This window comes from Callospermophilus lateralis, unplaced genomic scaffold (assembly GCF_048772815.1).
Source record: "Callospermophilus lateralis isolate mCalLat2 unplaced genomic scaffold, mCalLat2.hap1 Scaffold_1397, whole genome shotgun sequence".
Lineage (NCBI taxonomy): Eukaryota > Metazoa > Chordata > Mammalia > Rodentia > Sciuridae > Callospermophilus > Callospermophilus lateralis.
In genome coordinates this window covers 12-72,100 of record NW_027512550.1, presented here as the reverse complement: position 1 = coordinate 72,100, position 72,089 = coordinate 12, and the positions used below count along the sequence as shown (strand labels likewise).

The following is a 72,089-nucleotide window of genomic DNA, read 5'->3' as shown; positions in this document are numbered from 1 at the left end:
TCAGAAATACAGACGATAATTAGAAATTATTTTGAAACCCTATACTCTAATAAAATAGAAGATAGTGAAGGCATAGATAAATTCCTTGAGACATATGAACTACCCAGATTGAATCAGGAAGATATAAACAACCTAAACAGATCAATATCAAGGGAGGAAATAGAAGAAGCCATCAAAAGACTACCAACCAAGAAAAGCCCAGGACCGGATGGATATACAGCAGAGTTTTACAAAACATTTAAAGAGGAACTAATACCAATACTCCATAATCTATTTCAGGAGATAGAAAAAGAGGGAGAACTCCCAAATTCATTCTATGAGGCCAATATCACCCTGATTCCCAAACCAGAGAAGGACACCTCAAAGAAAGAAAACTACAGACCAATATCCCTAATGAATTTAGATGCAAAAATCCTCAATAAAATTCTGGCAATTCGTATACAAAAACATATCAAAAAGATTGTGCACCATAATCAAGTAGGATTCATCCCTGGGATGCAAGGCTGGTTCAATATACGGAAATCAATAAACGTTATTCACCACATCAATAGACTTAAAGATAAGAACCATATGATCATCTCGGTGGATGCAGAAAAAGCATTTGACAAAGTACAGCATCCCTTTATGTTCAAAACATTAGAAAAACTAGAGATAACAGGAACTTACCTCAAAATTATAAAAGCTATATATGCTAAGCCTCAGGCTAGCATCATTCTAAATGGAAAAAAACTGAAGGCATTCCCTCTAAAATCTGGAACAAGACAGGGATGCCCTCTCTCACCACTTCTATTCAATATAGTTCTCGAAACACTGGCCAGAGCAATTAGACAGACGAAAGAAATTAAAGGCATAAAAATAGGAAAAGAGGAACTTAAATTATCACTATTTGCGGATGATATGATCCTATACCTAGAAGACACAAAAGGGTCTACAAAGAAACTACTAGAGCTAATAAATGAATTCAGCAAAGTGGCTGGATATAAAATCAACACGCATAAATCAAAGGCATTCCTGTATATCAGTGACAAATCTTCTGAACTGGAAATGAGGACATCTACCCCATTCACAATATCCTAAAAAAAAAAAATTAAATACTTGGGAATCAACCTAACAAAAGAGGTGAAAGATTTATACAATGAAAACTACAGAACCCTAAAGAGAGAAATAGAAGAAGATCTCAGAAGATGGAAAAATATACCCTGTTCATGGATAGGCAGAACTAACATCATCAAAATGGCAATATTACCAAAAGTTCTCTATAGGTTCAATGCAATGCCAATCAAAATCCCAACGGCATTTCTTGTAGAAATAGATAAAGCAATCATGAAATTCATATGGAAAAATAAAAGACCCATAATAGCAAAAGCAATTCTAAGCAGGAAGTGTGAATCAGGAGGTGTAGCAATACCAGATTTCAAACTGTACTACAAAGCAATAGTAACAAAAACAGCATGGTACTGGTACCAAAACAGGCGGGTGTACCAATGATATAGAATAGAGGACACAGAAACCAATCCACAAAATTACAACTATCTTATATTCGATAAAGGGGCTAAAAGCATGCAATGGAGGAAGGATAGCATCTTCAACAAATGGTGCTGGGAAAACTGGAAGTCCATATGCAATAAAATGAAACTGAATCCCCTCCTCTCGCCATGCACAAAAGTTAACTCAAAATGGATCAAGGACCTTGATATCAAATCAGAGACTATGCGTCTGATAGATGAAAAGGTTGGCTCCAATCTACATATTGTGAGGTCGGGCTCCAAATTTCTTAATAGGACACCCATAGCACAAGAGTTAAAAACAAGAATCAACAAATGGGACTTACTTAAACTAAAAAGTTTTTTCTCAGCAAGAGAAACAATAAGAGAGGTAAATAGGGAGCCTACATCATGGGAACAAATTTTTACTCCTCACACTTCAGATAGAGCCCTAATATCCAGAGTATAAAAAGAACTCAAAAAATTAAACAATAAGAAAACAATTAACCCAATCAACAAATGGGCCAAAGACCTGAACAGACACTTCTCAGAGGAGGACATACAATCAATCAACAAGTACATGAAAAAATGCTCACCATCTCTAGCAGTCAGAGAAATGCAAATCAAAACCACCCTAAGATACCATCTCACTCCAGTAAGATTTTCAGCCATTATGAAGTCGAACAATAACAAGTGCTGGCGAGGATGTGGGGAAAAGGGTACTCTTATACATTGCTGGTGGGACTGCAAAATGGTGAGGCCAATATGGAAAGCAGTATGGAGATTCCTGGGAAAGCTGGGAATGGAACCACCATTTGACCCAGCTATTGCCCTTCTCGGACTATTCCCTGAAGACCTCAAAAGAGCGTACTACAGGGATACTGCCACATAGATATTCATAGCAGCACAATTCACAATAGGTAGACTGTGGAACCAACCCCGATGCCCCTCAATAGATGAATGGATAAAAAAAAAATGTGGCATTTATACACAATGGAGTACTACGCAGCACTAAGAAATGACAAAATCATGGAATTTGCAGGGAAATGGATGGCACTAGAGCAGATTATGCTAAGTGAAGCTAGCCAATCCCTAAAAAACAAATGCCAAATGTCTTCTTTGATATAATGAGAGCAACCAAGAACAGAGCAGGGAGGAAGAGCAGGAGGAAAAGATTAACATTAAGCAGAGTCATGAAGTGGGAGGGAAAGGGAGAGAAAAGGGAAATTGCTTGGAAATGGAAGGAGACCCTCATTGTTATACAAAATTACATATAAGAGTTTGTGAGGGAAATGGGAAAAAATAAGGAGAGAAATGAATTACAGTAGATGGGGTAGAGAGAGAAGATGGGAGGGGAGGGGAGGGGGGATAGTAGAGGATAGGAAAGGTAGCAGAATACAACAGTTACTATTATGGTATTATGTAAAAATGTGGATGTGTAACCGATGTGATTCTGCAATCTTTGTAATGTTTTGAATAACCAATAAAAAATAATATTAAATAAAAAAAAAGACAGATGCAAAAAAAAATAAATAAAAATAAATATGTGCTACGAAAAATCAACTCACTCTCATCCAGAACAATGCCTTGACATTACCTTCGCCCCAAGTAAGACACAATTAGAGGAGAAGAGTTCGAAAATCTGTGAATACATATATGGAATGGAATATGCTCAGTTGTTCACAAATTTGGAGGTGGAGTTTACAAAAGTAAGGGACAGGGTAAACCCTACACAAAAAATGGAGCTTTGCTGGCCTAAAAACTTCTTGAGAAACTCCCTCTGAGGTTGGGGACTTGAAATATATGTTGTTTTCAGGAGCTTTATCGTCCTTTGTAGTGAGACCATTGAAGCTGGTTCTGCATCTATGTGACCTGAAGGACATTGTTTCTTATTTTCCAATGAACATGAGGCAGCAGTGCTGAATTCTCTCTTTGTAGGTAAACTGTGGCCACTGGGGGCTTAGTGTCTCTCTGTGGGGACTGTGAAACCATTTGGTCATCCTCCACTTTTTGTGGTGTTTCTTGCGGCTGCACTGGTAGTTTGGTATTTGCTTCACGAAATACAAGGAGTTCAACTCGAACACAGTGTTAGAGGGAGTTCTGTCAGGAGTGGTGGGTCAGGGTCTGCAGGAGAATGAACTAACCAGGCCTCTATCCCACGTAGCTTGCCCCCTTGACCTTAGTAACATGATTCTGAACATTGCCTTGAAAACCCTCCATATAACAAGATGCATTTACATATAAGGGTATGCTGGCTACACTATGTCAGTCACAAGCCATTTGGAAGCCAATGGCAGATCCACATGACCCCACCACAGATGTTTTATCACACACCTGCACACCACTGATCTAGGCCAACTACTCAGCAGGCTCCAACTTACTGGCATCACTGTTCTACACCATTTTCATGAAACCCAGTCAATGTAGTCACTGTATGATATACTCATGATCAGCAACAGGACATCCAAAGTTTCTCCAGTGCCAACTGGTCATGGGAATTTCAAACATTTCAGGGTATTTATCTAGCCATTTTTCAAGGATGAATTTGGAGGCACTGTGGGTTTCAACTCATTCAGGAACCATTAAATGGTGAGGAAGCTCATTTCAATGAAATCTCTGGGGAACTCTCACAGTCAAGGCTCCCCAAAGTGTGGCCAAAACGTCACATGAAGCCAGGCTTATTGAGGTCTACAATGTGAGGTTCATGTGTGTTTTGACTCTCAACTATGGCTGCCAAGTTTTTCAGAATAAAATCATATGATATCCTGGCTGAGATTCCCAGTGCTCTGTGGAAAACCAACCTGGGCCTAGATTTCAGATTTCAAGGGTGACTCTCATGTGTGGCCTCCTAAAATCCCAACACAATTCATAGCAGTACTTCTCTGAATTCAGTTACAGAACTCAGTCCATAAGGGGAATCACACAAGAGTTCAAGCCCTGGTGTACCCAGTCATCTCTTCCAAGTGCCACACAAATGACCACAATTATAACAAAAACACTCCCACATGGCCCTCATTTTCTTCCATATAGACACTCATCATAACCTCTGGCTGGAGGTTTCCATGAGTGGCGCAGCTCAAGACAGTCTCAAAAATAGTCTCCCTTGCCCCTCATTTGCCTAAAGTTAGGGTGGCCTGGACACCCTTCCTGTGAAAGAGAAGTGATCAAACAGGCCTGGCATTAATACTGCTCTGTTTCTACTATTTGAGACTTACGGACTGTTAGGTATAGATTCTTTATGTGATTTGTAGTCATGAGAAATCACTAGCAAATCTGAAGGGCTCTGAAGAATTCATTTGACCCAAGGGTCCCTATTCACACATGATGGAGTTTAGGAACCTAACAGAGGAAGGTGAGAAACTTCATCCACAATGACTGATCTTTTTGAATTTTGGTTATGGTTGCACACATGGGATCTTTCTTTACATCCATCAGGTGCTGACAATCTAAGAAACAGTCTCACACAGGGCCAAGAGCTTTATTCAGACACATCCCTCTCCAAAGCAATTAAGCAAAGAGCCACAGGTGATGCACATTCATTTCCATTTGAATACTGTTTTCTTCAGGCTTCTCAAAGGGGTGGCCTGAGCCAAAGACCTTCCTGACTTCAGGGCAACAGAACAATAGGTAAGCAAATGGCCCAAAGCAGGGTATCTCCACTGAGACTTTACTGGTCACACTGATATCTGAGTTTTCTGAGATGCTCCCATTCCCTTCAGATATCAAGTGCATGGCAATATGACAGAGCTTGGAGGTGGTACATATCTTGGACACAAAACCTTGAGCCTATTCTGGAGAGTGTCCAGAATTCAGGAAGAAATCAGGAACTTAAGAAGGTAGTAGGTTTTGCCCATTGGTAAGGCTAGCCGCAGTCCATTCATAAATTGGCAGGATGAATGGTGGGAAGCGTTCTACTAGACAGGACACACCCTTTGATGCATTCTCTTTTCTAATACTACAACCACGGACAGAGTGGAATACACAGAAATAGAAACACTCACCTTGTCAAAGGACATACTAGAAACAGTCCACTACAAACCAAACAAAGCGCCTTTCCTACCTATTCTCAGAACACGAGAAAAAAACAGAAATTCATATCCACACCCACAAAGGCACCTCTTTCCCCCAAGTAGGTCTGTGACTATCTGGAGTGTCCTCTGACTGGTGGGCCATACTATGTTTCCCCGAAATGGATTGTGCTGTCTCAGTTCTGGTCTCCTTGGCCAACTCTGTGAAGTTGTCAGAAGCCAGTGGTGAGCCACTACCTGCTTTCTCAGGAAAGGCCCATCTTCTTAGCTTTCCTGGCTTTTGGCCATCCTCACATCAGTAGGTACCAAGAAAGACTGACTCTGTCCTTGGTAAATCCAAACAAGTGAGCCCACTGGGACTGGGACTGGGACTGGCTGTGGTTGCCTGGCTTTCTGAATCCCACGTTTAGAGAGTTCCATCACCAAGAATGTTATGTGAGGTAACTTCCTTCAGGAATTGAATGAAGTCACTGCCTTGGAAACCACTTTGTCCTAAGAGTTGCTTCCATGGGTCATGAGATGGAAGGTGCCCCTACTTCCTGTGACATTTTCAAAAGTTAGAATGGCATATCAACCATAGGCACCCAAGAACAGCTCTCCACACAGGCCTGGTTTGGTCAATCTTCTCTACATTAAGATGAAAGAGGCTGATTCAGACACATCCCTTCATCCTGACCAGGTTGTTTACCATGGAAGTTGACTTTTCCTCCCTCAGGTTCTTCATAGCTGCCTACAACTTCTCCAGGAATCATTTCTGCATGGACCTTTGAGGATCTCAGCAGGTGGAAGATCCCCTACACTCCTGTATTGTAAGACCAACTTTGTCCCTGCTTTTCTGTAAAGTTAGCTTGAGGGAATATTGTATGGTTAGGGTAATAACAGGTTTGATTTGGGTTAGGAATCATTCTGCGGGATGAATAATGGTATTGGGAACCTGTGATATTTACAAGAATATATAGGTGAAATATATGTATGAAAACAGATATTTAGGTAAGATTTGAAGCCCAGAAAAGCATTGGGCCCTTGAATGGGATACTTAGCTTTGAAATACCTTCTGCACAGATGTCTCAGATAAATCAATATACAATGGCATAGGACCTTGTAAATTGGATGATTGAATGTAGAAGGAAACACCCACTCAAAAAGGGTAGTCGGTAGGATTACGAAGATAGTCAGTAGGTTTAGGAAGAAGAGTGAGTATAGGATTTGGACCAAAAGTTCTTTAGCAATAGGGTTTTCAGTTGAGAATGAATGTAAATGTCAGCACATGTGAAGAGTCAGTCACAATGATGAACTGGGGAAAATATATAGGGAAGCAGATATCAAGAGAGACATTAAGAAATTAGGAAAGTATAAATTGAGTGATAGAATTAGACATTTTCAATAAGGTAGAGGTAGAATATACAATCTTAGGAAGAAACAAATATTTAGCATCAATAGGATTGACATTTGAAAGCATTTGGTAATCAGGACTTGGATGATTTTAGTAATCCATGCTCACTTTCCATTAGGGATATGGTACAAACATAAGTGTGAACTTTGCCTTTTGTGTCCAGAATATTTCTGTGATAAAGTGTATATGTAGATCAGGTGACATGAGTATTTCTTTTGTAAGCAATGAGATATAACATCTTTAGTTTTTTTCTCTAGCATGAAGGGAGCCCATTAAAAATCCAGAAGAAGTATCAACTGTAACATGCAAATATTTTAATTTTCCAGATTCTGTCATGTTTTTTGACGTCCATCTGCCAAATATTGTTAGGTATCAATCCTCTAGGATTGACTCCAAGATTAACTTATGGTAAAAAGGTCACACAATTTTGTCATTGTTTTATTATTTGTCTAGCTTGTTCCTTAGTTAGTTTAAAGTGCTTTTGTAAAGTATTAGCATTGACATGGAACTTTTTATGAAAATTTGTAGCTTCTTCTACTGTAGAGGAAATATGTATGTCATGTGTAGTTTTATCTGCTAAATCATTCCCCAAACTAAGGGCTCCAGGCAATCCTGTATGTGTCCTGATATGTCCTATTAAAATACGGATCTTTTCTGTCGCAGATTAGACTTCGTATAGTGGAAAGCAAAGAGAAAACAGTAGAGGAAGGGGAAGTCCTACCAGCATCTTCAAGTGATACTATAGCACTAAATATATACTGATTATCAGAAAATAAATCAAATACAGATACTTTAAGCATCACAAAAGCTTGTAATACTGCATTAAGCTCTAACTTTTGAGCTAATTGTTTGGGTACAAAAAATATAAAAGTTTGATCAGGTGTAACTATTGCTGCTCTACCATTATTTGACCCATCAGTGAATATATTTGGAGCATTCATGATAGGTGTTTTTCTTGTCATTTTTGGAAAAATTACAGGATGTGATCACCAAAAATACAATAAAGGATAAGATGGTAAGCGGTTATAAAATGACACATTAGATTTGCACATGATTATTGCCAAAGAATTTAATTCATTAGCTAACTCATCAATTTGATTCAGAGTATATGGAGTAATAATGTTAGTGGGAGAAATTCCAAACACTCCCTCTGCTGCTTTTATTCCTTTGAGTATTAATTGTCCTGCAGCCTCAGCATACCGAGTAAGAATAGTGTTAGGAGAATAAGATAAATGTATCTATAATAATGGACCAACTTGCCAAAACACTCCTGTAGGATTATTTTTGTTGGTAGTACAATACATAACAAAGGCAAACTTATATCAATTCTATCCAAATGCATATTTTCCATATATGTTTCAATGATTTTTAATGCCTTTCTTGCTTCAGGCGTTAACATTCTGGGTGAATTTGGATCTGATGGACCTTTTAGGATATCAAATAAAAGTCCCAACTCTCCTGTTGGTATACCTAGATAAGGCCTTATCCAATTTATGTCTCCTAATAACTTTTGAAAGTCATTAATTGATTGGAATTGATCTACTCGTATTTGAATTTTAGGTGGACTGACCATGGTTGAAGATAATAGAACTCCTAAATAATTAATTGGAAAATTTAATTGTACTTTATCTATTGCTATCACTAGTTTATAATTTTTAATATGTTTTTAAGTGTGGCATAACATTCTAGCAATGTATTTTTAGCTTTTTGAGCTAATAATACATCATCCATATAGTGAAATATTTGTAGTTCAGGATTTTGATTTCTAAGTGGCTGGATTACTTTGTTAACATAAATTTGACACATAGTTGGGCTGTTAGCCATCCCTTGAGGGAGTCCTTTCCATTCGTATCTCTGATCAGGACCTTCATGATTCAGTGCAGGGATAGTAAATACAAAACGTGGACTACCCTCAGGATGAATTGGAAATGAAAAAAGAAAACAATCTTTAATATCTATAACTAAAACATACCAGGTTTTTGGCAAAGCAGAACATTGAGGAATCCCCAATTGAGCAGGTCCCATAGTAACCATCCAATTATTAATGGCTCTTAAATCTTGCAATAATCTTCATTTACCAGATTTCTTTTTGATGAAAAAAACGGGAGTATTATGGGGAGATACAGAAGGTTGTATATGTTCTTCCACTAATTGTTGTTTGACCAGGTCATGGACTGCTTGAATCTTTTCCTTAGTCAGGGTCCACTGAGGAACCCATACTGGTCTTTCTGATTTCCAAGTAATTTTTACTGTCTCAGTGGCCCTTTCTGAAAATCCAACCCATGTCTGTCTGTTCCTTGATCAATTTGTATTGGTGCTGCTATACATTGTTCTTGTTTTTCTAATATTTTTCATTTCCTAAAACTTTGTCTAGCCATAATAGTTTGTGCATTTTGATTGATGCTATTTGTTAATGTCAAACCTAATTGATCTAGGACATCTCATCCCCATAAATTTATGGGAAGATGATCCAATACATATGGCTGTATAGTTCCTTCACATCCTTCAGGATCCTTCCAATCTAATACCATTGCTCTTCAATGGGGATTAGTCGCCACTCCTAGGCCCCAAAGTGTTTGAGTGGCTTGTTGTAATGGCCAATGTTTTGGCCATTCTTGATGAGAGATGATGCTAAGTTCTTCACCTGTATCCAGTAGCCCATTAAATTCATGTTTAGTTTTAGCATGGGGCGAGAATCTAAATCTAAAGAAAGCATAACCCAATCTATACCTGTGGAGCCTAATCCCTTGGAACGTCTTTCTACAGCATGACTGGAAAATTTGGAAAATTTATCATGTTGGCTTGGTATTATTAGTAACTCTGCTATTCTGTCCCCTGGAGAAATTACTGATATAACCTTTGGAGAACTGGCTATAATTTTGATTTCACCTTCATAATCGGGGTCAATTACCCCAGGACTTATCATAAGTCCTTTTAGATTAGAAGAGCTGCGTCCCAGTAATAAGCCTACTGTTCCTTGGTGAAGAGGTCCTTTTACCCCTGAGGGAATGATTTGAACTCCCAATTCTGGAGTTAGTACTGCTCTGGCAGAGGTGCAGATGTCCAACCCTGCACTCTATCTGTTTTGTCTGATGAGGTATCTGATGGATAATGTGTCCTGGGCACTACCCTGATGGGGTTGCTTGGTTCCTCCAGTGCTCCGTATATTTGTGGTTTTGGGCCCCGGAGCATTGGGCACCCCTGTCCATTTTGTGGCAACGTACCCTGCTGCCTTTCTCCACAATATCATGGAAAAACACCTTGTCCTTGTTCGTTTTTTGATAACGAAGTACCCTCTATGGTGGTTTGAGAACGACATTCGTTAGCCCAATGTCTCCCTCTACGGCATCGTGGCCAAATAACTGGTATTCTACTCCTTTGATACCTAGTTTTTTTAAACCCTCCCCCATTGGGGCAATTCCTTTTAAAATGTACTGTTTGTTCACAATTGTAGCATGTTCGTGGCCTGGCATCTAAAGCCTGTTTTACTGCAGCTGCCACGACTTGCCCTTGTTCTAAAGCCTGTTTTACAACAGCTGCCATGACTTGCTCTTCTTCATTATTGTCTCTACATAATTTAATATATGTGTTTAAATCTTCATGTTTCCACGGTCTAATGACTTCTCTACACCATCGATTCGCTTGCTCATAAGCCAGTTGTTTTAGTAATGGCATTGCTTGTTCTGTATTCCCCAAAAATCTGGTAGCTGTTTGAATAAGACTATCTACAAATTCAACATGAGTTCATTAGCTCCTTATATTACCTTAGATAATTGACCTTGTAAACCTCCATGTCCTTGTAAAGTCTTCCATGCCTTAACTGCAACTACAGCAATTTGTGCATATACTCCAGGATCATATGCAGTTTGTTGCTGCTGATCCTCATAAGGTCCCTTTCCTAACAACATAACTAGATTTCTCTGAGGATAACCAGCTGCTGCATTTCACCTAGCCGTCTCCTTGCAAAATTCCTCATTGGCAACCTTCCATAACAGGTATTGTCCTCCATTTAGCACAGCTTTACACATATTAGCCCAATCTGCTGGCGTCATGTTCAAGTTGTTAATGTATTCGACCATGCTTACAGTGAAGGGTTCTCGAGGACCATAGTTTGTTACAGCCTCTTTTAGCTGCTTCACTGTTTTGAAATTTAACGCATGGTGAATTCGCTGCCCTCCTGCATCAAATACAGGGCATGTTAATATTTGAGATCTTGTCTCAGGATCGCAACTATCAACTGCCGGGTTTGGGGGCCTTCCAGCATATGGAGGTTGCCTTGTTAGTTGGACACATACGTCCTTTGGAAATAGAAAGGTGTTAGCAGCAGTCTCATTAGTGGTGGTGCTGTTGCCTGGACACTTACACCCTCTGGTGATAGAAAGGTGTTAGTAGCAGTCTCCTGTTCTAACTTTCCCCCTGATGGCTTTTTCTGCTTTACACTTTCTTTCTCTGACTAACTAGCTTGAGAGACCTTCTCTTTTACTTGAATTTTTTCCTCTGTCTGACTAGTACCAGAGACTTCTCTTTAAATTTAAATTTATCCTCTGTCTGACTAGTTTGAGAGACCATCTCTTTTAATTGAATTTTTTCTTCTGTCTGACTAGTTCAAGAGACTTTCTCTTTTACTTGATTTTTTCCTCTCTCTGACTAGCTCGATAGACTTTCTTTTTTACTTCAATTTTTATCTCTGTCTGACTAGCTCGAGAGATCTTCTCTTTAACTTGAATATTTCTACTATAAATATAATACAACCCAAGAAGGTAACACCAAACAAAACTGAACCAGAATAAAAAAAAGTGGAACAACAGAAAATCATTATAATACCTTTTCTATCCTCCTGAAATGTCCATCCGTCCTTTCTCCCTATCTGTTCCTCAGATGTGAGCAGTTTTTCTTTCATTTTACCCCTCTTCAGGGACTGGCAACTTAAAACAGAAGTGAAGCCAAAAAAAGAGGAATCTTAAGATGGCTTCCCATCCCCTCGCCCTGCCTTCAGGGGTAAGCAGTTTACCTTATCACTTACCCTCTCTCATTCCCCTTGCGGCCCATCAAATGCCACAGTCTGGCTGGGCACAATTCAGGAGCCACTTAACAAAAGAAACGAACTTTATTTTAAGAACAACACACGCCAAACACAAAAGCTCCTCAGGAAAACCTTCAGAACCCAACGGCCACCACCGGCTTCCCACAGGCCAGCAGTGACCTACCTCACTTACTTGGTGATGGTACTCCCTGAACTGGCAGGCACACAAAGCCAGTCCCAGTCCCAGTCCTAGTGGGTTCATTGTTTGGATTTACTAAGGACAGTTTCAGTCTTTCTTGGTACATACTGATGTGAAGATGGCCAAATGACAGGAGAGCTATGAAGTGGAGCCTTTCCTGAGAAAGCATGTAATGGCTCACCGCTGGAAACTGACAACTTCACAGAGTTGGTTAAGGAGACCAGATCTGAGACAGGACAGGCCATTTTGCGGGAACATAGTATGGACAACCAGTCAGAGGACACTCCGGATAGTCACAGACCTACGTGGGGGAAGGAGGTGACTTGTGGGTGTGGGTGTGAGTTTGTGGTTTGGTCTTATATTCTGACAATAGGTAGGAAAGGCAGAATGTTTTGTTTGGAGTGGACTGTGTCTAGTAAGTCCTTTGACAAGGCGAGTGTTTCTATGTCTGTGTATCTCTGTGTCCGTGGTTGTAGACCATAGAAAAGAGAATGCATCAATGGATGTGTCCTGTCTACTACAAAGCTTCCCAGCATTCATCCTGCCCAATTTATGAATGGACTGTGCCTTGCCTTATGGATGGGCAACACCTACTATCTTCCTAAGTTTCAGTTTTCTTCCTGAATTCTGGCCACTCTCTAGGATAGGCTCATCATTTTGTGTCCAAGATATGCACCACCTCCAAGCTCTGTGACATGGCCATGTCCTGGATAGCTGAATGGAATTGGAGCATCTCAAAAAACTCAGACATGAGTGTGACTTGTAAAGTCTCAGTGGAGAAGCCCTACTTTGGCCCATTTGCTTACCTATTGTTCATTTTCCCTGAATGTCAGGAAGGTCTTGGATTCAGGCCACCCCTTTGTGAAGTCTGAAGAAAACAGTTTTCAAATAGAAATGAATGGGCATCACCAGTGGCTCTTGCTTAAATGCTTTGGAAAGGGATATGTCTGAATCAGCCTCTTGGCCCTGTGTGGGGCTGTGGCTTAGATGCTCATCACCTGATGAATCTTTTCATGTGTGAATCCATAACCAAAATGGCCAAAAGAGCAGTCCCTGTGGATGAAGTCTCTTGCCTTCCTCTGTAAGGCTTCTGACTTCTCTCAAGTGAGAATCGGGATCCTTTGGGTCAAATGAGTTCTTCAAAGCCCTGGACAGTCTAGCACATAGGTTCTTGGGTTTTCTCATGACTCGAATTCACATAAAAAAATCTATACCCGACAGTCAGTAGACATAAAATTGGAGAAGCAGAGCCGTATTAGGGGCAGGTCTATTTGATCACACCTGGTTCAAAAGAAGGGTGTCCAGGCCACCCTGACTTTAGGCAAATGAGGGGCAAGGGAGCTTATTTTGGACACTGTCTTGGGCTTCGCTGCTCATGGAAACCTCCAGACAGTGCTTAGAATGAGTGTGTATATATGGAAGAAGATGAGTGCCATGTGGGAGTGTTTCGGTTTTAATTGTGGTCATTTGTGTGGTAGTTAGAAAATATGACTGGGTCCACATGGGATGAACTCTGGTGTGATTCCCCTTAGAGAATGAGTTCTGAAACTGACCTCAGAGAAGTATTACCATGAAATGTGTTGGGATTTTAGTTGGCCACGCATGAGAGTCGCCCTTGGAAACTGAGATCTAGGCACAGGCTTGCTTTCCACAGATCACTGGGAATCTCAGCCAGGATATCCATGATTTTATTCTGAAAGACATGGCAGCCATAGTTGAAAGTCAAAACACACATGGACCTCACGTTGTAGACCACAAAAGGCGTGGCTTCATGTGACCTTTTGACCACTCTTTGGGAAGACTTGCCTGTGAGATTTCTCCAGATCTTTCTTTGAAAGGAGCTTCATCACCATTTAATGGTTACTGAATAAATTGAAACCCATAGTGCCTCCAACTACATCCTTGAAAAATGGCTAGATAAATACCATGACATTTTTTTAATTTCCCATGACCAGTTGGCACTAGAGAACATTTGGATGTCTTGTTGCTGATCATGAGTATACCAGACAGTGCCTTGATTGACTGGGTTTAATGAAAATGGTGTAGAATCAAGATGCCAGTAAGTTGGAGACTGGTGAGTAGTGGGCCTAGAGCAGTGGTGTGCAGGTGTGTGATAAAATATCTGTGGTGGGGCCATGTGGATCTGCCATTGGTTTCCAAATGGATTGTGACTGACAAGGTGCAGCCAGAAGACCCTTATATGTAAAGGCATCTTTTTATATGGAGAGGTTTAAGGGCACTGTTCAGATTTAGGATACTATGGGAAAGGTGGCAAGCTATGTGGGATAGAACCTTGGTTGGTGCATTCTCCTGCAGACACTAACACATAAGATGTGACAGAACTCTCTCCAGCACTGTGTCCCATTTGAACTCTTTGTATTTCATGAAGCAAATACCAAACTCCCAGTGCAGCAGCAAGAAACACCACGAAAGTTGGAGGATGACCAAATGTCTTCACAGTTCACACGGGGAAACACTTAGCCCCATGTGGCCACAGTTTACCTATAAAGGGAGAATGTAGCACTGTTGCCTCATGTTCACTGGAAAATCAGAAACCATATCCTCCAGGTCACATAGATTCAGACCCAGCATTGATGGACTAACTACAAAGAAAGCTAAAGCTCCTGACAACATCATATATTTCAAGTGCCCAACCTCAGAGGCAGTTTCCCAAGAAGTCTTTAGGCCCACAGAGCTGCATGTTTGTGGAGTGTTTACCCTGTCCCTTACTTTTGGAAACTCCTCTACAACCTCCAAGTTTGTGAACTCGTGAGCATATTCCATTCCAGATATGTATTCACAGATTTTCTAACTCATCTCCTCTAATTGTGCCTTACTTGGGGCGAAGGTATTGTCAAGGCATTGTTCTGGATGAGAGTGGAAAGATTTTTGTGTAGCACATATTTGCATACACATTGGATTCATTTTTCTATTTTCCATTCAAAATACTGAATCCCTAACACTGACCCATATTTACTAGACTCTGACTACTAATCCTAGTATGATGAAGAAAAATAACCCAAACAGAACAGAAATACAAGGAGTTCAGAGGAGGCATGGTGTATAGTTGGATTGCCTTCTGCATGATAAAGTGTAGGTGTTATAAATCTATTAAATTTTTAATTGAAATAGTTATCCATGTGTTTTTAAAGGTAAAAAATATGTGAATTCCTGTCTCACTTTCTCTGTAACCTATTCAGCACATGTATTTTAATATGCACATATAGAATCCTACCTGGTATCACAAGTAAATTTTTGTGAGGTGGCTGACTTGGAAGATACAAATTGTGAGAAGAGATCACTCCTCCTAAACGCTATTGCAATTGAAAATTCAACTTATGTGTGAGCTTCCTATTTGAACAACATTATACATAAACAACTGATGGATATAAAGAAAGATCCCATGTGTGTATCAAAAACCAAATGGCAAAATACAGTTAATGTGAATAAAGTCTCTTGACTTTCTCAGTACAATTTACCTCCATAAAGTGAAAATAGAGATCATTTGGGTCAAATGTGTTCTGCAATGCCCTGCAGATGCTAGCCCACAGGTGCTTGGGTTTTCTCATGACTCCAATTCACATAAAGAATCTAAACCCCACAGTCAGCAGGCCTCAAATTGGAGAAGGAGAGCAGTACTAATGGCAGGCCTATTTGATCACTCCTGGTTCACAGGAAGGGTGTCCAGGCCACCCGGATTTTAGGCAAATGAGGCGCAATGGAGCTTATTTTGTACACTGTCTTCAGCTTCGTGCCTCATGATAACCTCCAGCCAGAGGTTATGATGAGTGCCTATATGGAAGAAGATGAGGGTCATGTGGGAGTGTTTTAGTTTTAATTGTGGTCATTTATATGGCGGTTGGAAGAGATGACTGGATCCACCTGGGCTTGAACTCTCATGTGATTCCCCTTAGAGACTGAGTTCTGGAACTGCACTCAGAGAAGTATTGCCATGAATTGTATTCAGATTTTAAGAGGCCATTCATGAGAGTCGCCTTGGAAATTGAGGTCTAGGCCCAGGGTGGCTTTCCACATAGCACTGGGAGTCTCTGCAAGAAAATCTCATGATTTTATTCTGAAAAACTTGGCAGCCATAGTTGAGAGTCAAAACACACATGGACCACACATTGTAGACCTCAATGGGCCTGGCTTCATGTGACTTTGTGGCCACACTTTGGGAAGCCTTGCCTGTGAGAGTTCTCCAGAGCATTCATTGAAATGAGCTTCCTCACCATGTAATTGTTCCTGAATGAATTTAAACCCACAGTGCCTCCAACTTCATTCTTGAAAAATGGCTAGATAAATACCATGAAATTTTTGAAATTCCCATGACCAGGTGGCAATGGACAATCTTTGAATGTCCTGTTGCTGATCATGAGTATACCAGACAGTGCTTTGCTTGACTTGGTTTAATGAAAATGGTGTAGAACAGAGATGCCAGTAATTTGGCCTGATGAGTAGTGGGCCTAGAGAAGTGGTGTGCAGGTGTGTAATAAAATATCTGTGGTGGGGCCATGTGGATCTGCCATTGGCTTCCAAATGGCTTGTGATTGACATGGTGCAGCCAGCAGACCCTTATATGTAAAGGCATCGTGTTATATGGAGAGGTTTCAGGGCAATGTTCAGAATCAGTTTGCTATGGTCAAGGGTGCAAGCTATGTGGGATTGAAGCCTGGTTGGTGCATTATCCTGCAGACCCTGACACACCACACGTGACCGAACTCCCTCCAGCACTAGGTGAACTCCTTGTATTTTGTGAAGCAAATACCAAACTCACATTGCAGCAGCAAGAAACACCACACAAGTGGAGGTTGAATGAATGGCTTCCCAGTCCACATGGAGAGAGACTTAGGCCCCAGTGGCCACAGTTTACCTACAAAGAGAGAATTCAGCACTGCTGCCTCATGTTTGTTAGAAAATAAGAAACCATGTGCTCCAGGTCACATAGATACATACCCAGCTTTGGTGATGTCTCTACAAAGGAAGTTAAAGCTCCTGACAACAACAAATATTTCAACAGCCCAAACTCAGAGGTAGTTTCTCAAGAATTCTTTAGTCCAGAAGAGCTCCATGTTTGTGGAGTATTTACCCTGTCCCTTTCTTTTGGAAACTCCTCTACCACCTTCAAGGTTGTGAACTCTTGAGCATATTCCATTCCAGATATGTATTCACAGATTTTCTAACTCTTCCACTGTAATTGTATTTTAACTTGGGGAGAAGGTAAAGTCAAGGCATTAGATTTTTGTGTAGCACATATTTACATACACATTGGATTCATTTTCCTTTTTTCTATTCCAAATACTGAATCCCTGACAGTAACCTATACCTTACTAGACTCTTACTACTTATTCTAATAGGATGGAGAAAAATAAGGCAAACATATTAGAAATACAAGCAGTTCAGAAGAGGCATATTGTAAAGTTGGATTGCCTTTTGCATTATATAGTGTAGGAGGTATAAATCTAGTCAATTTTTTGTTGAAATAGTTCTCCATGTGTTTTTAAATTTAACAAATACATGAATTCCTCTCTCCCTTTCTCTGTAGCCAATTCAGCACATGTATTTTCATATGCACATATAGAATGGTACCTGTTATCACATATATATTCTTGTGAGATGGCTGACTTTGCAGATACAAATTGGGAGAAGAGATCACTCCTCCTAAACATTGTTGGAACTAAAAATTCATCTTTGGGTGAGCTTCGTAGATGAACAACATGATAAATAAATCCATGTTCAGTAAAATGAATATTTTTGGATCAGTAGATGATATGCATTTCATGATGAATTTTGATTTGCATATATGTCGCTACTTTTTAATGTCTGTGTGTGTGTATATATATTTATATAAACACTCTCCAGATTTTTTCAATATATAAAATATATGTGTCTTATTGTACATTCCCTAAATTCATTCATGTTCATGTATGTGGATTTATAATCAAATTTTCAAAAGATTATTCTCAGAAATATTCATCCATCTGAAATACATATTTGTTACCTAGAACTGAAGACTAACTTCAGTGAATGGTGCTTACGAATCCTAGTATTTCTACTAGTATTTCAGTAACTGTCCCAATTTAACATCAATGCAAGTAGATACCTATGGAACATAATGTGTATTTTTATGTTCATTTCTAGTCAACACTGGTACATTAATATTTCTTCAGTTTATGCCCATCATAAGATATATATTTCATCCACAAGTTAACAAATTTAAAGGCATTTGTTTCACTTTCTATAACTTCCGGCTTCAGAATACATGTATTCTTATATGTTTCTTGACTGTTCTTTCATTAGACTTCTTTATAAACACATTATTTTCATTTTCATAATTACTTTTGAAGCAAAACTCACACACTCTTCATGATGAAATATAACCCTAATATTACCATTAGAAATATAACAGGTTGAATGAATGATTGTAAAGCAATATAATATTTCCTGTATATTTTCAGATATCAATTGAATCCGTTATTTAAAGCAGAACCAGTTATATTATTTATTCACAGTATGTTCTATTCTTGAATTATCTCTATATTCATTGACAGATGGTACACCTCCTTGTACCCCCAATACTCATTTATACGTCTTTAAAATATTGCTCAAGAAATGGTGGAAGAAATACTCATGTCACATGATCTACATATACATTTATGAAAGTAATATTCTGGAAAATAAAGCAAAGGTCACACTTATGATTGTACTGAAGCCTAAATTTAAAGTGAGCATGGATTTTTAAAAATATCCATGTCCAGGTTGCCTAGTTCTCTCAAATGTCAATCCAAATGGTGACTACATATTTGTTTCTTTCTAAGATTATATATTCACACTCAACCCTGTTGAAAATGTCTAATCCTATCACTCACTTTATACTTTGCCTGATATCCTAATGTCTCTATTGATATCTGCTTTCCTACATAATTTCCCCAGTTCATAATTTTGACTGACTGTTCATTTGTGCTGACACTTACATTCACTCTCTATCTGAAACCCAATTGTTAAATAACTTTTGGTCCAAATCCTACACTCACTTATTGTTCTGAATCTATTGACTATCTCCCAAATCCTACTGCCTATCCTTTTTTGAATGGATGTTCTCTTCGACATTCAATCATTCAAGGTACAAGGTCCGATGCCATTGTATATTAATTTTTCTGAGACATCTGCGCAGGACATAATTCAAAGTTAAGTCTCCCAATCAAGGGCAAAATCACTTTCTGGGCTTCAAATCTTACTTAGATTTCTGTTTTCATACATATATTTCACCTCTATATTCTTATAAATATCGCAGGTTCCCAATACCATTATTCATCCAGGAAAATAATTCCTAACTCAAAGCGAACATGTTATTAACTCAAACAATATACTGTTCCATCATTCTAACTTTATAGAAGAGCAAGGACAGTGTTCGCCTTACAATACAGGAATGTAGGGGAGCAGAAATTATCCCTGGAGAAGATGTAGGCAGCTATGAAGGACCTGAGAGAGCAAAAGTCATCTTCCATGGCAAACAACCTGGTCTGGATGAGGAGTTGTGTCTGAATCAGCCTCTCTGTTCCTAATGTAGAGAAGATGGACGAAACCAGGCCTGTGTGGAGAACTGTTCCTGGGTGCCTATGGGTGATATACCATTCTAACTTGGGAAAGTGTCATGGGAAATAGGGGCAGCATCCATCTCATGGGAACCTTAGAAGCAACTGTTAGGACAAAGTGGTTGCAAAGGCAGTGACCTCATTCAGTTCCTGAATGTAGTGACCTCATCTCAATTCGTTGGTGATGGAACTCTCTGAACTTGCAATCCAGGTAGCCAGACACCCAGAGCCAGTCCCAGTCCCAGTCCCAGTGGGCTCACTTGTTTGGATATTCCAATTACAGAGTCAGTCTCTCTTGGAATATACTGATTTGAGGATGGCCAAATGCCAGGAAAGCTTTGAAGACTGGCCTTTCCAGAGAAAGCAATTAGTGGCTCTCCACGTGCTCCAGACAACTTCACAGAGTTGGCCAAGGAGACCAGATCTGAGATAGGACAGGACATTTCGGAGGAACATAGTAAGGCTCACCAGTGAGAGTACACTCCGGATAGTCACAGACCTACTTGGGAGAAGGAGATGCCTTTGTGGGTGTAGTTTTGTGTTTGTGGTTTTGTCTCATATTCTGAGAAAAGGTAGGAAAAGCGTTTTGTTTGGTTTGAAGTGAACTGTTTCTAGTAAGTCGTTTGACAAGGCAAGTGTTTCTATGTCTGTGTATCCCAGTGTGTGTGTGGTTGTAGACATTAGAAAAGAGAAAGCATCAATGGATGTGTCCTGTCTAGTAGAAAGCTTCCCAGCATCCATCCTGCCCAATTTATTAATGGACTGTGGCTTGCCTTATCGAAGGGCAACACCTACAACCTTCCTAAGTTCCTGTTTTCTTCCTGAAATGTGGCCAATCTCCAGAATAGGCTCATGGTATTGTGTCCATGATATGTACCACCTCCAAGCTCTGTGACATGGCCATGTACTGGATAGCTGAAATGAATGGCGAGCATCACAGAAAACTCAGGTATCAGTGTGAGCAGTAAACTCTCAGTAGAGAAACCCTGATTTGGGCCTTTTGCTTACCTGTTGTTCTGTTTCCCTGAATTTCAAGAAGGTCTCTGCCTCAGGCCAAACCTTTGTGAAGCCTGAAGAAAACGGTTTTCAAATGGAAATGAATTGGTACCACCTGTGGCTTTTTGCTTACTTGCTTTGGAAAGGGATGTCTCTGAATCAGCCTCTTGGCCCTGTGTGAGGCTGTGGCTTAGATCTCAGCACCTGATGGATCTAAAGAAAGATCCCATGTGTGCACCCAAAAGCTAATTGCCAAAAGAGCAGTCATTGTGGATGAAGTCTGTCGCCTTCCTCTGTAAGGTTCCTGACCTCCATCAAGTGAGAATAGGGATCCTTTGGATAAAATGATTTCTTCAAAGCCCTACAGAGTCTAACCCATAGGTGCTTGGGTTTTCGCGTGACTCCAATTCACATAAAGAATCTAAACCCCACCGTCAGTAGGCCTAAAATTGGAGAAGCAGAGCAGAGCAGTATTAACGGCAGGCCTCTTTGATCACTCCTGCTTCACAGGAAGGGTTTTCAGGCCACCCTGACTTTATGCAAATGAGGGGCAAGGGAGCTTATTTTGGACACTCTCTTTGGCTGCAACCCTCATGGACACCTCCAGCCAGAGGTTATGATGAGTGTTTATATGGAAGAAGATGAGGGCCATGTGGGAGTGATTTGGTTTTAATTGTGGTCATTTGTGTGGCGGTTTGAAGAGATGACTGGGTCCAACTGGGCTTAAATACTAGTGTGAATCCTTTAGAGTCTGAGTTCTGGAACTGACCTCAGAGAAGTATTGCCATGAATTGTGTTGGTATTTTAAAATTCCATGCATGAGAGTCACCCTTGGAAACTGAGATCTACTCCCAGGGTTGCTTTCCACAGTGCACTGGAAATCTCAGCTAGGATATCACATGATTGTATTCTGAAAGACTTGGCAGCCATAGTTGAGAGTCAAAACACACATGGACCTCACATTGTAGACCTCAATTGGCCTGGCTTTATGTGTCCTTTTGGCCACACTTTGGAAAGGCTTGCCTGTGAGAGTTCTCCAGATGTTTCATTGAAATGAGCTTCCTCACTACTTAATTGGTACTGAATGAATTGAAACCCCCAGTGCCTCCAACTTCATCCTTCAGAAGTGGCGAGATAAATACCATGAAATTTCTGAAATTCCCATGACCAGGTGGCACTGGAGAACCTTAGGATGTCCTGTTTCTTATCATGAGTATTCTAGACACTGCCTTGATTTACTGGGTTTCATGAAAATGGTGGAAAACAGAGATGACAGTAATTTGGAGCCTGCAGTGTTGGGCCTAGAGCAGTGGTGTGCAGGTGTGTTATAAAACATCTGTGTTGGGGCCATGTGGATCTTCCATTGGCTTCCAAATGGCTTGTGACTGACATGGTGCAGCCAGCAGACCCTTCAGTGTAAAGGCATCTTGTTATATGGAGAGGTTTCCGGGAAATGTTCAGAATCAGGTTGATATGGACAAGGGGGCAAGCTATGTGGGTTAGAAGCCAGGTTGGTGCATTCTCCTGTGGATCCTGACCCACCACACGTGACAGAACTCTTTCCAGGTCTGTGTTCCAGTTAAACTCCTTTTATTTCGTGAAGCATATACCAAATTTCCAGTGCACTAGCAAGAAACACCATGGAAATTGGAGGATGACCAAATAGCTTCACAGTCCACACGGGGAGACACTTAGCCCCCAGTGGCCACAGTTTAAATACAATGAGATAATTCATCACTGCTGCCTCATGTTCATTGGAAAATAAGAAACCATGTCCTCCAGGTCACATAGATGCAGACCCAGCTTTGATGGTCTCACTACAAAGAAAGGTAAATCTCCTGACAAAAACATATGATTCAAGTGCCCAACCCCAGAGGCAGTTTCTCAAGAAGTCTTTCGTCCAGCAGAGCTCCATGTTTGTGAAGTGTTTACCCTGTCCCTTACTATTGGAAACTCCTCTACCACTTCCAAAGTTGTGAACTAATGAGCATATTCCATTCCAGATATGTATTTACAGATTTTTTAACTCTTCTCGTATAATTGTGTATTACTTAAGGTGAGGGTAATGTCAAGGCATTATTCAGGACGAGACTGGGAAGATTTTTGTGTATCACAATTTTGCATACACATTGGATTAATTTTCCTAGTTGAACAACATTATACATAAATCCATGTTCAGTAAAATAAATATTTTTTTATCTGTGGATGATGTATATTTCACTATGGCATATGTATTGCTACATTTTAATGTCTTTGTGTGTTTTGTGTGTGTGTGTGTATATATATATATATATATATATATATATATATATATATATATATATATATATATATAAATATATATACTATCCAGATTTTTCAAAATATGAAATATATGTGTTTTATTATACACTCTCTAAATTCTATAATGTTCATATATGTGGGTTTATAATCAACTTTTCACAAGATTATAGTCAGCAATGTTCATCCACTTGAAATACATATTTGATTCCTAATACAGAAAACTAACTTCAGTGAAAGGTATATACAAATCGTAATATTTCTACAGTAACTTACTCAGTTTTACATCAATGCAAATTGATTCCTATGGGACATGATGTGTATTTTGACGTTCATTTTTATTCAACACTGGTACATTGCTATTTCTTCAGTTTATGCACATCATTCGATATATATTTTATCCACAAGTTAGCATATTTATAGGCATTTGTTTCACTTTCAATTACTTTCTGCTTCAAAACACATGTATTCCTCCATGTTTCTTGACTGGTCTTTTCATGAGACTTCTTTCCAAACACATGATTTTCGGTTTACATAATCACTTTTGAAACAAAACTCACACACTTCATGATAAACCATAATCCTAATATTACCATTAGAAGTATAACTTGTTGGAATGAATGATAGTATATCAAAATAAGATTTCTTATATATTTTCAGATATCAATTTCATTCATTATTTAAAGTGGAACTAGTTATATTATTTTATCACAGTGTGGTCTACTCATGCATTATCTCTTTATTCATACACACAGGGTACGTCTCTTTGTACCCCCAATAATAATTTATAGGTCTTCAAAATATTGCTCCCAGAAATGGTGGAAGAATTACTCATGTAACCTGATCTACATATACATTTTATCACAGAAATATTCTGGACACAAAACGCAAGGGTCACACTAAATGGAAAGTGAACATTGATTACTAAAAACATCCATGTCCAGGTTGCCTAATGCTCACAAATATCAATCTTATTGGTGACTACATATTTGTTTCTTCCTAAGATTATGTATTCAAACTCAAATCTATTGAAAATATCTAATCCTATCCCTCACTTTATACATTGCCTGATTTTATAATGTCTCTATTGCTATCTGCTTTCTTACATATTTTCCACAGTTCATCATTTTGACTGACACTTCACATTTGCTGACATTTACATTCACACTCTAATCAATAACCTATTGCTGAAGAACTTTTGTTCCAAATCCTATACTCACTCTTCTTCCTAAAACTACCAACTATCCCAGTTTGAGTGGATGTTCTCTTCTACATTCAATCATCCAAGGTCCAAGGTCCTATGCCATTCTATATCGAATTATCTGAGAAAACTGTGCAGAATGTAATTCAAAGCTAAGTATTTCAATCAATGGCAAAATGCCCTTCTGGGCTTTAAATCTTACCTAGATTTCTGTTTTTATACTTATATTTCACCAATATATTCTAATAAATATTGCATGTTCCAAGACCATTATTGATGCCACAGAATGATTACTAACTCAAATGGAACATGTTACTAATTCTAACCATGCAATGTTCCCTCAATGTAATTTTACAGAAGAGCAGGGACAGAGTTTGTCTTACAATACAGGAATGTAGGGGATCTTCCAACTGCTGAGAACATCAAAGGTCCATGCAGAAATGATCCCTGGAGAAGATGTAGGCAGCTATTAAAGACCTGAGAAAGCAAAAGTCATCTTCCATGGCAAACATTCTGGTCAGGATGAAGGGATGTGTCTGAATCAGCCTCTCTCTTCTTAATGTAGAGAAGACGGACCAAACCAGGCCTGTGTGGAGAGCTGTTCCCAGGTGCCTATGGTTGATATACCATTCTAACTTGTGAAAATTTCAAAGGAAGTAGGGGCAGCGTCCATCTCATGGGACAATTGAAAGCAAGTGTTAGGACAATGTGGTTGCTAAGGCAGTGACCTCATTCCATTCCTGAAGGAAATTACCTCACCTCACATTTTTGGTGATGGAACACTCTGAACTTGGGATCCAGGAAGCCAGGAACCCAGAGTCAGTTCCAGTCCCAGTCACAGTATGCTCACTTGTTTTGTTTCAACAAGGACAGAGTCATTATTTTTTTGGTCCTACTTATGTGAGGATGACCAAATGCCAAAAAAGCTCTGAAAACTGGCCTTTCCAGAGAAAGCAGGTAGGGGCTCACCATGAACTCCTGAAAACTTCACAGAGTTCACCAAGGAGACCAGATCTGAGACAGGACAGGCCATTTGGGGAAATACATTATGGTCCACCAGTCAGACCATCCTCTGGATAGTCACAGACATACTTGGGGGAAGGAAGTGCCTTTGTGGTTGTGGGTGTGAGTTTGTGGTTTTGTCTCATGTTCTGAGAATAGGTAGGAAAGGTGGTTTGTTTGGTTTGGTATGCACTGTTTCTAGTAAGTCATGTGACAAGGTGAGTGTTTCTATGTCTGTGTATACCACTGAGTCCGTGGTTGTAGACATTAGAAAAGAGAATGCATCAAAGGATGTGTCCTGTCTAGTACAAAGCTTCCCAGTATTCATCCTGTCCAATTTATGAATGGAATTCGGCTTGCCTTATGGATTGGCAACACCTGCTATCTTCCTAAGTTCCTGTTTTCTTCCTGAATTCCGGCAACACTCCAGAATAGGTTCATGGTTTTGTGTCCAAGATATGTATCACCTCCAAGATCTGTGATAAGGCCATGAACTGGATAGCTGAAGGGAATGGCAAGCATCTCAGAAAACTCAGATATCAGTGTGACTACTAAAGTCTCAGTGTAGAAACCCTGCTTTGGGTCTTTTGCTTATCTATTATTCTTTTGCCCTGAATGTCAGGAAGGTCTTTGCCTCAGGTCACCCCTTTGAGAAGCCTGAAGAAAACAGTTTTCAAATGGAAATGAATAGGCATCAGCTGTGCCTCTTTGCTTAATTGCTTTGAAAAGGGATGTGTCTGAATCAACCTCTTGGCCCTGTGTGAGGCAGTGGCTTAGATTCCCAACACGTGATGGATGTAAAGAAAGATCCCATGTGTGCATCTAAAATCAAAATGGCAAAAATTGCAGTCACTGTGGATGAAGCCTCTTGCCTTCCTCTTTAAGGTTCCCGACCTCCATCAAGTGATAATAGGGATCCTTTGGGTAAAATAAATTCTTCAAAGCACTGCAGAGGCTAGCCCATAGGTTCTTGGGTTTTCTCATGACTCCAGTTCACACAAAGAATCTAAACCCCACAGTCAGAAGGCCTCAAATTGGAGAAGTGGAAAAGTATTAATGGCAGGCCTATTTGATCACTCCTGGTTTACAGGAAAGGTGTCCAGGCCACCCTGACTTTAGGCAAATGAGGGACAAAGGAGCTTATTTTGGACAGTGTCTTGGTCTGCGTTCCTGATGGAAAACTCCAGCCAAAGGTTATGATGGGTGTCTATATGGAAGAAGATGAGGGCAGTGTGAAAGTGTTTTGGTTTCAATTGTGGTCATTTATGTGGCGGTTGGAAGAAATAAATGGTTCCACCTGGGCTTGAACTCTGGTGTGATTATTCATAGAGACTGAGTTCTAAAACTGACCTCAGAGAAGTATTGCCATGAATTGTGTTGGGATTTTAGAAGGCCATGCATGAGAGTCGCCCTTGGAAACTGAGATCTAGGCCCATGTTGGCTTTCCACAGATCACTGGGAATCTCAGCCAAAATATCTCATGATTTCATTCTGAAAGACTTGGCAGCCATAGTTGAGAGTCAAAAAACACATGAACCTCACATTGTAGACCTCAATAGGACTGGCTTCATGTGACCTTTTGGCCACTTTTTGGAAAGGCTTGCCTGTGAGAGTTCTCCAGATGTTTCATTGAAATGAGCTTCCTCACTACTTAATTGGTCCTGAATGAATTGAAACCCCCAGTGCCTCCAACTTCATCCTTCAGAAGTGGCGAGATAAATACCATGAAATTTCTGAAATTCCCATGACCAGGTGGCACTGGAGAACCTTAGGATGTCCTGTTTCTTATCATGAGTATTCTAGACACTGCCTTGATTTACTGGGTTTCATGAAAATGGTGGAAAACAGAGATGCCAGTAATTTGGAGCCTGCAGTGTTGGGCCTAGAGCAGTGGTGTGCAGGTGTGTTATAAAACATCTGTGTTGGGGCCATGTGGATCTTCCATTGGCTTCCAAATGGCTTGTGACTGACATGGTGCAACCAGCAGACCATTCAATGTAAAGGCATCTTGTTATATGAAGAGGTTTCCGGGCAATGTTCAGAATCAGGTTGATATGGACAAGGGGGCAAGCTATGTGGGTTAGAAGCCAGGTTGGTGCATTCTCCTGTGCATCCTGACCCACCACACGTGACAGAACTCTTTCCAGGTCTGTGTTCCAGTTAAACTCTTTTTACATACACATTTAATTCATTTTCCAATTTTCCATTCGAAATACTGAATCCCTGACTCTAACCCATTTACAATTTACACACTGACTACTAATACTAATAAAATGGAGAAAATTAACCCAAACAGAATAAAAATACAAGCATTTCAGAGGATGCATGGTGTATAGTTGTACTTGCCTTTTGCATTATATAGGGAAAGAGTTATAAATCTAGTCAATTTTTTGTTGAAATAGTTCTCCATGTTTTTTTAAAGTAAACCAATATTTGAATTCCTGACTCCCTTTCTCTGTAGCCTATTCACCACGTTTATTTTTATATGCACACATAGAATCCTACCTGGGACCACACGTACATTCTTGAGTGGTGGCTGACTTGGCAGATACAAATTGTAAGGGATCACTCCTCCTCAACGATATTGGAACTGAAATTTCAAATTATGGCTGAGCTTCCTACTTGAACAATATTATTCATAAATTCATGTTCAGTAAAATAAATATTTTTGCATCTGTCGATGATACATATTTCATTATGAATTTCGATTGGCATATAGCTATTTTTAATGTCTCTCTGTGTGTGTGTGTGTGTGTGTGTGTGTGTGTGTATGTGTGTATATATATATATATATATATATATATATATATATATATATATATTCTCCAGATTTTTCAAAATATGAAATATGTGTCTTATTTTACAATCACCAAATTCATTCATATTCATGTATGTGAATTTACAATCAACATTTCACAAGATTATTCTTAGAAATATTCATTCACCTGAAATACATATTTGTTTCCTAGTACTGAAAAGTAAATTCAGTGAATGGTGCACACAAATTCTAATATTTCTAGAGTAACTGACCCAGTTTAACATCAATGTGAGTAGATTCCAATCGGACATGATGTGTATTTTGACGTTTATTTTTATTCAACACTGGTAGATTACTATTTCTTCAATTTATGCACATTATAGGATATATATTTCATACACAAGTTAGGCATTACATGTAATTTAATTACATGAAATATATGATATATATTTCATACACAAGTTAGGCATACACAAGTTAATTTACAGGCATTTGCTTCACTATCAATCACTTCCTGCTTAAGAACACATGTATTCCTCCATGTTTCTTGACTGGTCTTTTCATGAGAAAAGAGACGGACAAGGCAAGGCAAGGCACCTAAGATAGCACCGAATAGAGGGAAACAGTCCTATTTGGTTGCGACCAGATTTAGAGGGCATTGCTTCTGTTGTAATCAATTAATTCCCTGAAACCCAAGTTTAGGTTGTTTCAGAATTTTGTACCAACATGTAAGGGAGGGGCTCATAAGTTCACAGTCTCCAGAGGTTCACAAAAAGCAGTTTTTGTTTCTGTTTTTTTCTCTGTTCTGAGCAATTAACATTTTAAGGAGACGTGGGAGAGGCAGAGCTTTTTTCATCTCTTTTTTTTTCTCCCTGCCAGCTGTTACCATGGAGCCCAGTTGGTTACTTTTTTATCTTAGATATGTAGCCATCTCTGTGAAGCCCCAGCTCAAGGCCAGAGGCCTTGTTCACATATTGTCAGCATTGTTACTGACTGTTTCTAAACACATTATTTTCGATTTCCATAATCACTTTTGTAGCAAAACTAACATATCTTCATGATAAACCATAACCCTAATATTACCAATAGATATATAACTGGTTGGAATGAATGACTGTATATCAATATAAGATTTCTTATATATTTTCAGATATCAATTCAATCCATTATTTAATGTGGAAACAATTACATTATTTATTCACTGTATGGTCTATTTATGCATTATCTCTATATTCATAGACACAGTGTACACCTCTTTGTACCCCCAATACCCATTCATATGTCTTAAAAATATTGCTCCCCGAAATGGTGGAAGAAATACTCATGTCACCAGATCTACATATACATTTTATCACAGTAATATTCTGGACACAAATGCAAAGGTCACACTTATGATCGTACCAAAGCCTAAATGGAAAGTGAGCATGGATTACAATAAACATCCATGTCAAGGTTGCCTAATGCTCTCAAATGTCAATCCTATTTTGGCTACATATTTGTTTCTTCCTAAGATTATATATTCTAACTCAACCCTGGTGAAAATGTCTAATCGTATCACTCACTTTATACTTTGCCTGATTTTGTGATGTCTTTATTGATATCTGCTTTCCTACATATTTTCCCCAGTTCATTATTGTGATTGTTCACATGTGCTGACATTTACATTCATTCTCTAACCGAACCCCTATTGCTAAAGAACTTTTGTTCTAATTCCTATACTCACTCTTCTTTCTAAACCTACCGACTATCTTCTTAATCCTACCGACTATCCCTATTTTACTGGATTTTATTTTCTACATTCAATCTTCCAAGTAATGTTCGTGCGAGCGTTGGAAGAAGAGACCACCAAGAGACTGTCTCATGCAACAGCAAAGGGTTTATGAGGCATCCAGCATGCTGGGGCTCAGAGCTCACATGAATAGAGCAGACAGCCCTGAGAACAGCTTAAGCAGAGCTTATATACTTTCCTTGGAGAGGGCAGGGACGGAAGTTTATTGAGGGGTCAGAGCAACTGGGCTGTTTGCGTGTAACCAGGTGAGGGAATACATTCTGCAATTTGGCAGTTGGGGAAAGCACATTCTGTGAACAAGATTAGCAAACAGTTCTCAATATTTCAACAGTGTTTTGTTAAGCATACAGAAAATCAAGAAGTTACAAGTACCTATTTTATTAACCTTTTATTCCCCACTTCTTTTTCTGGCTGCTTTTAATTATAAAAGTGATCATTGGGGGGTGTCACATTCTATGTCTGCAAGTGGGAAATTACCATAAGTTTAACTTGTCCAATTTGAGCTTGGAGAAGAAAAAATTACACGTTTGAGCACACAGGGTTTTATAGTTAGCAATAATATGAGCATAATTATTGGACCGGCCAGGGTTGATAAAAGCGTAGTTATCCAGAAGGACTCTATGAACCAGACTCAAATCACCCTTTTTGGGTGTCTCTCTCTTATTGACTCTCTTCAATGTGTCTTTTTAAATTACTCATAGATTTTGTTACAACTCCAGTATGGTCATCATAAAAACAACATTCCTCACTCAATGCAGCACAAAGGCCCCCTTCTCTCATGAAGTGGAGGTCCAACCCTCGACTTTTCTGTAAAACAACTTCAGACAGAGAGGATAAAGATTCCAGAAAAGCTGTGATGGAGGTTTCTAATATCTTTAAGTTTTGGTCTATTTCTGCTTCTAATTGGGTTATTGTTGTGTCCCATGGACCATGACAGTGGTTCCTCTGCCCACCCCTGCAGCAACTCCTATTCCTAATAGGATGGCTAAAGTGAGGGATATATTATCCCAGTGGAACCGGGTTGTATGCCCCCCTGTTTGAACTTCAAATGAACCTGGGTCATTATAGAGCACTCTGGGAAACATCTGCACCATTACACAATTAATCACATCTGTTGACCATTTTATGAAAACATAAACAATGTTTAAGGATATAGAATTATACTGTTGTAAGGACAGACAAGGCAAGGCACATAAGACAGCAACGAACACAGCTAAACAGTCCTATTTGGTTGCAACCGGATTTAGAGGGCATTGCTTCTGTTGTAATGAATTAACTCCCTGAACCCCAAGTTTAGGTAGTTTCAGAATTTTGTACCCAACATGAAAGGGAAGGGGCTCAGAAGTTCTCAGTCTGCAGAAGTTCAGAAAAAGAATTTTTCTGTTATTTCCTCTTCTCTGGGCAAGTTAACTATTCAAGGACACCTGGGAGGGGGAGAGCTTTTTCTTCCCTTTCTTTTATCCCCCTGCAGCTATTACCATGGAGCCCAGTTGGTAATTTTTTATTTTAGAAATGTAGCCATCTCTGTGACGCCCCAGCTCAAGGCCAGAGGCCTTGTTCACATATTCTGTGAAAAACTATTAAGGGGGTGTCTAGCTTAGGAGTGCTGATTTTTCCAGCCAGTGGCCAAGTAGAACAGGGCAACAGAAAAAGAGGAAGTTTATCTACAGTGAACTCTTTTCTCGGGACTCTCTTGCTGAAAGTCCTAAAGTCAGCAATGGTGAAGACTTCTGGAGAAGTTCAGTTAAGATTTTTCTGTGGGTCTGGTACAGAGGGGGAAGACAGGGAAGGCATGTCTGAGAGCAGCACCTTGGGTCTGAGCATGAGGAAGGAGAGATGTAAAAGAATTATGGGAAATGGGTTTGGGATTTTCCAGGAAACAAAATGTTGAGCATTAGAACAGGTAGAGCAGAGGGGAAGACGGGAGCGAGTATCCCAAAAAGCCTGTGAGGGACTTTAAATTGTTAGTAACCTGTTTTCAGTGATGACAAAGAAACTTTAAAGGCCATTTTCATTACATCTTTGATAGGGGTCTGAGGGCTCTCCTAAGCTGGTTTGGGCTTTGGGTTAGCTGGTAAGAGGACCTGGTGGGACCCAGTGCAGGCACTGACAGGAGAAGAGAGGAGTGAGTGGGTGGAGGGGTACCTCAGTACCTGCTACCTCAGAAAGGGGGCAATGGTCTGAGAACCTGCGGAGGTTTGGGTTTTTGATCTAGTAATGGGAGGAGAGAAATCAGGTTGCTGAGGTGGGACTGACACAGAGAGTCTGGAGCAGAAGGCTGAGGATGAGGATATACTGGAGTAGCATAGCTCAGGATGTGAGTGAAAGAGGGAAAAGGCCTCCACATAGGGGAATTTTCTTTCACCCTTTTGAGAAGTTGCAGAAGTTAAAAAGGTCACACAGAATTTGAAAATCTAGAGACTACTCTGGGGGCCATCGGTTTTGGTTGTCTAATTGAATATATGGCCAATCCTGTGTACTAAATTGATGAGCAGTTTGGGTTCCACCAGGCAGCCCCTGTATCCTCAAATCCCCATGACTTACAGAAGTAGTCAGCTTTTCCCCCACACAGCCGTGGCGGTTTGTCGCTTTGATAGTCTCCTGGGCAAGCATACTAATATAGGTTAGCCAACCTGCATCTGCCTCGCATGTACCTACAACCATAAATTTTGTTTCCATTGTCTATATTACAGAAAGGATTTAATGGAATTTTAGTGGGATCCTCTTCATCAGGGATATTCTAATAGGAAAGACCTATAGCCAGCTGACAAATGTCTGGGTGGAGAGAATGCCACCAGGTCGATAAGGGGGCTGTATGCGAGAGAGTCCATACTTCTTGTCTAGTATGATTTGTGATCAGCCATCGTTGCTTAATTGGCTGATGAGCGTTAGGTCTACTGGCGGCCAAGGGGAGAGTCCATTGCCTTATCCACATGGCGAATACAAAATTTGAAAGGGTTACCAGTCTTTTCCAGTTTCCAGGGAGAGTCTGGACAGGGCGCAGGCTTGAGATGAGAGGCATGGATCCAGGAAGTGATTCCGTCTACCTTTACCGCTGTAGGTGTTATATAAGGCACTTGGTATGGTCCTTTCCATCGTGGTTCCAGGGATGACACCTGATGTCGTCTTATGTAGATGAAGTCTCTTACTTGATATCGACGTGGAGTCCCCTCGTCCCCAGGTTGGTAGGCCGTGGCCAGCTGTTTTAGCAGGTATCTCTGAGTTCTTTCAAGAGCTTTAAGTCTGTCAAGCAAGGGAGTTTGGAAGGGATCGTTAGGTCTTAGAGTTATGTAAACTTTGTAAAATGATATTTAAAAAACAAAGATTAGCTTTAGAACTAAAACACTTCAGATTTATAAAGAGCCCTGCCTTACCTGAGATAAGGCTCTGTGTCCCACCTTACTACATGTGAGAATGACTATGAAAGCAGTAGGTCAGATGCTATTTCATTTAAAGTTATGTTCAAAAGTTTTTTGTTTTTTTTTTTCTGTCAAGATTACTAGGATCTCAAACAGGGGATATAATGTATAACTCAGCCAAAAAATTCAGGGTAGCTATTACACGAACGAAGTATATTGACTCTTGTTAATTTTATTTTGTAATTTCCTTATAAGTGATCTAAAGATTCCCTGTTAGTGTTTTACAGAAGTGTTGCTTTAAGAACACAACATAGGTTAATTTAAGATAATAAGTCATCACCTACAAGACAGACAGAATGATACAGATCCCAATTAATTAAAATTTAAATAATTTTAAATTATAGACATTAAAGCCCAGTACTCTTAATTTAAGGCTGTTAAAATTTATTTGCTGGATGTTTAAGATTAGGATTTAAAATTAAAGTTAAATGAAAAGGGACAAGAAAACCAATTTTTGGCTGTTGCCCTCTGAGTCAGTCTGTATCCAGGAAACACGGGACTTCTCCAAAGAGCTTTGCAACTCTGAGCCACATAACCTCCTGATCAGGGAGATTAATGAGACCACTGGAGAACAGAAAGCCAATCAGTGCATTTGCTAAGAAGAGGAGAGTCATCAGAGAAGGGAGACATCCCTGATGCTTCTGAGGGAAGCCAAATGGTCAAGCAAGACCTGGACCCACATAGCGCAAATGGCACTAGCAGAACTGAGAAGCTGCTCTCAAGTTTCCCCAGGAATGACTCCCATAAAAGCTCTGCTGACTGTTAACAATAGATAGAAACAAAAGTCAGTTTGACTGCTTCATCTTAAACACTTAGCAAAGACAGTGAAAACCAAAATACAGCCATTACTGGGCATTTTAAATAATAATAATAATAATAATAATAATAATAATAATAATAATATTTTAAGGTATACATTTTATTTTAGCCTCCCAAAATAAGTAAGACTGGAGGCTACAAAGAAGGATTCTCAGACAGGAATGCCTCATAACTATAAAAAGAGACTATCAAGAGGAGCTGCCAGAGGCAGAAGTTTTTAGTTTAAGGCCTACAGATATTCCTAAACTACACAGGTAGGCTTGGTGTTTGTTAGTACGATTATCCAGCCCTGAATAACAGAATTAAAGGTTTCTCTATTAGACACAGTGGTCATACTAGTAAAAGGATTTTGCAAGATCAGATGACATTAAATTATTAAACTGTATCTTATGGGGATGGACAACAGTAACACTAAAACTTAAATATTAGGTTGACACTCCTGATAACTGGGGATATTAAAGACTGGTGAGGGAACTTGTATACAGTGACATGTTCCAGCTGCTGCAACATTTATTCAGTACTCATGTTTTTTTGTTTCTCTCATAGAAGAACCCATCCCCAGATGACTTTAAAACCTGTTCTTCCCCAACCAGACTTCAATCCAAACTGACTTCTAAAAGGCAACTCATGTCCCTCAGGCCGTGCCCACTCACGTAACCGTCTCTCAGCTCAGAAGAAGCCAAAATGAGTGACGCCTCTCTTCTTACAACAATGGAGCCAAAAATAAATAGACTATCAATATAAGTAATTAATTAAGTCAGGTAAAATCAGGGAGACCTGTATTTGGGTAAGTTCAAAAAATAGGGAGACTGTTACCTGAGGGATTAAAATTCCCTCAGTGCTCTTCCCCTACCCTATCAAATATTTGAAAGGGTCACATTAGAAAAGAGGGTAATGATAGACACAACCTGATCTTTTATTAAAATTGGGAGCCATCTTGCCACAAAGCCATGAAAAGATAATTTTGTCTTAACTATAAATTACAGCAAATTCTGAACCTGCTTGGAATGCCTGCCCATGCCTTGAACTCACATATGCCTGGCTCTCTGACCAGATAACAACCCTTTCTGAAACTTTATTGACACCTCATAAATACTGGCCTTTCCTGGCCAGATGACACTCTCTGAGGCTCTAATGATCCTCATAAATTTTGATCTTGGGGGCAGCAAAAAAAAAAATGTAAACTACCATTAGTGTGATGCTTGTCAGAGTTCTGTAACCCCCCTTTTGTATAACTTTCTGGGCTATAAAGCTGGGTTGTAGGAAAGGTGGGGTTGCTGTCTTGTTTCCGCCGTTTTGGGAGGGAGAGGCAGCCGGGGTGGTGGAAATAATAAGCTTGCTTTAATTTTATTTTAATTGGAGTCAGTGGTCTTTTCTTGCATCCAGGTCTAAAAGGTAAACACTCCACAAACATGGAGCTCTGCCGGCCTGAAGACTTCTTGAGAAACTGCCTCTGAGTATGGGCACTTGACATATATGTTGTTGTCTGGAGCTTTAGCTTCCTTTCTAATGAGACCATCAAAGCTGGGTCTGCATCTGTGTGACCTGGAGGACATTGTTTCTATTTTTCCAAAGAACATGAGGCAGCAGTGCTGACTTCTCTCTTTGTAGGTAAACTGTGGCTGCTGAAAGCTAAGTGTCTTCGCATGTGGACTGTGAAGCCATTTGGAAATCCTCCACTTTTCAGGGTGTTTCTTGCTGCTGCACTGGGAGTTTGGTATTTGCTTCATGAAATACAAGGAGTTCAACTGGGACACGGTGCTGGAGGGAATCCTGTTACGGGTGGTGGGTCAGGGTCTGCAGGAGAATGCACCAACCTGGCCTCTAACCCACATAGCTTGCCCCCTTGACCATAGCAACCTGATTCTGAATATTGCCCTGGAACATCTCCATATAACAAGATGCCTTTTATGGAGAGGTTCCAGACATATAAGTGATTCCTGTCTGCACCATGTCAGCCACCAGCCATTTGGAAGTCAATGCAGATCCACATGGCCTGACCACAGATGTTTTATCACACACCTGCACACCACGGCTCTGGGCCAACTACTCAGCAAGCTCCAACATACTGGCATCTCTGTTCTACACCAAGTCTCCTGATTGTTGTTTCCCCTGGTGTGGAAAAAGTTAACACAGTCACTCCGTTTATGACTGCCAATTAAGCTTCCTCATCTGCCCTTCTGTTTCCAACCGCCACGGGGTCGTTTCCTGGGGAGGAGGCTCGGAGAAGCGAGTCACGCGCGTGGCGGCCCCAGGCAAGTGGGGGGTGATGGGAGAGGGGCGCGGGGCGGGGGAGCAGCAGGCCGTTGGTGGGCGGGAGCCCGAGGGGGCGAGCGAGCGAGCGAGCTTGAGACGCCGTGTGCGCAGAGCCAGACAGATACTGCGGACGACCCCCTTCTCAGATGGGTAAACTGAGGGCCAGGGAGCGCCACGGATTCTCTTTGCCAAGTTCCCTCCAAGATCTCATGGCCAAGTGGGTTCCCCAGCGGGCTCTCAGAGGCTCAGAGGCCCTCCGCTGGAGGGTCTCCAGGGTGTGGGGACAGCCGGAGTCTCGGTAGGAGCCGAGGGAGAGCGGGCAGGGCATGGCAGTGCAGGGTGGGGACGCAAGGTGAGGCGCCGCTGGGAGGGCTGGCCATGGTAGGTGGGTGGAGCCAAAGGCTGGCGCTCGGGGTCTCCTAGCGGTGGCTCCGGGGCGGGGCTAGGGGAGGCCCCTGGGCCAACCTTGACTTCCTACCTCCTTCGGAAGCCCTCTGCCCCAGCCCTCGACCAGTAGGAAGGGCACTCAGTTTTAAATGCCCATTTTACAACCCTGGTGTCCCCTGCTGGGATCACAACCTCATACAGGTGCCGGGTTTTGGACGCGGAACTGAGTATTAGCGCTCTCCCTGGGGAGCAGCCGAGACAGGTGAAGGCTTGCATTGCAAACGGCGCTTGTTCTAGGGAGGTGTCCCCCAAATAGGACTCATGGGGTCTTAACCCGGTCACCTCCAAAGTCCCCAGCTCTGCTTAAATCCCTCCTTCTGCCCTAGCTCCTTAGGATCCAAACGGGAGTCACGAGGTTGGGTGCCTTCTGGGATTGACACTGGGACTCGGGATCTGATGGTGTCATATCCGAGTTACAAAATGCCCCCAGGCTTCCCTGGGCCTCATTTGATTCTCCTATGCAAGGGGAAAGTTGGACGGGTGGTCCCTCAGGTCATGTTTTGAAGAGAGGAGGTAGACATGTAGGGTGGGGGTGTTCAGGAAGAGGTGGGGATGGGCTCGCATTCTACAGGAGGACTGGCCCTGCCCCATTACCCAGTGTGAGAGGAGCTGGGGGAGGAGAGGAGAGAGTTGCCCAGGCCCAGCTCTCATCCTCTCTAGCGGGCCTCCCTATAGAGCCTGGGAGTCTGAGACTAGACCCAGACTTGTTTTGAGTACAACAAAGCTACTCAGAGATGGAAAAAAAAAACAAAAACAAGCTACACTCTTTGAGGCAGCCCAGTCCCCTGCCCTCACATTCCCCTAGAGCCTTCTAGGCCTTGGGGCCTACAAACATTTAAAGCAAGTCCTCCAGCATGTATGGCAGGCCAGCTACTCACACTGAGGCCCTAGTGCCCTTATCCACATGGGCCAGCAGCCATCTATCCCCAGCCTGAGCCCAATCCTGGGTTTCTGTCACCAGAGGCCCTACAGTGGCCCCAGCCATAGCTCTAGAGGCAGGGCCAGGGTCCTCCACAAACCTGTGTGTGAGCCGCTGCTTACAGGAAGTTTCACTTCTCAGAACTGGGCCCTGCTCATGGTCCTGACCTGACTAAAAGAATGTGTCTTCTTATTTAGGTCTTTAACTCTTCTGGGCTCTGCCACTATAGAAATGAGGGGCTGTATGGGAGGATGCTTTTGGTAGGCATATATAACTACCATTTATAGAATCTGATGCTAACTTGATGTGTGGCCTTGGACAAGTCACTTAACCTCTCTGACCTCCATTTTCTTATCTGTAAAAAAGGATAATTATCCCAGCGTGGTACCTAGTAGATGCTTTCATACTGATGAGAACTGCCAGGAAGGACCTTCAGCCCAGCATGGCCTCTCCATAGCTTCTGTACTCCCCCCACCCCACAAGTACCCCTCTGTTCCCTCCCTCCCAAGTGCCTTGCATTGGGCTACAGGGGCTCCATGGAGCCTGATGGGGTTCTCACAGGATGGACAATGTCTAAGGCTCCCAGAGGAAGCACCCTGGGGTCTGGCCCAGGCCCAGCCAAGGCAGCTGTGGTAGAGGCTGGAGCAGGGCAGGAGAAGCCACGGTCAGAGTGTACCCTGATGGGGCCCAGCCTTGTGCTTGCCCCCATGACTACTCCTTTAGGACTTCAGGTTGTCCTCTCACTCCCAGCCTGCCCAGCCCCATATTCCACAGTGGAGGCACTCAGGAAGAGTGGCCAGGGGCCTATCCAAGGAGACAGTGGTCTAGGATGCAGCCTGGGTCACCCAGCGGTTTCCTTGACTACCCATCCACTTTCAGGCCACAGCCCTTCCCAGCTCCTGGGTCTTTGTGCAACTTTACCCTCTGATCTGAGACAAGGCAGCTTCTTCCTTTCAGATGACATCTTCTGCACATGTGACCATGCCTACATCTTCTGTGGCACAACTGTTGGCAGTATGAGTGTTTTGTTTTGTTAGTTTTTTGTCTTCTGATCTCAAATATCAGCAAGCTGGAAATGTAAGCCTATAGAGAAGTGGTCTTGGTTGAGATGGGCTGGGGGTCTTGGCTTCAACTCCAGCAAGAAATGAACAGTTTGGAAAAGAAGGCATACATTTTACTCACCTGCAGAAAGATGCCATGCCAAAGACAGCCCTTAGGTGACAGCACCCCCAAATCATAAAGGGCACAGCAGTGGTTCCCAAGTGGGTGTAGAGGTAGAAGATGACTTTAAGTGAACAGGTTTGTTCTGGTGGTTGTTTTGCGATACTAGGGATTGAACCCAGGGGTGTTCTTCCACTGAGCTACACCCGCAGCTCTTTTTAAATTTTTTTGCTTTGAGACAGGGTCTCTCTAAGTTTCCCAGGCTGCCCTGGAACTTGCGATCCTCTGCCTCCCAAGTCACTGGGATGACAGGCACATGCCACCATACCTCACTAAGATGAACATTTTTAAAGTTAATAGTCATGAGTTGATGTTTATCAGAAAAGAAATATAATTTAACACATCCAACCATGGTTTCATTGTCATTGTTACTCAAAAGGAAGCTAAGAAAGAAAAAATGAATTGATTTAAAGAAAATATTAAGTAAACAATGTGCAGACAGATCACAAAAAGTGGTTCACATGCACCATCTAGGAGTTTGGGAAGGAGTGTGGCGACAGGACCTGCCCTAGCCTGGAGCTCCACCTTTAACTGCTGTCTCTTATTTTCCTATTGGTGCCTCCATTTTACAAGCCTGTCTGCTGTTGCTAGGTGCTGTGCCCAGGTGGGGCTTGGATGTACACCGTGCTACCCCTGTGGGGTCATGGGGAGGGCTGTGTTGGGCAGCACCACTGAAGGGAGACTCTAGGACCTGTAGGCAGGTGATGTGGGAAAGGCTGGCAGCTTTCAGGCCCTGAGGGCCCAGCTTGTGTGCACATTGGTTCAAGAAGGAAAGAACTTAGTAGGCTTGAGGAACCCAAAGAGGCCAGTGGGGTGGAGATGGGGGTGAGGGCTCGAGATGAGTTGAAAGAATCATCTGGGATGGATCACTGGACCCATAGGTCATGGCAAGGATTATGGGTATTGTTGTTCATTTAGCCAGCATTGACGGGTGCTTAGGTCTCATGGCAGGCTTCTGAACACAATGATGGCCTTTTTGTAAGTGTTGTGATAGAGATGTGAACTGGAGGCCAGGGAATACAGATGGGAGAGGGGCTGCCATACACGACAAGACAGGGACATTTGAATTGGGTTTTGAAGGATGAATAGGAGTTTGACAGGACGAAAGAGCAAGACATTCTTGGCAAAGGTACAGAGGTTAAAAAAAAATTGCTCAGAGGATTTGGGGAAATGCTGGCAGCTGGAGCCACAGTGGGAAATGGAAAGACAGACAGGCAGGAGGGTCAAGCTCACAGAAGATCATGAGGCTTCATTCCAAAGGCATTGAGGTCCTTGGGACATAGTTTGTGTGGGAGAGTCACCCCCAGAATCTCAGGCAGATTCCTCTACTAAATGTGGTGGCAGGGTTGGGTGACAGTGAGAGGCAGCAGGGCCACCTCTGCCTGATGGGGGTGTGAAGGTGGCCAGGCCTGGGCCCAGGCCGGGGGCTGGAGGAAGGGCTGCAAAGCCTGCCCTCCTTCGCTGTGCCCCTAGCCTGGGCTGGCATGGTGCCCAGAGCAGGGACCTCTCACGAGGGGGCCAGCTCAGGGCTTCCTGCTGTGCCAGATTGGAAGACCAGAGGCCCCTTTCCAAGAGAGAAGATTGCAGCCAGCTGGGCCCGTGGTCTGTGTCCAAAGCAAACAGGAAGAGACCACGGTGGGCCAGGCAGGGCCTTTTTCTTTGTTTGGAGAAGGGATTAGGCTGAATGGACTTTTGGGTGTTTCTACTGCAAAGGTGGGAGGGCTTTGCACCATCTAGGAGTTCGGGAAGGAGTGTGGCGTCAGAAGATCTGCAGCAGGCCCAGTCACTTCTCAGAGTGAAGTGAGGGCCAGGGGGATGTGTGGCCCTCAGCGGCCAGCCTGTGGGCACTGTGAAGATGACCTTCCCTGGGCAAATTCCACTCTGAGCACATAATGAGTCACCCTTGGGGGCCACTATGCCCTCTGTCACTGTGCCCACACCAGAGCACTACCCCAGATGCTTGGCTTCCTGTCACTGCCCCTTGGCCATCAGCCCAGGCTTCGTGGGACTGGCTACAGGTCCCTGTAGTGGGAAGCCCACTTTAGTCCCACACCAAGGACCCGGGGACGGGTCTCTGGAGGGAAAGGGAAATGTCAAATGTTCAGAGCACCCTCAGTCTGAAATGCGAACTTTCAGGATTCCCCCCCAAAGAGCCTAGGCACAGACCCCAGCCTCCATGGACCAGATGAGAGTGGCCATCTTTCACTGTTCACTCCACATTTTGGGCCTGAGTGAGTTAATCTAGGTGGCCTTTCAACTAATGCACATGTTTATTTAACAAGACTTCGTGTGGCCGTTGGCTGGCAGGAGGTGGGAGATGAATGAGACCCTCAGGAGCCGACAGACGCGCGAGCCCTGGATTCTTGCGCCTGCTCAGAGTTCTGCACGTCTACGGAGGCTGGGGAAGGCCCAAGAGGGTGAACACTTCTCCTGGAGCATGTGTGGGACAGGGTATAGGGTGGAGTGAACGCTCCAAAGACGTCAGTAAGGAATTTCCCCTGGATTGAGTCATTGGTTCACCCATTCATCCATCTATCCATCCACCCGTCCATCCACCCATCCACCCACCCATTCACATACTCACTTCTCCACATGTGCATTCTCTCAATAAATGTATCCTGAGCACCTACCGCCCGCTAGGCATCAGGCCACCCTTGGGGGCCACAGCCAAGGTCCTGCTCTTGCAGGGCCTGTAGTCCATGACTCAAGTCATCATCACACGGATCAGGTGGAAACCTGTGCTGAGTTTTAGGGCTTTGGAGAAGAGATTTATGATGGTAATGGCTTGTCAGGGAGGTCGGCATGGCTTCTCTGAGGAAAACTTGAAAGATGAGCAGGGATTAACTCAGGCAAAAGGGAAGAAAATTCAATCCAGGCAACTGGAGCAGAATGTGCAAAGGCCCTGTGGTGGTGGGGCTGGATGAAAGCCAGAGTGGCTGGAATAGTGTTGGAGGGGAGAGTGGTGGGAACCAGGTTGGAAGTGGTTGGGCTAACTGCTTCTGGACTTGTGGGCCCCTTGAAAAGGTGTGGTCTGGGTTCTACAGAGCAAAAGGAAGACTTTAAGCAGTGGCAGAAAATTATCCAATGTGTGTGGTGAAGAGTTTTGAAGGCCCTGGAAGATGAAGGGAGTCCATGAGGGTACAGCAGGGTCCACATCAAGGACATGGTTAGTTGGGGGTGAAGTGGACATGGTGGTGAGTGTCAGGCTGTGTCGAGAGACCCAGCTGGTGGACAAGAAGGACAATCAGTGAACATAGTTTTCATGTGTGGGCATATTTTATTAAGTATAAGTAATCTCTTCATTTTTAACAACAATAGAAAAAAAAGGCAGCACTGAGCTCGGGTGAGAAGGATGGGCATGTCTGCTAGGTTCTACTATGGGGTGTTTAATGATTTTTCCTTAAATCTGTTGTACAAACCTGAGATATAGATACTGTAAAGGTCACATACGGGAAGAACTTTAGTTTCCAACTTCTTTATTTTATTTTTTAAATTTTTTTTTAGTTGTAGATGGACACAATACCTTTATTTATTTATTTTTATGTGGTGCAGAGGATCAAATCCAGAGCCTCACACGAGCTAGGTGAGCACTCTACCACTGAGCCCCAGCCCCAGCCCTCCAACTTCCTTACTTAAAAAAAAAAAAAAAAAAGCAGCAGCCAGGTGGTGCACACCAATCAATCTGTCATCCCAGAGGCTTGGGAGGCTAAGGCAGGAGGATCACAAGTTCAAAGCCAGCCTCAGCAATTTAGCAAGGTGCCAAGCAACTCCATGAACCCTGCCTCTAAATAAAATACAAAAACTGGGTTCAGTGACTGAGTACCCCTGAGTTCAATCCCCAATACCAAAACAAAGAAACAAAAAAACCCAAACCAAACAAAAACAAACAAACAAAAAACCCAGGAAAACAACTCATTGCACTTTATTCAGGGAGCTAATTGAGGGGAAGGTTTTTGACAGAAAAGAAAAGGGAGGGGAATCGGAAGAAGGCAAGAGAGGCTAGGACCTTGTCGCTAAGGAGCCCCTGGCATCTTTCCAGGGATCAAACCTAAAGGGTGATTTCTGAGTGTTTGTGACAGGGAGCTGGGAATAGCCTTCATTCTTCTCTGTGCATGTTCCTGATCTTTCTTCTGGGAAGTCCTTCCCTGACTCTGACTTCAATCCTGATGTTGTGCCCACCATCTCTGTTCACAGGCAGATCAGTGCCACCTGGCGGCTCCCTCTTCCTCCTGGGCCCACAGCCTAACGCCTGTCCTTCAGTCCTCCAGCCCAGCTCCCAACTGCCTGCAGCCTGTAACCAGACACCCTTTGCTTCCGACAGGCACCCCTGAGCCGAGCTCCGCACAGGTTCCTGGATCTCCTCTCTGGAGCCCTGGGCAGAGCGTGCCCCTGCCCAGGCCAGTGACCTTCGCTTGTCTGAGCCTTGGTTAATCTTTGCCCAGGCCAGTGGCGGTGGGGCTCCTCCCTCTGCAGGATATAAGTCTGGCCCAAGGCTGCTCCATTCTCTGCCCAGACTGAGCTGCCCTGAGGGCCCTGCCACCCTCACCATGGCCAAGGGCTTCTACATCTCCAAGTCCCTAGGCATCCTGGGCATCCTTCTGGGCGTGGCAGCTCTGTGTACCATCGTCGCTTTGTCTGTGGTGTACGCTCAGGAGAAGAATCGGAATGCTGAGAGCTTCACCGAAGCCCCTGAAATCCCTGTGGTCTCCACTACTGTCTCAGCCACCACTGTGGACCAGAACCTTCTATGAAACCAGTACCGCCTGCCCAAGTCTCTGATACCTGACTCCTACCAGATGAAGCTGAGGCCTTACTTCACTCCCAATAAAGATGGCCTGTACATCTTTGAGGGCTCCAGCACCGTCCTCTTCACCTGCAAGGAAGCCACCAACGTCATCATCATCCACAGCAAAAAGCTCAACTACACAAGGAAACAGGAGCACATGGTGGTCTTGCAGGTGACTTCCAGCCCCCTGCCATTGACAGGACTGAGCTGGTGGAGCGTACAGAGTACCTGGTGGTACACCTCAAGGGCTACCTGGAGGTGGGCCACAAGTATGAGATGGACACCGAGTTTCAGGGGGAGCTGGCCGATGACCTGGCAGGCTTCTACTGCAGCGAATACATGGATGGCAACGTGAAAAAGTAAGTTCCCTGGGTTGGGCTGCCCCTGGGGGCAGACCTGGGTCCCAAGGCCCACCAGAGGGTTTGCATTCAAGGCCTTAGAAACTTCTGGAGCCCTGGGATGGCCCAACATTTATCTCCAGCTGTGTGGATCATATACACACCATGTGACAGAGTGGGAGGGCTAGCCTACCCCAATTCAGGGAGCCAGGGATGAGGGACAGAGGGGTCCCTTGGACAGACAGGAAAACCAAGGCTCAGAGGAGAGAAGCTTGCTGCAGTCCCCCAGCTAATACAGGGGTGGAACCTTCTGGGACTTAGACTGAGTCCTGGAACCTTGATCTCTCATCCTGTTGGCCTGCCAGGGCCCCTGGGCACCTGGGGGAGGGCAAGGGCAGGAGCCAGGCTGGAACAGCTGCCATGCACCCCTTCCCTGGTATGTCCTAGAGCACCCTAAAGACCCCAACATTGTGCCCCAGCATACCCTCTAACACCCTGGTTTGGGCAGAGTGGTGGCCACGACACAGATGCAGGCAGCAGATGCCCGGAAATCTTTCCAATGCTTTGATGAACCTGCCATGAAGGCCCAGTTTAGCATCACGCTCATCCACCCCAAGGACTACGTGGCTCTGTCTAACATGCTTCCCAAAGGTGAGCAGATTGGTCCGGGGAGCAGGCAACATGGAGCTGGGGTGCAGGGCAGAGGGTGGACCGTCCCACACTCATACGACCCCTGCATACGTCCCAGTGCCGCATTGGATGGAGAGCCTGACTGGTCTGTCACTGAGTTCGAAACGACACCCAAGATGTCCACATACCTGTTGGCCTACATTGTCAGTGAATTCACAAAAGTGGAGACGCAGTCACCCAATAATGTCCTTGTAAGAAGCTGTGCCCATGTGTTCTGGGCCCATAGTGACCCAGGCTGGAGGAATATTTCCGTATCCTCACCCCTCTGCCGGCTTCTAAATGGTTAGGCCACTGTTTGAGTCCCAGCTCTGAGTGATCCCAGGCAAGTGTCTTAAGTTCTTTGAACCTTGTCTCTGCATTGGAAAAATGGGAACAATAATTCCTCATCATGAAGAAAGTTCCCGACCACAGGTGCCAGACAGATGATGGCTATGGCTCTCATTATCCCCAAAGGTTCCTCCCTAGGACCTAGGGCCCTCAAAGCACCCTAATTGTCCCCCTGCTGACCAGGTCTCTGTTTAACCTAGGCTTGGCATCTGGAGACCCCCCAGCCCACTGGGTTCTGTTACTCTGCCCTCTGCATCAAGATCCAAGAGGGTACTTAGCCTCCCGCCTTCCACCCTCCCATTCTGCAGATCCGGATCTGGGCTCGACCCAGTGCTATCGATGAAGGCCATGGTGATTATGCCCTGAACGTGACAGGCCCCATCCTAAACTTCTTTGCTGGGCATTATGACACACCCTACCCACTTCAAAAATCTGGTGAGTCAGGGGCCTTGAAGCGGGAGACAGTGGGCACAGCTCCACACCGAGGCCACCCCACCAACCGCCTCTCCTCTGCAGATCAGATAGGCCTGCCTGACTTCAACGCTGGGGCCATGGAGAACTGGGGGCTGGTGACCTACCGGGAAAACGCCCTGCTGTTTGACCCTGTGTCCTCCTCCAGCACCAACAAGGAGCGGGTGGTCACTGTGATTGCTCACGAGCTGGCCCACCAGGTAGCCAGCCCCTGCACAGAGAGGGCAGAGAAGGGATCAGGGGCTCTGGGAGCAGATGGCACAGTTCCAACTCTGCCCTGAGTAGCTGAGAGGGGAAGGGGGTAGCACCTGGCGCAGTGGCAGGAGGGGCTCACCGTGCTGCCAGTAGAGTGCCTGGCCTGTGCCTGGTAGATGCCTGGGGCTTGGTAAAGTGCTGTTATTGAGCGACGCAGATGAACCCCCTTTCCTTCCCCACTCAGTGGTTTGGGAACCTGGTGACTGTGGAATGGTGGAATGACCTATGGCTGAACGAGGGCTTTGCCTCCTACTTGGAGTACCTGGGTGCCGACTATGCAGAGCCCACCTGGAATCTGGTGAGCCAGCCACCCTGGGGACTGGGGGGGAGGTAGAGGGATGCCTGGGTCACCCCCTCCCAGGCCAGTCTCCTGATGGCCGTCGGCCATCTGCAGAAAGACCTCATAGTACTGAATGACGTGCACTGTGTGATGGCTGTGGATGCCCTGGCCTCGTCCCACCCGCTGTCCACCCCTGCCGAGGAGATCAACACACCATCCCAGATCAGTGAGCTGTTTGATGCCATTTCCTACAGCAAGGTGCTGCCCCAGCCCCCCTCTGGACCCTGAGACATGATGGGGTATGGGGAGAGAGACAGGGATTCACCCTCGACAGGGCCTTTTCACACCTGGGGTCCTGGGGTTACCTGTCCCACACCCTTGGGGCACAGGGTCCTGGTAGCCAACAGCCTTCTGATTCCCCCTGTCACCCCTACCCCAGGGTGCCTCGGTCCTCAGGATGCTCTCCAGCTTCCTGACAGAGGACCTATTCAAGAAAGGCCTGGCGGTGAGTATGGCACCCCTTGGCCAGCCCCTGGAGTGGGATTCCATCAGCCCCAGTGCCCCAGCCAACCATAGGGGAGCCTGGGGGCACTGGTCCAGTCCTCATGGTGGCCTGTCTCCACAGTCCTACCTTCATACCTTTGAGTACCAGAACACTGTCTACCAGGACCTGTGGCATCACCTGCAGGAGGTGGGTACCTGCCAGCCCTCCCAAACCTTTCTTTTTGCCCAAAATCCCTGGGGACGGCACATGCCTGAGAGAATGTGTCCAGATCCCCTGCTTTCCAGCCCAGGCAGGACACTGGGAGCCTCAGTTACTCACCATGAAATGGGTGGTGTGTGATGTCACTGGTCATGACCCCTCCCCTGCAGTCTGCCTCAGGCTCCAGCTGTGGAGCTCCAGGGGGGAGACTCGAGTTCCCCCATCCTTAATGATTGATGAGGACTTGGGCCCTCAGAGTTCACAAGTTTGAACCTTCCTCCCCCTGGAACTTTGGAGCCAGCCATTCAACTAACGAAGCGTTGCCATTCTAATTGGGGGGAGACCACACACACTGTGCCCCATGGGCCCCTCCCAGTGCATCTTGCATACATCAGCACCCTCAGCACAACTCTGACGCTGTGCTCCTACCCATCTTGCATTCCAAACCTGAGCAGCCCCTATCTGTGGGGCAGACTCTGACCACCACACCCTCTGGCCTTCCCAGAAGCCACTGCTTCCTGTCCTGCCGCTCCTTGTGCTGTAGTCCTTCTCCATTGTCCCATCATTTCCTCTCTGTTACCACTGCCCCCACCCCTTCTCTTCAGCTGTCACCCACTGTAGCCTCCTCAACCCCAGGACAAGGCCTGTCCCCACACCGACATCCCCTCCAGAACCCCAGACCCCGGGCTTCCTCCAGCTCTCCCCTCATGGTTGCGCTGTCCTTCTAGTCCCCGTGGTCAATCTCACCACAGTGGGAAGACCCAGGATCTGGTCCCAGAGTCACAGCTTGGCTCTCTCCTGGCAAGTCTACGACCTAACAGAAATGGGCCCCAGTGTGGTCCCCCTCCCTCATCCCCTGACTCTGTTGACAAGATGGTGCCACTGTTAGTTGTAGGTCCTCCCTCCCCTCCCTATGCCTTCCTCCCCTCCAGAGCACATCTCCATGCCTGGCCCTGTCCAGCCCCCTCCCTCTGGCTCCCTTTCTTCCTGGGTCCCTTTCTGCAGGCTCTGGGCATCTTTTCCCCTCTCAGCCTTCCCCTTTCTGAAAAGCTCTTCTGCCCTGCTCCTAGGTGCTTCTGATTATCAACACAGATTACCACTTTATGTTGTGGTTGTAAGAGCAATGCATGAACAGGGAAAGAGGTTTTTTAGAAAGACCCAAGAAGACAACACCCCAGCGGCCCCTAACCTCCTCCCATTCCTTCTGGTCTGTGTGCACGTCCTTCACTCCCACCCCACCGTCGTCCTGTCCTTCACCCCGGCCTGGGAGCTGGTTTTCCTCCATCTCCATCTCCTCTTCCCTCTCAGCCTCTCCATGTTGTTCAGAAGAAGCCGTGGGCACCCTTCCCTGACACACAGACATGCTTTAGTGTGGTCCCACAGTGGGGGCCGTGTAGGTGTCTGTGCTGATGTGAAAGGAACCAGAGTTAGGAAGGTTCTCCAGCTTGCCCAGCACCGGGCCAGCTATGGAGAGGCAGAACCAAATGGGACTTTAGCTCCTGCCGCCCACACAGGTGACACCATGGGGTAGAGGCTGGAATCTGCAGGGGCTACCCTGGGTAGATGGGGACTGAAAAATGGCAGTCCACTGATGGCCATGCTCTTGCCTTCTGCCCACAGGCAGTGGACAATCAGTCAGAAATTGAACTCCCTGACCATGTGAGCAACATCATGGACTGCTGGATCCTGCAGATGGGCTTTCCAGTCATCACCGTGGACACCAGCAAAGGGGAAATCTCCCAGGAGCACTTCCTCCTTGACCCTGAGTCCAATGTCACCCGCCCCTCCCAGTTCAAGTGAGCCCCCAGGCCCAGGCCAAGTGAAGTGAGGTGGGCGGGGCAGAGGGAGGTTGCTGCAAAGGCCTCCTGACCACCGTAGGACCTGGCCTACTGTGCTCCCAGCCCTGTGGCTGGACACAGGCTCGCTCTCTAGGGACAAGAGGATGGAAGCACTTTGTACCAGAGTTGCGCAGAAGCTGGAAGCCTGGCAGGACCACTGTTTGCTAGCAATATCGAGAGCTGTCGCCTCTTGCCTCTGACCTCTGACTCTCTTGCTGCAGCTACCTGTGGATTGTGCCCATCACATCTATCAGAAATGGCATAGAGCAGAAAACATACTGGCTACAGAGTGTCCAGAAAGGTAATCCAGCCCTGCCCCAGTGGGAGGAGCCCCACCCCATACTTCTAGCTCCTGGCTCACGTTCCAGGGATTGGAGTGCGACTAAAGTGGTTTCCATCGTTACTTCAACAAATGGAGCTGACTTCTTTGGTTATAAAGTCTACTTCACTGCTGTCCAGCTGTGTGACCTTGATTAAGTTACCATCCCTTACTGGTCTCCATTACCTTGTCAATAAAGTGGAGCTAAGAATAGTACCTAGGGGCTGGGGATGTGGCTCAAGCGGTAGCGCACTCGCCTGGCATGCGTGCAGCCCGGGTTCGATCCTCAGCACCACATACAAACAAAGATATTGTGTCCGCTGAAAACTAAAAAATAAATATTAAAATAATCTCTCTAAAAAAAAAAAAAGAATAGTACCTATTCATGTGAAGATTAAATGAGAATTCACAGCTGGCAATGTAGCTCAACAGAGTACTTTGCCCCGTACTGCAAAGAGAGAGAGAGAGAGAGAGAGAGAGAGAGAGAGAGAGAGAGAATTCACATAAAATGCATAAACAACGCCTGGTACATGGAATGAGCAGCACTACTTGGCCAAGCACTAAGGAAGTGAAGGTCAAGGCCTGTCATTTTTGGCCTAAGCCAACTATAGGTAAAGGGAGGGCAGATGCAGTTAAAGACATCCTGGCACTGTGCTCAGGGATTTGCAGAGATAAGGTCAGGAATATGGGGAAAGAGAGATTCAGTTTCCTGTGGAGGTTGGGGAAGGCTTCCTGGAAGAGGTGAGCTGTGTTGTAGAGGAAGAAGAGGGTCAGGTAGGCCCAGGAATCAGACTCTGCCAGCTCTGCTCTCTCCCTACAGCCCAGCACGAGTATTTTAGAACGTCATCAGACAATGAATGGGTCCTGCTGAACCTCAACGTGACCGACTATTACCTGGTGAATTACGACGAAAGCAACTGGAAGAAGATTCAGACTCAATTGCAGACAAATCTGTCGGTGGGTATCTCCCCCGCCCCCGCCCCAGGATGGACCACCAGACCTGCCCCACCCCCTGCAGCTGGCAGTGCACACTGAGGGGGTACACTATCTTCCCTCCAGGCCATCCCTGTCATCAATCGGGCGCAGGTGATCCATGACTCCTTCAATTTGGCCAGGTGAGTGTCCTCATGGCCTCTGCTGGGCTGAGGCCCCGTGACTGACTATAGGATGGGAGCCCTGCTCCCTCCACGGCCCTGAACGCATGCCAGGCACTGTGCAGAGGGCTCCCTGCACACCCTCCCTCTGTCCCCACATGCCCATTTCACAGATGAAGGATCTGATACTTAGAGTCGCACCACCTGGCTGCAGGTCACATGGTAGCCCAGGGTGGCCAGACTCAGGCCTGTGCAGTGCTCTGCTCATATCCTACTCCAAGACACCCAGCTTTTCCTGGGCACTGACTGTGTGCCAGACCACTATGCTAGGTGCTAAAGTAAACCTGAGGTGGGTGGGACAGCGGGGATACCGCCCAGATAAACAAGTACTTATTTAGCTTATACTCTGTTTGCAGCGGGTTGCTAATTCTTTGACCTGAGCCACCCATTGACATGGACATTTGTGGATCAATGTGCACCAATGAGGGCCTAGAGGAGAGCAGAACAGAAAGCACTGATTTTGGTCCTTTTTTTTTTTTTTTTGGTACTGGGAATTGAACCCAGGGGTGCTTCACCACTGAACTTTATCCCCAGCCCTTTTTATTTCTAATTTTGAGGACAGGATCTTGCTAAGTTGGTTAAGACCTTCCTAAATTGCTGAGGCTGGCCTGGAAATTATGATCCTCCTGCCTCAGTCTCCCCTGTTGCTGGAATTACAAGCATGCACCACCATGCCTGGTGCTTTTTGTCTCACTTCTGTCTCTTATGAGCTGTGTGGCCTTGAGCAAGTCAGTTTATTTCTGTGAGGCTCAGTTTCTTCATCTGTAAAATGGGGATGATAAGGGAATGTGAAAGGCACTGGGTCAGTGTGAGGGTCTGGTTTATACTCCCGCATCACTCCTTCCCTCATGGTAAGTACTTGAGCTGACTTAGCTGGGACCCTGGGAGGGGGCAGGGAGGGGGCAGGGGTCCAGGGTCCAGGTGCATCTTGAGAGCTTGGGCTATGGTTCTCCAGGTGTGCTTGGCTGGGTAGGGGTGCTTACTTGGTCCCTTCTCTTGGTCCACAGTGCTGGAAGGATCCCTGTCACTCTAGCACTGGACAACACTCTTTTCCTGATTCAAGAGACAGAGTACATGCCCTGGGAGGCTGCCCTAAGCAGCCTGAACTACTTCAAGCTCATGTTTGACCGCTTCGAGGTCTACGGTCCCATGAAGGTACAGAGTCGAAGGGTGGGGTGGGTGGGGCACAGGAAAGACAGACTGCTAGCAAAGCTTGCTTTTGGAAGGCACAGAATTAGCCATTGTGCTGGGAGACTGAAGACCCGTGCAGCCCTTTCTCAGCCCCAGTTAGCCCCTCTGTAAGGTGAGCAACCCTGCTTGCCCAGCCAGCAGGGCACACTGGTTTTAACAGGCTTTGATATATTTTAATTCAGAACACAGGGGCCTACTTTAGGGTTGATTCTCCCACCTAGGACATGAAAAAAGAAACTGGAGCTTGTTCAGGATGAAGCTACAGCATTGCAGCATTGTTTATTTAAAAAAAGAAAAAATGAACAGCTGGACACATTGGTCCACATCTGTAATCCCAGTTACTTGGGACTCTGTCTCAAAATAAAAATAAAATAAAAAGGGCTGGTAGCTCAGTTGGGCATTGGTTCAGATAAACTAGAATATCCATTTGAAGGAGTATTACATAGTCACAAGATCATACTTGAAGAGTTTTTTATTAAATATTTTTAAAATAATCTCTTAACATCCTGTTTTGGTAAATGAAGTTTTAACTCTTGCCTGCCTTCCCTGGGATTCTTTTGTCCTTCTAACATAGTTGCATTACAATCCTTGGTGAAATCAATATTTGGCATTTGGTTGATTAAAATTATTTAAATATTCTCTACCTAGCCACCTAGAGTACTATATTTGTATTTTTCTTCTTTTTTCTGTATACCTTCACAGACCTGTCAGGTCGTTTGTGGGTGTTGTTTTTTCCTGGCCCAGTCACCCCCCCTGCTCAGAGGACCCCTCTCCAGTGTGGCACCTTCTGCTTTCTGAACCCCATGGATTCTTTCCTGGATTTTCTCTTTCCTAGGGCAGCACATTTTCTAGAAGTTTTGAGAAAGGGTCATGAGAACAGGTTTTCTGGGTTAGTTTGTCTGAAACATCTTTTTTCCAGCTTAGAGTTCAGCCAGGTTTAGAAATTTCTAGATTGGAAGTTACTCCTCAGAATGTTTAAGGTCTTGCCCTGTTGACATCAGGTTCCCCTCATTGCTGCTGAAGAGCCCAGAACCTTTCCCAATTCTAGGTCTTGGAATGTGGCCAGTTTTCCATCGTCTGGAAGCTTCTGGGCTCCCCCTTCTCTGTCCTGGTGCTCCTTGGTTTGGGTCTTTTCTCATTCTCCTTTTTTTTCCAACATGGACTCTTGGGTCCTGCGGTGAACATTCCTGCATCACTTCTCTAAAATCTCTTCCCTTGTTTTCCAGTTGTCTCTTTCTGCGTCCCGTCAATACCTCTTACTTCTCTTACGTTGGCCTCTAGCTTTCTGATCTCTTCTCTGTTCCGGCTTGTTGACTTGAACCCTCTGGGAGGGTTCCCCTAGATTTTGCACATCCCTTCACCTAGAGAAAGTTTCCATTTCTTCTTTCATGTTCCAGAATTTCTGAGTGCTCTTTCTGGTTCCAGTGTCCTATGTGATGTGATGCCTTCTGTTCACTCTTAGAGGATATTTATTGTCGTCTTTTTGAAGTTTTCTTTTTCTTCCCTTATTTCCGCTGAGTTTTCTGTTTGTTTTGGTCTCCTTTCAAGTTGGAGGCTGAACTTCCCTTTGGATTTCAGAGTGAGGCAATAAAAACTGATTGGAAGCCATGCTTGCTTTGGCAGCACAAATATTAAAATTGGAACAATATGAAGAAGGTTCATGGGGCCCCTGCACAAGGTTGTGAAATCATTAAGTGTTCCTTTTCTAGTTTTGGTATTGGGAATTAAACCCAGGGGTGCTTTACCACTGAGCTACATCCTCATTTTTCTTTTGAGATAGGGCTTCTGATGGGGTTTCTGAGGGTCTTTCTAAGTTGCTGAAACTGCCCTTGAACTTGTTATCCTCCTGCCTCAACCTCCCAAATCTCTGGGATTAGAGGCATGTGCCACCGTGCCCAGCAAGCAAGCATGCCATGTTTTTAAAAATTGAAAAGAGATTGGAAGCTCCATGGAGAAGTGGGGTTTGTGTTCTGGGCAGGTTCTTATTGCAGGGTGACCTGGTGGAATTGGGGACCCTCAAAAATTAAGGACTGGGGGTTTAACCTAGAGAGAAGCATGTGCTTACTGTGCAAGACCCTGGTTCAATTCCCAGCACCAAAAACAAACAAACATATATATATGTATATGTGTGTGTGTGTGTATGTATGTGTATATGTATATATATATATATATACCTGGTCTCTCAACACTAGTTTGTGCAGAGAATGTAATTGGGATAGAAATGCCCACCCTCTGGGATCTGAGTGGGGAAGGGAACTCAGATACCACCATTTAGTATGGAAACTTCCACCTCTGACCCTCTTTGCCATCCCTCCCACTGTGTCTCGTGACCCCACATCTGGAGCTCCTCTGGCCCAGTGTCTTTCATAAGGAGAGTGGAGAGATGTCACCTGCTACAAGGGAAGTGGGCCTCGAAGTTGACTCACCCCTTCTGCAAGGTTTAGTTCTGTCTCCATGTTGGTCGTCCCTGTGTTGTCCCTAACATGCAGCTCCCAGGCCTCCTCAGAACAGTTCCTTCGATTCTGAGCCTTGTCACAGCAAGTTCCCCTACTGCAGCCACCCAACTGCAAACTCTCCCTCTCTGTCATGCCTGGTTCATCTCCCTCTGAGCTTCTCAGCTGCCTCAACTCTGCAGATGTCGTGCCCACCACTGTGTCTCCTGTCCTCTTTGAGGGTTGGTTCGTTTTACCTTTGGGTGTGGGTTCAGCTTGGCACAGACCTCCATCGGCCATGTTGGACCAGAGTCTGCGAAGGATTTTAATGACATGGTGTAGGGCTGACATTACAAGGTTAGGTAAAAAGAGCAGCATGCAGAATGATAGACGCACTAAGTCAAAATGAAAAATAATGTAGAAATAAGAAGGAATAAAGGACCAATTTGGAAATCATAGTTTGGTGGGTTTCTGGGTGTGTTTTATTTTCTGCAAATGCTTTCCTTTCTTTTCTAAATTCCCCACAACAAGCACGTATCTGAGGGGAAAACCCAGACCTTTATTTTAAGAAACGGCATTGCTTAAACTCGCCAGGCATAGGGGCGCACACCGTAATCCCAGCATCTGGGAGGCTGAGCAGGGGGATTGGGAGCTCAAAGCAGGCTCAGCAACTTAGCAAGGACCTAAGCAACTCAGCGAGGCTCTGTCTCTAAATAAATATTAAAAAGTAGTTTAAAGTGTCCCTGAGTTCCATCCCCAGTACCAAAGAAAGAAAGAAAGGTGGTGGGGAGAGGGAAGGAAAGAAGGCAGGAAGGGAGGGAGGGTGGGAGGAAGGGAGGGAACTCTGTTGCTTAGCCAGTTCTAACCCTCTTTGTCTAAGACTGTGAGAAAACTGTCAGTGGAGTGGTCTAAACCTAGCCATGTGCCCGCCAACTGGGGGCTGTCCAGCTGTGGGCAAAACCCTGACCCCTCTGCTTACCAGCCTCTCCTCTACCTCCTGCCCACCCGACTGAAGTCCTGGGGGCCCTGACTGGTCAGCGCCACTCTTCAGAGCTCTTCGTGTGTTCTTTTTTTCAGAACTACCTGAAGAAGCAAGTGTACCCCCTCTTCACCTACTACCGAAACCTCACCAACTTCTGGACCCAGCGGCCACCAACCCTGATGGAACAGTGAGTGTGACTCTCATGGGTTTGGAAGTCAGGACTGACCTGGGTAGTCAAAAGCCATGCCTGGCGGGGTTCTCCCCTGGACCTCTGAACACCTGGCCCAGGCGAGGCCACCAGGCCAAGAGAGACACCTGCCCAGGAGCGGGGATCCTTGTGGCCTTTGAGCCCATCTGGCTTCATTATACAAAGGCTTGAACTAAACCTTCTGAGGTCACCCCACCAGCTTGGAGTCACCAGCTTCCAGGTGTTGAAACTGGCACTGGAGCCTGTGCCTACCCCTGTGGTTCCCTGGGCAGCTCTGAGAATCAAGGAAGCTCAGGGCCAAGGTGAAAAAAACAGGGAGAGCCCCAGAAAGTCCGGTGGGCCGGGAGGTATGTCAGGAGTAACTTGCCAGCAGTCTGGGCCAGATGTGCTAATCATGTTACCCTGGGACAGATACAATGAGGTTAATGCCATCTCCACTGCCTGCGCCAATGGGATCGAGGAATGTGAGACAATGGTCACCAACCTTTTCAAGGAATGGATGACAAACCCCACCATCAACCCGTGAGTGTCTTGCCCGCATCTCTTCGGCCAGTTCTTATCTGTCTCTCAAGTGGGTTGGGAGCCCACAGCCCTGTCCTGAGCTGCCCCTCACAACCCCCTCCCTGCTGCTGCTCTGCATCTGACACCCCCACTCCACAACAGGATCCACCCCAATCTTCGGTCCACCGTCTACTGCAACGCCATCTCCCAGGGTGGTGAGGAGGAGTGGGAGTTCGCCTGGCATCAGTTCAGAAACGCCACCCTAGTAAATGAGGCTGACAAACTCCGAGCAGCTCTGGCCTGCACTAATGAGGTGTGGCTCCTGAACAGGTGAGCTGGGAAGAGCGGGGCTGCTCTCCACCTGGAAAACCTTCCAGGTCTCTGCTGTCCTCACAGGGCCCTCACACTGGCCTCACGAACCTGTGCAGTATTTCCCCCATTTTACAGATGAGGACACTGAGGCTCAGAGAAGCAAAGCAACTGACCCAGAGACCACAAGCTTTAATGAATCACAGAGCCAAGATTCAAACCCGGGTCTGGGGCCATGTCCTGTGCTTTTAATAGCTGTGGCCTTTTAGCCCTTACATGACAACACATCTTCCTCTCTGTCAAGGGCCCTGGCCTGGCTGATCCTGTCCTGGACATCCAGCCAGGCACCCCTTCAAGCCCTCGCATGAGGGCTCCTCAATCCCTCTGTGTGCCTAATCTGTCATAACCTGGACCCCCATCAAGAAGAGCCACCGTCGTGTCACCCTACCTTGTGCCAGGGCTCAGGACTCTAATACTCCTTCCTTCATTTATTTATTTAAAAAAAAAAATATTTGGAAGCTGGTACAGTGGTGCATGCCTGTAATCCCAGTGACTTGGGAGGCTGAGGCAGGAGGATTCCAAGTTTGAGACCAACCTGGGCATCTTAGTGAGACCCAGTCTCAAAGTAAAAAATAAAAAGGGCTGGAATGGGGGCTCAGTGTTAAAGTGCTCCTGAGTTCAGTCACCAGTACCTCCATCAGGCATACCTTTGGCATAGCCAGTGACCCTGTGACCCTGTTTAGGTGACTCAAGTTTCCCATCTACAGAGAGTGGTAGGATCAAGGGGTCCATTAGTCTTTGACACCACAAGGGGATGTTGAGAGGACACAGGAGAAGGTGATGGGTGTGAGAGCAGGGTGCTTTGCAGTTGGGGTTCTCTCTGCATCATCTGACTGCAGCCCTTGGAGTGGTCACTATCCTGGCATCCTGCCCTTCCAGATACCTCAGCTACACCCTGAACCCTGACTACATACGGAAGCAGGACACTGTCTCCACTATCACCAGCATCACCAACAATGTCATAGGGCAAACTCTGGTATGGGATTTTGTCAGGAGCAACTGGAAGAAGCTCTTTGAGGAGTGAGTCTGTGGTGAGGGTGTCAGGGCAGCAAGTACAAAGGCTGGGGTGCCTGGGTGTTCTGTGTGTGTGGGATGCCCCAGGAAGAGGGGGCACTGGGCAGGAGCCGTTCACCATGAACCCAGCTTGGGGCCTGGGGTGGGAGGCAGGCATGGAAAGACAGTGAGGTATGGTTTGTCCGTTTTCCCACTTGGAAAGAAAATGTGACTGCTAGAAGTCTCTAGAAAGAGGAGAGTCAGGGACACTGCAGACAAACCTGTGTTCAAGTCCCAACTCCCCAACATCCCTGTGGTACCTCCTTGGGCATATCATTTCATTTTAGCCATGCTCAAAGATTCCCAGGGCTGTCTTGAGGCTTCAGTCTTGGCTGCCAGGCAATGTGCCCTTCTCCTGGGCCCTGCTCACTGCACCCTTCTCTCCACCCTGCAGTTATGGTGGTGGCTCCTTCTCCTTCTCCAACCTCATCCAGGCGATGACCTGGCGATTCTCCACCGAGTATGAGCTGCAGCAGGTAAAAAGCTGTCCCCCAGCCTGGACTCAGCTGAGGCACTTCTCAGCCTAAGGTGGCAGCCACCACTCAGCCTCAGTGTCTATCACAGGGAGCCCGGGCTGAGCGGCCAGACTTTGTAAATACTGGCAATTCTGTCAGGAAAAAAAAAAAGCATATTGGAATTTTAAAAATATATTTAATGGGGGCTGGGGTTGTAGCTCAGAGGTAGAGCGCTTGCCTACCATGCGTGAGGCACTGGGTTCGATCCTCAGCACCACATAAAAATAAAGGTATTGTCCACCTATAACTAAAAAATAAATATTAAAAAATATATATTCAAATGTATGAATTGCCAAGATCATTGTAATGTCATGTGTAGCAAATATATATTATTATTATTATTTTTTAACTGAGTGATTGAGACAAGGTCTCATAATGTAATCCAGACTGGCCTGAAACTCATGGGTTCAAGTGATCTTCCTGCTTCAGGAAGATCACTTGATCTTCCTGAAGCAGGAAGATATAAGATACATACATCCAGCTACCTTTTTTTCCAAAAAGTGAGATATAATTCATGTACCATAAAACTCACCACTTTAAGAACTTTTTTAGTATATTTGCAAGATTTATATAGCCATTGCTACTAATTTCAGAACATTTTAATCATTCCCTCCCCCAAGAAACCCTGTTCTCATTAACACTGGCTCCCCTCCATCCCACCCTGCCCAGCTCCTGACAACCACTAATCTACTTTATGTGTCTATGAAGGATTTGTCTTTTCTGGACATTTTGTAAAATGAAATCATAATGATGACCATTTTCGTGGCTTCTGTCACTTGGATAGTGGGTGGTTTCCACTTTTGAGGTTATCATGAATAGTAGTGCTGTAAACATTCATGGGAATTTTTTTTCAAACTTTATTTTTTTATTTTTTTTAGAAAAAGAGAGAGAGAGAATTTTAATATTTATTTTTTAGTTCTGGGCGGACACAACATCTTTGTTTGTATATGGTGCTGAGGATCAAACCCAGGCTGCAAGCATGCCAGGTGAGCGCGCTACCACTTGAGCCACATCCCCAGCCCCTCATGGGAATTTTTTTGTGCAAACACATGTGTTTTCACTTCTCTTGCGTATACACCTAGCAGTGGGGTTGCTGCTCAGGCAATTGCTCTATTCTTAGCTTTATAGAAACTGCCAAAATGTTTTTCAAAGCGACTGAAACATTCCCAGGAGCAATGCATGAGGGTTAAATTTCTCTCCATCCTTAGTATCATTATGCCTTTGAGTTGCATTTCCCTAGTGACTAACAACATGATGTAGAGCACCTTTTTGTGTGGTTATTGACCATTTGTGTATCTTTGCAGCAGTTTCTATTCAAATCCTTTGCCCATTTTAAAATTGGGTTATAGCTGGGCATGGTGGCACACACCTGTAATCCCAGTGGCTTGGGAGTCTGAGGCAGGAGGATTTCAAGTTCAAAGTCAGCCTCAGCAACTGCAAGGTGCTAAGCAACTCAGTGAGACCCTGTCTCTAAATAAAATACAAAATAGGCCTGGGGATGTGGCTCAGTGGGCAAGTTCCCCTGAGTTCAATCCCTGGTAACACCCCCCCCCAAAAAAAACAAACAAACAAACAAACAAAAACAAACGAAAATGGGATACTTAGTGCAGGCCTGTGATCCCTGACTCCAGAGGCTGAGGCAGGAGGATCAGAAATTCAAGGCCAGTCTCAGCAACTTAGTGAGAACCTGTCTCAAAATAAACTAAAAAGGGATGGGGTTGTAGCTCATTGGTAGAGAGTCCCTGGGTTCAATTGGGGGCCCCCTGACAAAATTTTTGTGTATGTGTGTGTGTTTGTCTTTTTATTGTTGAGTTATAAGAGCTCTTTATATATCTTGAATACTAAATTCTTTTACCTGACACATGATTTGCAGAGATTTTCTCCCATTCTGAGGATTGTCTTTTCCCTCTCTTGATAGTGTCTTTTGAAACACACGTTTTTAATTTTCAGGAAATTCGATTAATCAATTTTTTTTTTTGGTTTGGTTGTGCTCTAGGTGTCGTATCTGAGAAACAATTGCCTAACCCAAGGTCACAAACTTTTATACCTATGGAATTTAAAAAGAGTTTTATTGCTTTTACTCTTATATGCAGCCATTTGATCATTTTGACTTTTTTTTTTTTTTTTTTTGCATGGTGAGAGGTGGGGTCCAACTTCATTTATTTGCATGTATGTGGCTAAGCCCTTGTCTCAGCACCATTTGTTAAAAGACTCTTCCCCACTGAATACTTTTGGCAAACTTGTTGAAATCATTTGACTATAAATGTAAGGATTTACAGCTAGAGTCTCAATTCCTTTTCATTGACCTGCCTTCCTTCCTTCCTTCCTTCCTTCCTTCCTTCCTTCCTTCCTTCCTTCCTTCCTTCCTTTCTCTCTCTCTCTCTCTCTCTCTCTCTTTCTTCTAGGGATTGAACCCAGGGGTGCATCCCCAGCCCTTTTTTTGGATTTCCTTTTGAGACAGGGTCTCAATGAGTTGCTAAGTGCCTGGCTAAATTGCTGAGACTTCCTGTCTCAGCCTTCTGAGCAGCTGAGATTACAGACATACATCACGGGCTGGCTTTGATATGTATTTCTATCCGATGACAGCACCATATTGTCTTGATCGTCGTGGGTCTGTAGTCAGACCTACAAAGAAATTGATGTGAGTGAAATTGAAATCGGTGTGAGTCCTCCAACTTTGTTCATTTTCAAAATTGTTTTGGTTATTCTGGGATCCTTGCTTGCATTTCCTTCTGAATTTTAAGATTGGCTTGTCAATTTCTGTAAAAAAAAAAAAAAGCAGTTGGGATTTTAATAGGGATTGTATTGAATTTCTTTATCAATTTGGGGATTATTGACTTTTTAATTTTTTACTTTTTTAATTTTAATTTTTGTCTAACACATGCTAGGTAAGCATTCTACCACTGAACTACTTCCCCAGCCCCTTATAGACATCTTAATAATATTAAATCTTCCAACCCATGAACACAGATTTTACTCTTTGGTCCTAATTTCCTTTTATTTAGGTGTTCTTTAATTACCTTCAACAGTTTTTTGTAGTTTTAAGCAAAGTTTTAAGTCTTGTGCTGCTTCTGTCAAATTTATTCCTAAATATTTTAGGTTTTTATGCTATTTTAAATGGAATTTTTAAATTTCATTTTCAGACTTCATTGCCAGTGTGTAGGAGTACAGTTGATTTTTATACATTGTTCTTGTATTTTACAACTTAGATAAATTGATTAGTAGCTCACTCTTTTTGGGGGGCCGGGTGCTGGGGATTGAACTTACGGCTTCCATCATGCTAGGCAAGAGTGTTACCACTGAGCTACATCTCAACCCTTCTAGTTCTTTTATGCATTCCTTAAAGATTCTGTGTATACAAAATCATGTTATATGTTATCTGTGAACAGAGAGAGTTTTACTTGTTCCTTTTCAGATAACTTTTATTCCATTTTCTTACCTAATTGACCTGGCTAGAGTCTCTAGTACTGATACCTCTTTAATGTGTAATAGTATGTCTGTCTGTTTGTTTTTGGAGGGTACTGGGGATTGAATCCAGGGCTTCACCCTACTACTGAGTGATACCCTCACCCCCACCCTTTTTTAAAGCTACATATTTATTGAGGCAACTGGAACACTTATGGTTTATAAATTTCCACATGTTTGAATTGACTGTTGCTTCCATGTGGCGTTTTTTAATTTGTCCCTTTCTCCCTTCTTGATTGGATTGAGATTATACAGGAGGATCAACTCAATGAAATATTGCAAAGAGAAAGCCAGATCCCTTCCCGAGCCAAGCTTTGCTTGAGGTTTTGCAACCTCTGGATAGATTAGAACTTTGCCCCAGGAGAAGTGAAGGACTGGCCCTCCCTATCCAGGGATCAGGGTGTAGTCTCCAGTCCAGGCTACCTCCAGGTGGTAGTGAGAAGCCTGAGGACTGGGAGACCCTCTCCTGTCCTCCAGGCTGTTTTAGAGACATCGCTTGGAACCTGGCATAGTGGCACTTCCCTGTAATCCCAGCTACTCAGGAGGCTGAGGCTGGAGGATCGAAGTTCAAGGACAGCCTCAACAACTTAGTGAGACCCTGCCTCAAAAAATAAAAAATACAAAGGGTTGGGGATGTAGCTCAGTGGTAGAGCACCTCTAGGTTGAATCCCCAGTCCTCCCCAACCCCTCAAAAAAAGATCCAGTTTGGAACTGACCATCTTTGTTTTCCTGGCAGCTGGAGAGGTTCAAGATGGAGAACATGGACACTGGCTTTGACTCAGGCACCCGGGCTCTGGAGCAAGCCCTTGAGAAGACGAAAGCCAATATCAAGTGGGTGAAGGAAAACAAGGACACAGTGCTCAAGTGGTTCACAGAAAGAAGCCCAAAATTGTTCTTGTCCTTAAGCCACCTGGCCCCTAGTGAGGTGCCCATGACTCTCTGTCCCACCAGTCTGTGGCAGGGCCTCCATTTTCAGAGCCCAAGACACCAGTGTCCTCCCCTCAATGATGAAGTCTCTGGCCTGTGGGGCCTCTAGTTTCTAATGGCCAGGCTGTCCAAGCACCTCCCAGCCCCTGCCCCTTGTGCCAATCCCACCCCAGGCCCGGCATGGCACCTGTCACCCAGGGCCCTGGGGATGATCTCAGGGAAGACCAGCTCTAGGGCCAGATGAGCAGAAGCCCTTGATGGACAATGGACAGTCTTGAGGGAGCTGCCCTGAACATTCTCTCACCTTCCCCACAAGACCCCAAAATGAGGAATCATCAGGGCACCAGATCTGTATATTTTTTTCTAAGCGAAAATGTAAATAAAGGATTTCTAGATGAGCTTCCAGACATTACCAAGCAGGAGCACAAGTGGGTTAGCTGGGAGGCAGGACACTTGGATGCACAGGATGCACTGTGGGGCTGGAACCCCAAAGAGCAAAGGAGGGGAGAGATGCCCAGCCTGTCAGCCCTCCCTGCACCTGTACAACGGCGTCTGCCTGCAGGTGTATTTCTTCCCAATTCTGCTGGCAGGATTGCGGTGCTGAGTGCTAGGAAATTCGTCAGAGGTGGAGGTTGGACAACTGTGGACACAGTGGCTCCCACAGGTGGTGTGAGCTGGGGCTGCTGTGGTGCCACGCACAGAGCAGGTCCTGGCACAGTGGAAGGTGTGCTTTTCTAGAAGCACCCACCCTACATGAAGCGAGGGAGCAGGAAGTCAACTGCACCCTTTCCCTGCACTTCCACAACACCAGGGGCCCTGGGATAGTTGGGGAAAGGGTCAATGCATTGAAAGCAGAAAACCTAGGGTCCCAAGCCTGCAACCACCACTCACTGGCCAAGGGCATGTCCTACCACCTCTCCAGACTCCATGGGGGGTGGAATATCAATTTGTCAACAGGCTGTTTTGTAGAGTGGAACACAGAAGAGGGTTGGGAGTAGAGGCAAGCAAGCCACCAAGGGAGCTATACCTCACCTGGAGTCAGGGCTGCAATCTGCAGGTCACCTCTGGCAGCTGGTGGTCCATGCTGAGAAGGTCTGAGGCTCCACTGTGCACACTGGCCCTGTGGAGCATCTCTTGTCAAAGGGAGCCAGGTTATAGGGAGCTCACACGGGCCTCAGCTCCACTGGGCCCGTGAACATCAAGGATGGTGAGAGGGGAAGAAGGAAGTAACAAGACAGCTGTGGGCCTTCCTTGGGGGTCACCTCCACTGACACCCACAAGCTCCCCAGCCGGAATCTTGAAGGTCTGGCCTCAGATGGTGGCCCAGGCACTCTTTTGGAGCAAGGGATCTAAACTCCTGAGCCTCAGTTTCCTCCTCCACACAATGAAGACAATAAAGGAGCCTGTTGTGGATTTAGGGAGCACTTGGCATGACACATGACAAGGAGTGTGACATCCTTGGCTGGAGGCCCCAGCAGCTGTCCTCTCACCCTCTCTTCCTGGGAGTGAGAAGCAGGCCGCTGAGACCAGAAAGGCCCTGCCTCTCCACTGCCATTTGCACATCAAAGGGTAGGGCGGGCCAAGGGACAGAGGCCAGCCTGGGTGATGGGGGACTGTCCAGGAGGCTCCCTGGGCTGCTCCAGATTAACTCCTTTGACCCCTCAGCTCTGGCCAGCCCTTTCTGTCGCCAGTACCCAGCAGTCATGGCTGGCACTTGACCTTCTAAGGACCAACTGGGGAGAGGGCCAGCCTCCCCATCTTGGGTCTCTAGGGGACTCTGTGCTCAGGGACATTGCAGGGGAGGGTTTGCCTGTAGAGAGACAAGTAATCCTATTACTCTCTGTGCCTGGCTCTGACTGAGCTGTTCTCGCATGTTTATCTGTCACTAAGTGAAAACTCTTTATCTCAGCTTTGTATTTTTATTTATTTATTTATTGGTACCAGGGGTTGAACCCAGGGGCGCTTTAACCCTGAGCCACATCCCAAGCCCTTTTTCAGAGACAGAGTCTCACTGAGTTGCTTAGGGCCTTGCTAAGTTGCTGAGGCTGGCTTCAAACTCTCCATCCTCCTGCCTCAGCATCCTGAGCTGCTGGGATTACAGGCGCGTCACTGAGGCTGGCCAGCTTATTTCATTATTTATTTTTGGTGTTCTGGGATGGAACCCAGCACCTCGCATGCTAGGCAAGCACTCTACCCCTTGTCCTATACATCCAGCCCTGACTATTTTATTGATAAGGAAACTGAGGCACAGGGAGCTTAAATCAAAAGGCAGTAGCACTGGAACCCAGCACTTGACTCTGATCTTGCAAATCCTCCACTCAGAGCTGCAGCAGGATCTGTGATAGCCACACTGATATGCTTGTGTCACTGGTCCACTTAACAATGCTTGCAGTCAAAAGACTCTGTGTAGCTGGAGGAAACCAATCCCCTATATATAGCGAGAACACCTGAAGCCAAAGACCTGCTTGCAGAGCCTTGGTCAAGGTCATAGAGTAGAAATTTACTAGAACTCAGACTGCTGGCTCCTTGTCTGGAACTCTGCCTGCCCTAGGCCAGCAAGAATGAAAGGTGCTGGGCATTGGCAGGAGGCAGCCCAGTGGCTTCTCAGACCTAGTGCTGGACACTGAGATGACATTTCAGCAAAGCCCTGGACCTGAGCCAAGCATTTCACTGCTCCCAGCCTCAGCTGTCCATGTGCAAAACTGGAGTCTGCTACACTGCAGGGTCATTGAAAGACCTGAGCGAGGTACTCAGCCAGTGTCCAGTCTCTTATGACTGGGGACTGGGGTTGCCATGAAGGTGTGGATGGACTAGTCAACCTGTGCAGGACATAGGTGTTCAGCCCCTCTCTCTACCCTGCTGGCACTTAGCAGACAGGTGCAGACCAGGGAGACCTGCGTAGGACACAGCCATAGACAAGGAACTGGATGGGGGTCAGCAGCAATGAGAGTTGCCACTTTGAGAGGTGGGACTGAGCCTTTCCTTCCAGTGAGGGAGCATGAGGATAGAGAATCACCCTAAGCCCTCCTGGGCCCAGTTCTCCTCAATCCAGCAGAATCTTGGATGTCTCCCAGGCAATTTTAGCTGGTGATGTTTCCTGCTTGGATGGCTTAGGGTCCTCTTTTCTACCTTTGAGTGCCTTAGAAGAACAAAGCTGTCAAATTCCAGAAGATGCTTATATCGGGCTATAGCTGGTGGGGCTGGTCCTCTTGGACTCCACTAGGGCTTGCACACAGCCTGGGAGCGGGGAATCATGAACATGGAGGGCCTCCCCTGCCTCTGCAAGACAAGCCCAGGTTGGTGAGAGCCCCTGTTTGGTTCTGCCTGTGGTGCAGAGTTGAGCGAGACTGTGGAGCCACGATCCTGAGTCTTTGGGGAAAGGAGAGAGCACTGGGCTAGGAGTTAGGGGTCTGAGGTCCACACCTAGTTGGGGGATTATGGGAAGTTGATCCTCTCCCTGGTCCTCAGTTTCCTCTGCAGTGAAATTAAGAGGTGTAGAATATCTATTGCTTCCCAACCTGGCTCATCCTCAGAATCCTCTGGAAAGGATCTTGGGAAATTGATGCATTGAATCACGCTTTCAGAGATGGACCCTGGACCCAGATGGCTCAATATGCAGCCAGGTTTGGGAGCCACTTGTCATCTCTTAGGTCACAGGTCTCTGCTTAGTTACTCATTTTACTGAGTACTTACTATGCGCCAAGCCTAAGAACTCTGAGAGGTAGGTAAGGTCTCTTAACTCCATTGCACAGTTGGATAAAACAAGCCTCAGGGAGGTTTTAAATCTTGCTGTTGGTTACACTTCCAGTAAAAGCCTAATGGAATGTCCTCTTAGGTCCACAGGGCCTGTCTCCATCTTTTTGCTCTAACCTTGATTAGGGTTCTCTCATCCTTTGAGGATGACTAAAAGTCCCTGAGGATGAGAGGGACCTGGGCCAGAAACCAGATTCCTGCAAAGTTTTGAGGAAGAAGATACCTCAGTGATCACCTAAGCCAGTTCTTCCTTTAGGAGATGAGAAAATGGGCTCAGAGAGGAAGTGACATGCCCAATGTCCCAGGGCATCACAGCAAGCAATGGGCTGTCATGAGAGCCAAATGCAAGGCCCTGAATGTGGCCAAGAACTCAGGTTAAGGAAATCAGGCAACTTCCTCCCTCCCTTTCTCTCAGCCTGAACTATTACAGTGGCCTCCCTGCCTGCTCCTTTGGTGTGAAGCAGGCAACAGGCCAAGAGTACCCTTGGCCAGATCACCCCTATTCCAAACCATCAGTGCCTCCTGCCACCCAGGAGAGAGGCCAAATTCCTATAACACCCCCACAGAGCTCTGCACACCTTGGGTTCCTTCTCCAATTTGTTACTTTCCCCATTAACTGGAGATACCAGCAGCCTCTGTCCTCACTTGGCTCATGCTGTTCCTTCCCAAGTCTCTCTTCCTTTGCTTGGCAAACTCTTACACATCCTCCAACATCCAGTCCCAAGGTTACGTCTTCTTCAATACTCCCTGCCTTAGTCAGAGTAGATACAGAAGTAAGATACCATTTCTGTTGGCTCCCAAGTCCATGGCAACCTTCATGGATCATGACATCCTTTCTTCAAGATTCGCACAGTGCCTCTTCTTAGGTAAGTCAGCCCAAATCAAGATAGTGAGACTAATGGATCAGGTAACTCAAGAATGAAAAGGTACTGCCAGGCTGAAGTTGTCGCTCAGCGGTAGAGCGCTCACCTAGCACATATGAGGCACTGGGTTCCATCCTCAGCACCACATAAAAATAAACAAAATAAAGGTATTGTGTCCAACTACAACTAAAAAATAAATATTAATAAAATAGGAAAAGATACTGCCAATTGCCATCCCCCAGCCTGTCATCTCTCTCTGGTCCTAATGCCTTTTGTATAAACTCTCATCCTTGCATTTAGGACCTGAATTCTGATCACTTATGTCCTTGCAATTTATCTCATTAACTGGGGAGTAATTTCTGACACTTATCATTATGAATTAAACAGTAAAATTCATGCTTAAGCCTAGCTATTGTTCAGATTTTTAAATGTCTCCCAAAGGTTGAATATTAGAAACTTAGTCCCAGGTGGTACTCTTGATAGGTGGTAAAACCTTTGGCAGGTGGGGCCTTGTGGGAGGTCCTTAGGTCTTTGTGGGTGTGTTTCCAAAGGGGATTATGGGATACCATCCCTTCTTCTTTTTGCTTCTTGGCTCCTGATGTAAACAGTTTGCTCTGCACATCCTGGCACAATGTGCTCTGCTCACCAAAGGTCCAAAGGAATGGACTGGAAACTCCAGAACCATAAACCAAAATAAATCTTTTCTCTTTATAGTGACAGAAAGTTAACACAAGCCTTAGCCCCTAGCACCCCAGAATGTTACTGAATATTGAGATAAATCCCTAAAGAGGTAATTAAGATTAAACAGGGCCTGGTACATACCAGTAATCCCAGCAATTTAGGAGGCCGAAGCAGAATTGCAAATTCCAGGCCAGCCTCAGCAATTTAGCAAGACACTGTTCTGGAACAAAAAATAAAAGGGCTTGGATGAGTCCTTAGTTTCAATCCCCAGTACTGGGAAAAAAAAAACATTAAATGGTGTGTGTGGGGTGTCCTTAGGGTAGGCCTGATTCCAATATGACTGATATCTTTTAAAAAAGAGATTTAGGACACAGATAACACAGTGAGAAGGCCATCTGCAAGCCATGAAGTAATCAAACCTGCCTATACTTCTTGATCTTCTAGACTCCAGAACTGAAAAATGCATTTCTGTGGTATTTTGCTATGGCAGCCCTAGACACCAGTACACTGGGCCAAGCACATAGGAGCCACTCACAGCATCCTTTGGAAAAACTTTATATCATTGTGAAAGAGCCCTAAATCACAGGTCTCTGCATCTCAGGCATCTTCCCCTGGAGGCCCTGTTTGTTATAACTGCATATGCTTACCCCATGGGTCAGCAGGAGTGCAACCAGAAGAATGAAAATGAGCTGCGGTGATGTGTCTGAGGCAAGTGAGCAGGCCCTAGTCTTAGCTTACCTATGGTCACCTTGCACAGCAGGCCAGGCAGTACTCTCAGCCCTGGAACCAGGACACAATAAATACCATCACGATAATAAGCAAGGGCCCAACATCTATCTTGGCAGGCCTCGACTCAAGGAGTGCAAGGGCAATTGGCCTTGTTCCCCAAGAATGGGAATATCCCCCCTACCCCAGAGGCAAGGAAAACCTATCTTGATAGAAAAACAGACTGTATCAAAATTTTATTGGTATTTTTTCTTTTTTTAAAAGTTACAAAACATCTTAAGCATATTGGATTCTGGACAGCTGTCACTAAGAAGCACAGCAGAGCAAGAGCCTGGCCTCCATGCCCACTCCCTTACCAGTCCAAGCATGGTCTCCTTGGGGTCAAGCAGCCCCCTTTTTCAGAGCAGCTCAGACTGTGCTCTGCAGAATACAAGGCATGGTATATGGGAGGGGGGTGCCTAGCAGTAGAGGGCACTGTCATAACCCCGATCCAGCTAGGGAGGATACCCACTATCTCTGTTCCAGATGTTTTCATGATAAGTATTTGGCTAGAAAGCTTTAAAACCACCAAAGAAACAGAAGAGGAGGACGTCACATTGCAAGCCTGATTCTTGGATGTAAAAAGGCCAGGTAGGGCCATTAGAAGATGCCCAGGTGGGTCCCCTCCAAATCTTCTTGCCAAAGTTCAGGGCAGCTACTGAGCCGTAGGCCTGAACTCTAGGTGAGGCTCACTTCACTGAGTTGGAAAACAGGGCCAGGTCCCTGGTCCTCTGAGCTGGGCAGCACCTCTGCACTGTGGCTCCAACACCCCCACTGGGTCTGAGGCTGGAGTCTCGCATGAAGGGCGGGGCAGAAGGGGTGGACTTCCCAGAGGTAGACAGGATTCTGAAGACCCAGAGATACCCTGTAAAAAAGACAAGAACAGCTTGTTGGCCAGAAATCTAAAACCTGGATGCTCCCCAGGGCATGGCTGATGATGTCTTTACAGTCCTGGTGCCATGGATGCAGTGGAGCAAAGTGGTTAAAAGCACTGGTTCTGCAGACTCACTGCTGACCTTTAAATCCCAGCTCTGCTACACTGTGGGAATCCAGGTAACTTCTTTTTGTCTGTGTTCTCATCTTTAAAATGGGGATGCTAATATATGTTTCATAGGATTGTTTGAAGGGCAGAATGAATGAATAAATGGAAAGTGCACAGAATAGTGTGGAGCAGACAATAAGAATTTAATAAGTTTGGTTACTAATATGATCGTTTATGAACCACGATTCATTCATTGGCCTCATAAATGAATGAACTTGAAAAAATAATGACTGTCTCCAACTGCAAGCCCATCTATTCAGGATGTAGTGAATGGCCAGAGGCAGCGTCTAGATCTTGGTCAGGCTCTGCAGGAGGCGGTGCAGCTTGTGCAAGGCGCAGGCAAGGGTCCACCGCTGTCCACCCTTTACCTTGGCTCCCTTCCCCTCCTGAACCCTTAATGAAGAAGCACTTGGCCTTTCCTGAGAGTGCAATCTCCCAACTTCCACCCCCACCTCTGAGCAAGCTTGAAGGGAGCCTCTCTTGTCCACCGCTGTGAGTATTGCTGGGTGGCAGTGGTTGTGGCATTCACTTCTCAGGGCCTCATCTCTTTCCCTACAGATGTTAGGGTTCTTTCCATCCTTCCCGCCCTTAGATAAACTAGGATCTGAAAAGATGAGATCCTCCGCAGACTAGAAACTACCCACCCACTCCATTCCCAAATTAAACCTGGGGATCAAACCAGGGAAAGGGCAAGGGCCTCCATGGCGTACCTGGTACACTGCAGCCAGCTCCACTGGTGGCGTCCAGGGTGCAGCGGGGTTTTGAGGCTCTAGGGATGTCTGCTTCCCGGGACAGGTTTGGGGTGGCGTCCAAAGAACCGGGTCAGGAACTCTCCCTAGGGGCTGGAGCGGGGGCGACTGTATCTTGTGGCAGTAAGGGGTGTTACCCAGGAATCCGTGTTGGAAACCCTGCTCCCCGGGCTCTCAGCCAGGGCTCCGGTCGCAGGATAGGAGGGCGGGGACCCCCAGCATGGCCCGGTACAGAAAGCAGTGCCCAAACCCGGGCCAGGATCCCGGGTCTGCACCTGCATGGGACCGCCGTCGGGCAGAGCGCGCAGTCCTGGGGAGACACTGCGTCTGCGCACCACCGGCGCCGACACTGCAAGTTGTCCTCGTTAAGGCCCAGCATAGCCGACAGGTGACCGATGTAGCGAATGGCCAGACGCAGCTTCTCGATCTTGGTCAGGCTCTGGCCAGCCAGCGCGATGGACAGCGGCAGAAAGCGGCGCAGCTCGTGCAAGGCGCGGGCCAGGGTGCGCATGCGCAGCGTCTCGCGCTCGCTGGCGCTCTGCCGCTGTCCACCCGCTGGTCCCGTCCGTGCACGTCTGGGCACTGTCGGGGTGGCTTCAGCTACTCGGACGCTGCGGGGCTGGATTTGCGGTCTGAGAGAGGCCGAGGGCACTGTCACAGGGGCACGAGCTCGAGGAATCCGAGGAAGAGGCTGGGGACGTGGAGTCGGAATGGCCCTCCCAGCCCCAACCCCTGGGAGAAGATCCAATGGTCTAAGCCAAGGAAGTTCTGCTGAGGAGGCGACTGGGCCATGCCGGGGCTGGTGGGCTCTGGGAGGCTGGACCTGCCACCTTCGGGCCTCAGCTTTTATCTGAACCAAAGGTGCGAGGTGGACCCCCACCAGGTTGCAGAGAGGTGTCAAAACCCACAGAGGCCAGGGAAGGTCTGGGCAGGGGGGCCCTGGGAAAGCGGGGCCCATTTGCGGAGGTGTGGATTCTGACTCCTCAGGGGCTCTAATGGAGGCCCCCGCAGTCCAGGAAGTGTGGGAGGGACAATTCGCATCTGGATGGAGCTGCTAAGCTTCTCACCCCACACCCCCGCCCCAACCACTGCACAGGGCTGAGTGCCCAGGAGTCCCTATTAGAAAGTAATGCCATGGTCTGCGGACTGAAGGCTGCCCCTCAAGTGCCTCATGGACTCCTTGAGGATTGGCCGCCTCTCCTCCTTATTGAGGTTGTGCCCAATAACTTCTACCCAGTGTCTCCTGTGTGCTGGACAAGAAACGAGGACAAGCCCAAAGAACCTGCCCACAGTGATGGGGTTAGGGGTGTTCATAGGTAAACCTTTCTTGGACCCTAGAACCTGCACTTGCTGATTTGGTGGGTGACACTGAGAAGGTCATTTTACTGCCCAGGGTCTGTCTTTACTTACCAGAAATGGAACCAAGCAGCCTGGAGAAGGATGGAGTACAGTAAGCAATGAAGATCGACTACCAAACCCACCTTTTTTATTGTTTTGAATGATCTTAGGCAAGTCACTACTCCTTGGAGCCTCAGTTTTTCTCCCCATCATTCCAGTAATAATACAAGGTACCTCCCACCTGGGATGGTTTCTGGTAGCAGTGCAATCATCCCTGTAAAGAACTTAGAAAGGGCCTGGCAAGTAGGCTAAATGTTTGCTACTACTATTACTCTATAAAGAAGGTACTAATATTTCCAATCACTTATGAGCATTATTCATTTAATTCATATTTATTTAGCAACTGGTAAATGTCAGGCACACCAGAGTGAACCACCCCATTGCCATCTCTGGTCTCACGAGGTTCAGTCTAATGGGAAAGACATGTGGACACATTATTATATAACTAGTAGTTCTTCCCCTAACTAGCTGGGGGCCTTTGGGCATGGTTCTTAACCTGTCTGATCTTGACCTTCTGCTCCACAAAACAGAAGCAATAATTATAGTATCTACTTACAGACTGTTGTAAGGAATAATTTTGAGATAATAAGATTGCAAAGTAAGTGTTCTCAGCAGCAATTACAGTTAGGAGGTATCCATGTCCCTTGTGATTTCCAGAGAAAAGGCTGAGCCTGGAGGAAGAGCCAAATGAAGGCCAGGACAGTTGGGTTCTGGCCACAAAGGTGGGCGGGTCACAATTAGGCCTTGAACTGTGAGTAGGATTTGAGTAGGGAAGAGAGGAGTGTGGAGAGCATTCTGGAAGGGGATTGCAAAAGCAAAGGCTTGGCAGCAGGACCCCTTCAAGGTGCTTCAGGAGCAGGATGCTGCTAGAGGACTACTGTGGAGGACTATGGCACTCCCTGGCTGGGGCCAGGCTGAAGGAGTTGGATTTTATTCTCAAGGTCATGGGGAGCCACAGAGACTTTGAGCAGAAGGGTGACATAGTTAAAAAACCAACAATCAATAATTAAAGGTCAACACGATGACAGTGTTCAAGAATATATTAGCTTGCATCAGCCTGGAGTAGTAAATGGTTCTGTAATTTTTTTATGACTGTTTTTTAAAAATTAACTTTGAATTACACAAATTATTTAACCAGTAGGTTTCACTGTGAGAAATGGAAACAGATAAAATTGGAGTCCCTTTAAACACCACTGTAACTCTCC

The 72,089-nt window shown here is 45.2% G+C and overlaps 2 pseudogenes; one reads left to right on the top strand and one right to left on the bottom strand.

The window, feature by feature from the left end:
- Nucleotides 1–43,373: 43,373 nt before the first annotated feature.
- On the top strand, nt 43,374–69,135 carry LOC143640242 (aminopeptidase N-like; annotated as a pseudogene).
- Nucleotides 69,136–69,366: 231 nt separating this feature from the next.
- On the bottom strand, nt 69,367–70,278 carry LOC143640241 (mesoderm posterior protein 2 pseudogene; annotated as a pseudogene).
- Nucleotides 70,279–72,089: the final 1,811 nt, after the last annotated feature.